General features: G+C 44.9%; 1 protein-coding gene across 1 annotated transcript; it reads right to left on the minus strand.

Annotated features, from left to right (window-relative positions):
- Positions 1-4,998: 4,998 nt before the first annotated feature.
- Positions 4,999-59,988, minus strand: SEH1L (SEH1 like nucleoporin). Its single transcript, XM_069731009.1, has 9 exons — positions 59,778-59,988; positions 56,360-56,410; positions 37,523-37,669; positions 32,579-32,790; positions 24,849-24,947; positions 17,967-18,107; positions 8,941-9,098; positions 6,528-6,672; positions 4,999-5,182 (listed from the first exon to the last, which is right to left on the minus strand). Exons 1-9 carry the CDS (start codon positions 59,886-59,888, stop codon positions 5,170-5,172), a joined length of 1,077 nt encoding a protein of 358 aa, XP_069587110.1. The 5' UTR covers positions 59,889-59,988; the 3' UTR covers positions 4,999-5,169.
- Positions 59,989-72,089: the final 12,101 nt, after the last annotated feature.

A 72,089-nucleotide genomic window follows, 5' to 3' on the forward strand; every position in this document is an offset into this window, starting at 1 on the left:
CACTGCTACAGACACTGCTTGTGTCATTCACTCTGCATTTATCTCCTTCCCCTGACGAAATGTCGTTTGAGGGCACGGACAGATGCACCGATACAGTCACTTACCCTGCTTTTATCATTGCCCCCTAACAACATTTCATTTCAGGAAAAGAGGCAGTAGTCAAAAGCAGGAATTGTGGCAACAGTGAGCAAAGATGTGGGTGGCGGCAACTGAAGCTGTGGTCAATTTTCCATCACCCCCCCCCCCCCCCCCCCAGAAACTGGACTTAATCAGGCTAAAGCGGTGACAAAGCTGTTGGAGTGATTGTTAGCTGCTGAGAAGTGTCTGCAGGGCCAACCTCTGGGACGTCCTATTGGAGACTCATCTCAAATGAAACGTCATAAGCAGTAAAGAAAAAAGGGACAGCTGTATAGGGAGAATGGTTGGTAATTTTATAATAGAGCAATAATTACAAAAGTGTTTAGGGCTTAAAAAGATATTTATATAAGATATTGTAGGTATTTGACAACCCCTTCAAGTCAGGACATTATCACAGCAGCAGAAAGTAGAAACATTCAGTGGTCAGAGCAGGAGCAACTAGGGCTCTTAAGAGTTTTTTTCTTTTTCTAAATATTCTGAGCTTTAAAAAATAAAAAATGTAATGCATTTTGTATTATTTTAGTTTGGCTTCTTGTCACAATTCCACCCCTCAGTGTGTCTGGGATGCAGTTACTGACGGCTCAGTTGGCCTATATGGTACAGTGGTGTGCTGAAGCGGTCAGTAATTTGACAGCTTGGCCGTCAAATCAGAGTGGGGGGTGCTTGCTGTCTTCAGGTGTTTACTGTCCCAGGTGATTACCCAGCTACTTAGCTGAGCTGTTAAGGCCCCTTCACATTAAGCGACGCAGCAGCGATACCGACAACGATCCGGATCGCTGCAGCGTCGCTGTTTGGTCGCTGGAGAGCTGTCACACAAACAGCTCTCCAGCAACCAACGATGCCGGTAACCAGGGTAAACATCGGGTTACTAAGCGCAGGGCCACGCTTAGTAACCCGATGTTTACCCTGGTTACCATCCTAAAAGTTAAAAAAACAAACGCTTCATACTTACCTTCCGCTGTCTGTCCCCGGCGCTGTGCTTCTCTGTACTGGCTGTGAGCACAGCGGCCAGAAAGCAGAGCGGTGACGTCACCGCTCTGCTTTCCGGCTGACCGACGCTCACAGCCAGTACAGGAGGAGAGCAGAGCACAGCGCTGGAGGACAGACGGCTGTAGGTAAGTATGTAGTGTTTGTTTTTTTTAACTTTTAGGATGGTAACCAGGGTAAACATCGGGTTACTAAGCGCGGCCCTGCGCTTAGTTACCCGATGTTTACCCTGGTTACCAGTGAAGACATCGCTGGATCGGTGTCACACACGCCGATCCAGCGATGTCAGCAGGAGTCCAGCGATGAAATAAAGTTCTGGACTTTATTCAGCGACCAACGATCTCCCAGCAGGGGCCTGATCGTTGGTCGCTGTCACACATAACGATTTCATTAACGATATCGTTGCTACGTCACAAAAAGCAACTATATCGTTAACAATATCGTTATGTGTGAAGGTACCTTTAGTCCCTGATCTCTGCTAGACATACATTTTGGCTTGTGTGTGGTTTGTCTCTCTGTGCTTTGTATTGTTTGTTAATCATTAGTTGCCTGACCTAGGATCTTGTTCTAACCATCCGTCTGTTTAAACCTTTTTTCCGATCTGTTAGCTTCCTGGTATTTTTACCTGGGTCCATTATTTGACTTTGCCTTGGTCTGTTCTTTCTGTTTATGACGGATCCTCCTGGCTTTTGACCTCTAACTCCTTGACTATCACGACTTATCTGTGAGACGTGGTTCATTGTCACACTTCTATATCATATCTTTAACAACTAGGATAGGCTCTGCTCACTTTAGGTGTAAAAGTAGATGTATAGTAGCTAAAAGTACCCTCTTACCATTTTTTTCCCTATGAGTTTCTTGGACTATAAGAAGGAAGCATTTGCCATTGTGAATGGAGCGCTGCTATGCAAGGGGGAAAATAAAAGGGCAAAAATGTAGTACATTGGGGACAATTCATTAAAGCGAACCTGTCAGCAGAATTTAATGAGTAAACTACAGGCATTGTCAGATGGGCAGTGTTAATCTGATTAAAATGATACCTGGGGTAAAGAAATCTGTCTTGTCTAATCAGCATAGGAAGTTTTCAGTTAATGATTGCCTACAGCCCCTGACTGGAGTACAGGCATGAGTTATCTTCCTGCTGTAAGGCCAGAGAAACCAAGAGAGACCTGCCCACAGGCCGCCCCGAAGCACATTCTCATGTTCTCAGATGGAAGTGACCACTGGGCTAAGTGTCATCAGCAGGTTGCAAAGATACAGATAGACTTTAAAAGTCACAGACAGGCAGAGCAGTGGATGTCCTTTGGCCACATCCCACACTCATGACCGCTTAGGCCTCTTTCACACTTACGTTTTTACAAATCTGCACAGGATCCGTCAAAATGACGGATCCTGTGCAGATTCTTAAAAACGGGTGCACTGGGCCCGTTTTTCCAACGGACCTGTCAAGGCTATGTGCACCTGTTGTGTATGCGTCTTCGCAGCGGTTTTCAGCTGTGAAAACGCATACACAAAACAACCCAGGTTACAAAAATAATCGCAATATTCTTACCTTCCGGCGTCCTGCGCAGTGTTACCGATGCTCCCGGCAGCTGGCGTTCCCAGTAATGCCTTGCGCGCAATGACTTCTGATGATGTCACAGTCTCACGAGACTACGACGTCATCAGGTCATTTCTCAATGTATTACTGGGAACGCTAGCTGCCGGGATCATCAGTAGCGCTGCGCGAGACGCTGGAAGGTGAGAAAATTGCGATTTTTTTTATATATTATTTTTAACATTACATCTTACTACTATTGATGCTGCATAGGCAGCATCAATAGTAAAAAGAGAGCGAGCGAGAGAGAATTTCCCCGACTGGAAATTCTTCCACGCATGCTCAGTTTAAAAAGATGGAACCAGTCGCTGAATTCCTGCTTTTGACAGTCAGCAACGGATCCTGCGTCCATAGGCTTCCATTATAGCCAACAACGGGCAGCGCAGGATCAGTCTCTGAGCGATTTTCCAACGTGAAGAAAAAACGTTCCTCTGTGCGTTGTCCCCGTCTGATGGATCCAGTGCACGACCGGAAACGACAAACATTTGCTGGATCCTGTTTTTTCAAAAATTGACGGATTTCGACAGGAGCTCAAAGACGGAAGTGTGAAAAAGGCCTTAATTGTGAACAATGCCCTTCCGAATCGGATGATGAATGCCACACAACTCCAGGCACTTTTAACGGATGCGAGAGGCAACCGAGTGTCACATCAGTGTGGTCGGCGTGCTAGGCACAGGTATCTTTTGCATGGGCAAGGAAGCGTCGTCGCTGGACCTGGGACTAATGGGCCTCAGTGCTGTTCATGGAAAAAAATAGAGTCATGCGGAGCAGAAATAACTACCACATTGGCGACGCCAAGGAGAGCACTATGCATCAGCCACTGCTGTCACCAGATTCGCCTTTGATGGTGGTGTTAATGTGGGCAGGTGTGTCTAATCAATACAGAACTGCCCTACACTTTGTGAATTGTACAGTGACAAGCTCCTACTACTTGAATATCATCATTAATCTAGTCATTAAGCCTCTGCATGAACAACACAGGCCTAATTTCATCTTCAAGGATGACAATGCACCAGTTCCTCGAGGTCGCATCATTAGGGAACAGCTGCTGGAGACTGGAGACTAGGGTACCTCAAATGGAGTGGCCTGCACTTTGTCCTGAAGTGAATCCCATAGAAAACCTATACGCATGGGGTATCTGTGTACACAAGAGAAATTGCACAACAAATTGTATGGTGCAATTTCTCTTGTTAGCCTTATGAAAATGCAATATTTGGAGCTAAAAACATTTTTGTGAGGAAAATGTGATTTTATTATTTTCACGGCTCAACGATATAAACTTCTGTGACGCACCTGGGTGTTCAAAGTGCTCACCATGCATCTAAATACATTCATTGGGGGAGGGTCTAGTTTCCAAAATGGTGTCACTTGTGGGGGGTTTTCACTGTTTAGGTACATCAGGGGCTCTGCAAACATGACATGGCATCCGATAATTATGCCAGCAAATTTTGCATTCAAAAAGTCAAATGGCGCTCTTCCTCTTCACAGCCCTGCCATATGCCCAAAGAGGGCTCCCCCACATGGGTTATTGGCTGGTTTAGGAGAAAGTGCACACAATTTTTTTTCCTGTTACCATTGTAATAATGAAAAAAATTGGGGTCTAAGAAACTTTTTGTGAAAAAGTTAAATGTTCATTTTCTCCTTCCACCTTCTAAAATTTCCTGTGATGCACCTGAAGTATTAATAAACTTCATGAATGTGGTTTTGAGCACTTTAAAGGGTGCAGTTTTTATAATGGTGTCACTCTTGGGTACTGTGATATAGGTCCCTCAAAGTCACTTCAAATATGAGGTAGTACTATAAAAAAAAAAAAAAAAATCCGCTGGTGAACTTTTAACCCTTCTAACTTTCTAACGAAGAAAAAAAAATGGTTTCAAAAATTGTGCTGATGTAGAGTAGACATGTGGGAAATGTTATTTATTAACTATTTTGTATGACATAGCCCTCTGATTTAAGGGCATAAAAGTTAAAAGTATTAAAAATTGTGCCAAATTTGCATCTATAAAAAAGGAAGTCATATCAAAGAAACTTTACCACTATCATGAAGTACAATATGTCACGGAAAACAATCTCAGATTTGTTGAAGCGTTCCAGAGTTATTACCTCAAAGGGACACTAGTCATTGTAAAATTTGGCCTGGTCATGAAAGAGCTAACAGCCCTGGGGGGTGAAGGGGTTAAAGACAAGAACACAAAAGGGTAACAGACCTTTTTTTTCCCTTAGTGATTTATTTGTACATATCTTCAACATGTTTTTATTAAAAAGTACAAACTTCCTTATAGTTAGTAACAAAGCATTTTAATACATTTGAAACGACAAAAAAAAAAATCAGACAAACACTTAGTATTAAGTGGGCTTCCCGTGTCGTGGAGAGGAAAATCTCGGTATCCATTCCTGCGGGCATGCAACAAGCAGCAAACAGCAAAGTTACTCCGGTTAGCTCGGCATCAAATGTGCACTCTGTTAAGGACACAACACAAACAGGGAGGGAGGGAGAAAAAAGGCATCACTCAGGTAAAACAGGTTATGGTGAGGCGCTAAATATTGTAAATGGTACAAAATAGAACTATCGCATCAATAAAGCAAACATTGGATCAAATGTGTGCTTTTCTATGTACTGGCATCTATTAGCCTGGTCCAGAATAAAGACAGATACATACTGCAGCTCACATTTTACACATCTCTCCACATTGACCATTGTCCGTATGAAAAATAATAAATCACTAGTGCGCACTATTACACAGGTTATTACAGACTCAAAGCTCTGGATGTTGAACACACGGACAGCACACTGATTCATACTGGTTTTCAGGTTTTGTTTGTTTTTTTCTATATATCAGCTTCAGTTTTGTATGGCATTTCCTTCAATTTTTCAAATTGGCTTCTCTTGAAAAATGCTGAGACCAATAATTTGGTAGTGACTGTGCTTTGCACTGCAGCTGCGTCCTATTCACTTACATAGGTCCGAGTTGCACAACTGCTACAAAGACATATGGTGCTGTGCGTGGTGAACACTAAGGCTAGGGTTGCACGGAAACTTTGGCCACGAGTCATCTCGAGACCGAAGTCTTCTTGGTACCGCTGCTACATCGTGGCGCTATACAAGGCATTAGAGTTGCATTGCAACTCCTACACTAGGTCAAATCCAACAGTATTTTTGTGACTTTGGTGTAGAGGTAGTTTAGGGGTCACAGTGTGATTCCTTTCCCTTCTACAGCGCCATGATGCAACAGCGGCACCGAGAGAATGTCGGTCGCACAACAACTGTCACAGTCAAAGTCGCCCTGTAGGCCTAGCCTAAAAGGACATGATCGTTGCAAAAAACTCTACATTGTGCTGTTCCTCTAGCATTTCCACTACAAATCTGAGAATAAATTGGTCGATAGGTATTCGTATTTGTCTACCACAGTCCACGTAGTGCAGTGTCAGACAGTGTACCCCCTTTCATGAAAGGGAATAGCAATGACTACGTTGGATATTTATTAATATGTATCCAGGAGTACCAGAGAAACAGACCGATAATGAGGCTTCAGATTTGTTATTTAACAGGGAATATAGCAATTTACTAAAACACAATCTTCAAGTAAGTGCACTTTTATGGCTTGTAGATATATCAGCGATGAATTCAATCAGAACTGTTGGAGGGATTCATGTAAGGACCACAGCACTATAGCAAGTGGTAAAATTCACACTTAATAGAAACAGGAGGAAACTAAACTTTATACAGTAAATCACTGCTTTATTTCTTTAAGATCAGACTCCACGCAATTCTTAACTTTTCATGTAATTGTCTAGCACTGCCTACCTGGATGAAGATGACCCATTAACGGAGTTTGGTAAACTTTGATTGCCGGACCCAACAGAGGACACGGAGAATCCTTGGTTGGAATTCACAGGGTTCCCATCTCCCTTTAGGACACCAGTGCATTTCCAATTGTCCATGTAGTTTGCTGAAGAGAACCCCATAGTAAAAACAAGTAAGACAATGATACCATTGGCTGGAGATATAAGAACACTAGCACACCCGTGATCAGGGAGACCATCAGAGAAAACTTAGGCTATGTTTAATTTACATACAGAAATGGGTGAGCAGTAATGGGGCGGTTGAGAACTCTAATGCCGGGAGACAATATGGTTTTTGTTCTAGTGGCAGTTATGGCCACGCTGGGTCCTTGGAGTGAGAACTGCTCCCCTCTCCAACAGCCCAACATTACTATAGGTCTGTACCACAAGGCTAAAGAAATTCAGGGGATAGAAAAACAAACATTCCTGCTAAAAATGGGTCAAGACGGTTCAAGTGTACAGAGCCAACAAAAAGATTTTTCAATATAAGAACACAAGCACCTCCCCATGAGAAAGCAAAACGCGCGTTGGGGCAGCGAAGTGAATTCTATCCTCATACATCATGGGAAAGTCGTGGTCCCATTATTGATCTGTGACCAGTTGTGACTTGGGCTACATATGTGGGAACGGGTGCAGTAGAACTGGTTGTAGTATCCTTAGTGACACTCTTCAAAATTTGCATAAGCTGCACTTTGTAGAATACTGACATATTTAAGGACAGTATATCTACCTTTCTCCTATACTCTGTGTCCCTACATGCACTGCATAGATTTTTTTTTTAAACTATAAAGGATCTTGAGCCAAATCCACACTTGTTAGTACCCAGACATATCACTGCATTATTTGGTATTTTTAGTCCCATCGAGGATACCTGTGATTGATAGAAATACCGCCTTGTACTTGTTTCTCCTTTGCTACAAGACCTCTTGTTTTTGCTATGTCATTTGAGGTTTTATATATTGTATTAAATAAACGTTTTTCTCTTGTATTCCCTGCTATAGTTTAGGATTACTCCATTGTTTTCCTCTTTGCACCCAATTCAAGGACACAGTAGCACAGTCCCTCTTATGGCAGAGCAGTGCTCTTCCCAAGATTCTCCGCTTTGTACGAACTTAAGGGTCAAGACATCGCTGCAGGTACATATCCAGGGTGTTCTTGTTTCCTTTGATCAATGCCAACAGCTCTATCAAGCCCCAAGACAATCTTTCTTTAGGTATCTTTAACTAAGGCATGCCCTATATACCCAGTTCCAAGATATTGGATATTCTCTCATATCATCATACCCCTGATTGAGACTCTAAAGGAGCCAGAACCTATGGAGTTGAATTTTTTTTTTTTTTTTTTTATACACCCAGTTACTAAGCAGGAGATGGTCCTCATGGCCATTGTTGGTATAGGCCAAATGGAAGCCAGTAATACACTCCCTATCAGAGGATTGGAACGAGGCCTTGACCTCCCTGCAATATGCTTCACCGGCAATTAACCCCTTCATGACCTTGGGATTTTCCATGTTCGTTTTTCGCTCCCCTTCTTCCCAGAGCCATAACTTATTTATTTTTCCGTCAATATGGCCACGTGAGGGCTTATTTTTTGCGGGATGAGTTGTACTTTTGAACGACATCTAGGTTACTTTTTATCTAAGTGGTGAAAAAAAATTCCAAACTTTGCTAAAAAAGAAAAAAAATGGCGCCATTTTCCGATACCAGTAGCGTCTCTATTTTTCGTGATCTGGGGTCAGGTGAGGGCTTATTTTTTGCACGCCGAGCTGTCGTTTTTAGTGATACCATTTTGGTGCAGATACGTTCTTTTGATCGCCCGTTATTGCATTTTAATGCAATGTCGCAGCGACCAAAAAAAGGAATTTTGGCGTTTCGAATTTTTTTATCCCTACGCCGTTTAGCGATCAGGTTAATCCTTCTAGTTTTTTTATTGATAGATCAGGCGATACTGAAAGCGGCGATACTAAATATGTGTATATTTGATTTTATTTTTATTGTTTTATTTTGAATGGGGCGAAAGGGGGCGATTTAAACTTATATTTTTTTTAATTTATTTCATATATTTTTACAATTTTTTTTTTTTTTTTTACTTTTGCCATGCTTCAATAGCGTCCATGGGAGGCCACCAGTTGGCGCTCATAGCAATTCAGCAGTGACAACCATGGAGGTCTGCTGGAGGCCTCTGGTTGTCATGTCAACCCATTGGCAACCCGCAGTCATGTGACACGGGCACCGATGGATGGAATTTTTGGCGCGCTTGCCTGAAGCACGTGTTAAATGCTGCTGTCAGAGTTTGACAGCGGCATTTAACTAGTTGAATGCTGTTGAAAACAGCTGACATGGGCCAAGAGTCAAGAGCCCAAAATAACCATTCACCTTTCCACAGACGAACACTACCATCATCGCCAGAAGATGCCAAAACCGTGCCAGTTATGTTCCAGCTTACGCGCCATACTTGTGAGTTGTGATTATCAAACTGTGCCACTGTGTGGATTTCAAACTTTGTGACTCCCCCCGACGAGGTCAACTCCTTCCTGGAAAACAGATAGGAATATGCAGAAATGAAGGCTCTGTCCGAATCTTCAGAATAACCAGATTTACCTTTTCAGATCGGTTTCAATTGACATTTTAGTATACGGGTATGTGCACACGTTGCGGATGATGCTGCGGATCCGCAGCAGTTTTCCATGCGTTGTACAGTACCATGTACAATTATGGAAAACAAAAATAGTATTTTTGGTTGCTTACCGTAAAATCTGTTTCTCGGAGCCATCACTGGGGGACACAGGAACCATGGGTGTATGCTGCTGCCACTAGGAGGCTGACACTATGCAAATAAAAAAAGTTAGCTCCTCCTCTGCAGTATACACCCCACCGACAGGAAGTAGGATATTCAGTTAGTGAGAAAGCAGTAGGAGAAGCAACATGTAAAAGATAGAAAACTCAAACTAACAATATAGCACAATAAAACAGAGCTGTTTAACTTGGGAGGGTGCTGTGTCCCCCAATGAAGGCTCCGAGAAACAGATTTTACGGTAAGCAACCAAAAATCCTGTTTTTTCTATCACCTCATTGGGGGACACAGGAACCATGGGACGTCCCAAAGCAGTCCCTGGGGTGGGAACAGCAGAAAAAAACTCCATTCAGGTTGGAGGACTCACCACTGCCACCTGCAAGATCCTTCCGCCTAGGCTGGCAACTGCCGAAGCGTAGGTATGGAGCTTATAACATTTGGCAAATGAGTGAATGGAACACCAGGTTGCCGCCTAGCAAAGTTGTAGGGCAGATGCCCCATGGTGTACCGCCCAGGAGGCGCCCACTGCCCGGGGCAGAGTGAATCTTAATCGCAGGAGGAGGAGTCACTCTGTTCTTGACCCGGTAAGCCTCCAGAATAGCAAGTCTGATCCAGAGAACAATCGTAACTTTGGAGGCCGGCAGGCCTCTTGGCGTACCGTCTGGAATGACAAATAGACGGTCCGTCTTCCTAAAGAAGGCGGTCCTAGACAAATAGATCATCACCGCCCTGACCAGGTCTAGCCTGTTCAGCGAACGCCCCAGAGAATAGGTCGGAACAGGAGAAAAGGTGGGAAGGACGATATTATTCAAGTAAAAGGAGGACACCACCCTGGGAAGAAAAGGCGACGAAGGCCGTAAAACTACCTTATCCTGGTGAAGAACCAAGAAATGGGGCGACAGGAGAGAGCCACCAACTCCGAGGCACGCCTAATGGAGGTGATGGTCACCAGAAACGCCACCTTGCGGGACAGAACAGAGAGGCCTCATGGAGAGGTTCAAGCAGGGAACCCCACTGAGCCTCCAGAAGATTGAGGTCCCAGGGATCCACGGGAGTCTGGTACGGGAGAGCCACATGTGCCACTCCTTGAAGAAAAGTTCTGATCTGAGGACGGGACGGATATAAATCTCTGTACCGTGATAGCCAGTAGCTAAGGACTTCCGAAAGGGACTTCAGAAAGAGAATGGAAAGGGTTGCTACCTGACCCTTTAGAGAACTAAGGGCAAGGCCAGCATCAAGTTCCGCCTTGAGAAAATGGCCGAAATGGAAGGTTTCAACAGCAAAACTGTTAAATTGAGCAACCAAGAACTCTGTGGCAGATCGGTTCTTGGTACAGAAGAACTGGCCTGTCTGGGGGCCTCCAGTGGGAGTCCGCGAGGAGATTGGCGATCTCAGTGAACCAGAACCTTATGGACCAATCTGGTGCAGTCAGAATGACCAGCACTCCTCTGCACTGATCTTCAATAGCCTGGGAAGAAAAGGAAAGGGAGGGAACAGATAGGGAAGTACAAATTGCGACCCAGGAATGGCCAAAGCATCGGTATCCACAACAAAAGGATCGCGAACCTGGTAAGAAACGGTGGAACCTTTTTAAGCAGTTGGGACACCAAGAGATCCGCGTCCGCAGTTCCCCATCAAAGGCAAAATTGAAGGAAGACCTCCTGATGCAGGGATAATTCTCCTGCCGCAAGGCCCTCGCGGCAGAGAATAATACTGCGGCCTAGTTGTCCACGCCGGGGAAATGCACTGCGGATAGTGCCAAAACAGTCGCCTCTGCCCAGAGGAGGATCTGGATACCTCCGCCATTGCCTAGAGACTCTGATTCCCTCCCTGGTGATTGACATATGCCACAGCCGAGGCATTGGACGTCTGGATTCTGACTGGCAGACCTCTGAGAATCCTTTCCCAGTGAGTCAGGGACAGAAGAATGGCCCCCATCTCAAGGGTGTTGATCGGCAGAGAGGACTCTAGCTCTGACCAACGCCCCCTTCGCTGACGGATGGCGAGAAACTGCGCCCCAGCCGAACATGCTGGTGACCGTTGTCACCGCCTGCCATGGGCGAGAAGGGAGGACCGGCCCTGGGGAATGAGAGAAGATGACAGCCACCAGTTGAGAGACAATTAAAATCGGACAGAAAGCCGATCGGACGGTCCAGAGACAGCAGAGACCTGTCCCACTGAGAAAGGATGGCCTGCTGAAGTGGTCTCAAGTGGAACAGCGCAAAAGGGAACGCTTCCGATGCTGTCACCATGCGTCACAGGACCTTCATTGCTGAACGGAAGAAAGGCAGCCGAGGGCCTTGCAGAGAGCGAACTTCGTCCTGGAGAATTGCCCGATTCTCCTCGAGAAGAAAAAGCCTCGACTGATGGGCGTCGAATGGCATGCCTAAGAGGACGAGGCAATGACTCGGAACAAGACAAGACTTTGTTCTGTTGACCAGCCACCAGAAACGGGACAGGGAATCGAGGACGATCGTCAGACTCTCCTGGGCCTGAGAGAGGGGCAGAGCCTTGATGAGGAGGTCTTCGAGTTATGGAATGAGCACTAGGCCCCTGATCCTCAAAATGGCCATAAATGTAGCCATGATCTTTATGAAGACACTGGGAGCGGTCGCAAGACCGAGCGGCATGGTGACAACCTGGAAATGACTCGTCTGCGCCGCAAAACACGGGAAACTTTGGTGTGCTGGGAAAATCAGAACATGGAGATAGGCGTCTTGGACATCTATGGAGCACAGGAATTCCTGTGGTTCCATGGAAGCCAGAACTGAACAGAGGAACTTCATCCCGAAGTGCCGCAGGCGGAACCTTCTGTTCATTAACTTCAGAGCCAGGATGGGTCGAACTGCGCCGCTCTTCAGCAGTACAAGCAGGTTTAAATAGAAACCTGTGAAGCGTTCCTGCTGTGGGACGGAAACGGTAACCTCCGAACAAATAAGGAAGGTAATGGACACAAAGAAACCTGGGATCAGAGTAGGATTTTTTAGAGGGCGGACTTTGAAGAAGCGATTCCGGGGCTGCGAAGCGAACCCTATCTTGTATCCAGAGAGAGTACAAAGGAGGGCAACAAAATTAATAAAGGGGATGGGAGAACTACAATACCCAGATATATTAGCGAAATTAGGATTATTTAGTCTAGAAAAAAGACGACTGAGGGGGCGATCTAATAACCATGTATAAGTATATAAGGGGACAATACAAATATCTCGCTGAGGATCTGTTTATACCAAGGAAGGTGACAGGCACAAGGGGGCATTCTTTGCGTCTGGAGGAGAGAAGGTTTTTCCACCAACATAGAAGAGGATTCTTTACTGTTAGGGCAGTGAGAATCTGGAATTGCTTGCCTGAGGAGGTGGTGATGGCGAACTCAGTTGAGGGGTTCAAGAGAGGCCTGGATGTCTTCCTGGAGCAGAACAATATTGTATCATACAATTATTAGGTTCTGTAGAAGGACGTAAATCTGGGGATTTATTGGAATATAGGCTGAACTGGATGGACAAATGTCCTTTTTCGGCCTTACTAACTATGTTACTATGATACCACCTCCCTGATCTAAGCGTCCTCCACCGAGGCCAGCCAAATATCCCTGAAAAAAAAAAAAAAAAAACAGGAGACGCCCGCCCAAACTGGAAGAAACGCTGGGCCCTTAGCACGAGTAATCCTGAGGAAGCATTTCAAAAACCTGACCGGCACATCCAAACAGACTCAGTGTGAACAGGTGCTGAACCTAGAGTCGCCAACTCGTATATAGTTAAGTAAATAAGGCAGCACACTGCAGCGCTAGAACATACAAACTTGAAAAACGGAATTTGAACTGCATTACTGCACTAGAAATATGAAAAATGAGAGCGTTTAGCGCATAAAAATGGCCAATTTTATGTGTACCTGGTAGCCCCTTTACGGCATCTCTCTTATACCAGGTTCTACACTTGCCTTACCTCGCTGAGAATAAACGTCTCCATCTGAATGGGTACATGTGAAACCTCTTCCTAGACTAAAATTCTCTCTCTCTATGGAGGGGTATTGGACCTGCTGTAATTAAAACACCTGTGGCTAGGAGGCAAGGCAAGTGTAGGACCTGGTATAAGAGAGATGCCGTAAAGGGGCTACCAGGTATACATAAAATTGGCCATTTTTATGCGCTAAACGCTCTCATTTTTCATATTTCTAGTGCAGTAATGCAGTTCAAATTTCGTTTTTCAAGTTTGTATGTTCTAGCGCTGCAGTGTGCTGCCTTATTTACTTAATCCTGAGGAAGATCTGCCAGGTCTAGGCCTGGTGGACCTACCATGGGAGTTGCGGGAACGCCGGGAAGGGGTAGGCTTGAAGGAAGCCTTTTCTCTAGCCAGACAAGACCGCGGTCTGTGTTAGCTAGAGGAATCTTCCGATGCCGCAAAACAGCGAAAGGACAAAAGGGAGCTGAACTGCCATTTCAGGGGAGGCCAGCGAGGCATGGAGGGAACTCGTGCCTCCCGTGGCGTCCTTAATAATTTGTTCCAGCATGTAGCCAAAGAGATAGGCCCCCTGGAAGTGGAGGCTGGTAAGGGAATCCTTTGAAGACAAGTCCACCTGCCGTGTGTAGAGCCGAATATTCCACTGGATGGCCACCATATTGCTGGACGCCTGAGCTGCACAAGCCGTACGTCTAGGTAGGCAGATACCAAATATTTCCCTGCATAGGAAATCTGGTCTGTCAGGTCGGCTAGCTCCTCCGGAGGAGCTCCAGCCAGGGTGCCCTTACAAGGCTGTTTGGTCCATCTAGCTATGGTCCTTGAGACCCAGGTAGAGGCAAAGGCCGAGGCACAAAGCAGAAGCAGCCGCTTCAAAGGCTGATTTATCCAGCGATTCTATAATTGTATCCTTGGAATCCATGAGGGATGCTGCATTGGAAAGTGGAAGGACCAAGTTGTTAGACAGTCTGGGGACTGACGAGTCCAGAATTACCCTCTTCCTGCCGAGAAATCAGTCCAGTTAGCGATGAGCTCAGGAGAGAAGGAATATAAGATGCCGAGACGCTTCCCTGTCTGAAAGCATCTGGTATGGCTCACCTTTCCCCTGGCAAGTACCACCACCAATTCAGTGTGTGGGGCCAGGACCTTGGAAGTTGGTTTTGACCGTCTAAACGAAACCGCCTATTCTGCAGGTTCCGTAGAGGTATCCATGATGCCTAAGGTCTGGTTGATCGCAACAATAAGGCTATGTAGCCTATCACTCATGCTAGAGGCCTGTAGTGAGACCAAGTCTGAAACTTCCTCTGCAAACATGACCGAGGATGCCCGTCTGACTCAGGATAGGAGGATCTGGAAGAGGGCTCTCACCGTTCCAGACCAGAGGGCGAGATGGAGCAGGAAGGGAACTTAGAATTTCGCTCCTGTCTGGATATCTTGTGGCCTGTGTTGAGAAGGCCGAACTGAGAATCCTGTGACCCACTGGCAACTGCGGTCAAGCACGGATACCAGGGTCGTGACATCCTGGTGAGGTCCGCCATAGACAGACAGAAGGAAAGCCCACCCAGGGATAGGGATCTCGGTCTCACCCGGGTTAGGGACTCCTGGATGGTGTGATACAGTGGAGTTGCTGCAGCTGAGAAGAGGAAGCAGGAGGATGAGAACACAACTTTTAGGATTAGGCCCCGTGAGCAGACCCACTAAATGATACCCGAATGTTAGGGGAACAGGTGAGATGCAGAGGGGAGTAATGGGTTGCTAAGTCGATCTACTCACAACAGAAGTATAGTCCTGTATAATAATAAATAATAATAATTTTATTTATATAGCGCCAACATATTCCGCAGCGCTTTACAAATTATAGAGGGGACTTGTACAGACAATAGACATTACAGCATAACAGAAATACAGTTCAAAACAGATACCAGGAGGAGTGAGGGCCCTGCTCGCAAGCTTATAAACTATGGGGAAAAGGGGAGACACGAGAGGTGGATGGTAACAATTGCTTTAGTTATTCGGACCAGCTATAGTGTAAGGCTCAGGTGTTCATGTAAAGCTGCATGAACCAGTTACCTGCCTAAGTATGTAGCAGTACAGACACAGAGGGCTAATACTGCATAAAGTGTATGAGAACATGATGCGAGGAACCTTTTTTTTTTTTTTTTTTTTTTATTATAAATAGGCCACACAGGGATCGTTAGGTTAATGCATTGAGGCGGTAGGCCAGTCTGAACAAATGAGTTTTTAGGGCACACTTAAAACTGTGGGGATTGGGGATTAATCGTATTAACCTAGGTAGTGCATTCCAAAGAATCTGTAGTCTGCTCCTGGCTGTAGCTGCGACCGGCATCATGGCACAGGTCCAGGGCACCAGCAGGGAGACGGCGACCGAAGGAGGATGCAGGGGACCCAGCTGGAGAAAGCGTGCGCTGGGGGAAAATACCCGCTCTCAAAAGTCGTGGGGGAAGGGGGGTTAGGGCCTGGCGGGTTAGCCACCGGGTCCGGAGGAGCAAGATGGTGGCAATCCCAGGGCGACTGGGAAGGATGAGAGTAGTGGGCGGAGCCAGCACCCTGCGCAGGAAGAGGTTGAGAGAGTGACAAGCGGGAAAAAAGCCCGCCGGATGAAAACGGACATGGATGGAGTCACGGCGCCGGAAGTAGGCCCGGGCAGAAGCCGGGACCTAAATTAGAGGCCAGCGACCGCAGGAGAGGGCAGCTGAGCTGAAGAACAAGCGGTGCAGCCGGCAGAAAGGGGGACAGCGCGATTGCCACCAAGATTGCCGCACCGGACGACGAAGGAACGTGCCCATCGGAGGAAGTAGGCAGCGGGGCTACCTGTAGAGACCGCAGTGCCGGAGCAAGGAGGCAGAGCGGCCGCCCGCCGCCGGAATAGAAGGCAGCGCGCCGGAGCAAGATAGGGCGGCCCACCGGAACGAGGAGGGGAAAAGAGGTGCCAGCAAGGACGCTGCAGTGTAGCGACGATCCCTGGCCGTGGGACCTGCCGAACAAAACAGGACAAGGTAGCCTGGTAACAGCAGTCCTTAGGAAATCAAAGGAGAGAGATCCCTCTGGGCCTTTTTATTATACTAACTGGGATGGGTGGTGGAAATACTCACCTCAAAAACTCCCACGCCGTCCGTTACTAACCTTAAGCAGGGAAAGGTGTCAGACATCCATGGAGCTGATGGTGGACGTCCTTGTCTCCTCCAACCAACAGGCTCTGGTGGGCGAGTGGGTGGGGGACGGTGCTAGGACCGGACTTCTAAGCACACTTGTGTGCTAGGATCATGGTCCTGCTATCGGATCTATGAGGATACGGGGTGGCAGTACAAGCCGTACTCAGTCAATAATGTGGGATTACAGGTGTGGCTGTTCACCCTGTATCCCTCCGGAAAACCTGAAAGAAAACGACGCACATTGAGGTAGATAAGGGTCTAATGAAAGAACCGTACTGTACTGCCACCTCCTACTAACACTAAGCTAAACTGAATATCCTACTTCCTGTCGGTAGGGTGTATACTGCAGAGGAGGAGTTAACTTTTTTATTTGCATAGTGTCAGCCTCCTAGTGGCAGCAGCATGTGTCCCCCAATGAGGCGATAGAGAAATCCGCAGTGCATATGCTGCGGAAAATTCCGCACGGAAACGCTGCAGTTTATTTTCTGCAGCATGTCAATTCTTTGTGCGGATTCCGTGTAAAAACGCAGGTGAAATCCGCACAAAAACTGCACTAAATCAGCGGGGATCCGCAGGTAAAATGCAGGGAGTTTTACCTGCAGATCCTGCTGAATCCGCTCAGAAAAATCCGCAATGGAATCCGCAACGTGTACACATAACCTTAGGATATATGGATGTCAGAGTGGCGCCTTCATCCATGTGACAGAGCTGACAACCATTTATTAACAGTAGCACCAGAGCATTCAGTCAATTATTTAGGCGGGCAGCATGTAATGTTAGATTTGTTGGCCATTGACATATACATTGCTAAAAAAAATAAAGGGAACACTTCAACACAATGTAACTCCAAGTAATTCACACTTCTGTGAAATCAATAGTCCAGTTATGAAGCAACACCGATTGTGAATAAATTTCTCCTGCTGTTGTGCAAATGGAACAGACAACAGGTAGAAATGATAGACGATTAGCAAGACAACCATTATAAAAGGAATGGTTCTGCAGGTGGTGACCACAGACCATTTCTCTGTTCTCATCCTTTTGGTTTGGTCACTTTTGCATTTTGCCATTGCTCTCACCCCTAGAGGTACAGTAGCATGAGGTGGTGTCTATAACCCACACAAGTTGCTCAGGAAGTGCAGCTCATCCAGGTTCGCACATCAATGCGAGCTGTGGCAAGAAGGGCATCTATAATCTGTCAGCAGTGTGTCTAGACTAGAGAATGGAGCAGATACCAGGAGACAGACCAGTACACCAGGAGACGTGGAGTGGGCCATAGGAGGGCAACAACCCGGCTGAGTTTAATAAAAGCCATACAGAGTATTTACATGTTGACTGGGTCATTGGATGTGCATGTTGATCAGACGTGAAAAAAAACCTCACCATCATGATAGTTGATGGATTTCCTGATATTATACAATGCCGTAATTGGTAATGAAGAACAATTATTGATTTTTTTTTATTTTTTTTATGAACAGCAAAACTCACCTTAAAGGTTTCATGGTAAAAATTCTCACATCTTTACTTGCAACAGCCAAGATGTGGTAGGATCTGCCCAAGTTTGGAGCAAAAGCAATGTCATGAACAGGATCTGTGACTGTCATAAAGGTTTCAGACTTGACGTATTTCCTGCAAACAATAAGATTCTTAGATTAAACAGGAATAAAGATTTCACAGATCATAATCCAGAACTAGGATTATTACATCACAACAGAAATGTGTTTTCTACCATGGGTAATACCGATCGTTTTAGTGGAATATGCATCTTTAAGGATCGATCTACTACTGCTACACTGATGCTCTCTCCTTACCTCTTTCACATGAGCCGTACATGTAGAGCGCATGTCGGGTCTCTCCCTTTGATGTGGACTCCGGTGTCGAGCCCACATCTTTCCCGGCAGATGTCAGCTGTTTTGAACAGTTGACGTGTGCCCTTAACAACCGCGGATGGAATCTCATTCCACCCGCGGCTGTTAACCTGTTAAATGCCGCTCTCAATCTCTGACAGTGGCATTTAAAGTGATCGTGCTGGACATGCGTTGTATGCTGAAAAAAAAAAGGGGAGGAAGTAAATCTCCAGCGTGAAACTTGGATAAAAGTTCAATTTATTTAGACAAATCCATTAAAATCCTTGTTTCATAGTGGTACAGCAAATGATGGGGTACATGATACAACCAACGCATTTCGGCCTGTTAAGGTCATAATCATGGTATTGTGAGGGTGATCTCTTAAAGTGAGATCAATATGATTGCTTGTACCTGACCAAATATAAGCCGAGTGCTAGCTTAGAGGCCAAGAATGCATCAGATTCACAAAGACGATACACACAGCCTCTCAGCGAAAGTTGTTCCCCAACTGAACTTTATTCTGAACAAAGGAAGATACTAAAAACACGGAATAGGGGAGGTCGCACAACTTCTGTACAGTTAGTGTCACTCTGATTGGTTCATTCCAACTCCATTTCCAACTTCACTTCCATATATGGTATTCAGTCCATTCCAGTATCTTCACTCCTGCATTCCAAAGATTCCTTCCAGGTCTGTTTCAAGGATTTCCAAGATATCTTCAAAGACGCAATCGCCACCTAGCTACACCATATCTGAACTGACTTATATAAGGTTTAATAATTGATTTCATTAGCCATTTTCTCCTTCACAGTATGATACCATGATTAAGACGTTAACAGGTCGAAAAGCGTTGGTCGTATCATGTACCCCATCATTTGCTGTACCACTATGAAACAAGGATTTTAATGGATTTGTCTAAATAAATTGAACTTTTATCCAAGTTTCACGCTGGAGATTTACTTCCTCCCCTTTTTTTTTCAGCATACAACGCATGTCACTGCGTGCCCAATGTTAAACATAGGTACACAGTACACATACGGACGTAGGCGGAGCTTAAGGGAGGATGTACGCAGCCATACGCAGACCAGCCACACGCAAGTGTGAACTTAGCCTAACCTACAGACTGTCAGGTCAGCGCCATTATACGGATTACAATGATACCTTGGTTGATAAAATCCATCTTGTGGTTGCTGTTTAATCTGTATTTTCAGTTACGAGTTAATTATAATTATTATTATTATTTATATAGCACCATTAATTCCATGGTGCTGTACATGAGAAGGGGTTACATCAAAATAAAAATATCACATACAGTAAGGGCAGGGCCGCGCTTAGTAACCCCATGTTTACCCTGGTTACCAGCGTAAAAGTAAAAAAAACAAACACTACATACTTACCTTCAGCTGTCTGTCCCCAGCGCTCTGCTTCTCTGCACTCCTCCGGCATCCTGTGTCAGCGCCGGTCAGCCGGAAAGCAGAGCGGTGACGTCACCGCTCTGCTTTCCGGCCGCTGTGCTCACAGTCAGTGCAGGAAGCAGAGCGCCGGGGACAGACAGCGGTAGGTATGTATGTAGTGTTTTTTTTTACTTTTACGATGGTAACCAGGGTAAACATCGGGTTACTAAGCGCGGCCCTGCGCTTTGTAACCCGATGTTTACCCTGGTTACCGGGGACCTCGGCATCGTTGGTCGCTGGAGAGTTGTCTGTGTGACAGCTCTCCAGCGACGCTGCAGCGATCGACATCGTTGTCGGTATCGCTGCAGCGTCGCTTAGTGTGAAGGTACCTTAAGTCGTTAGTAATTTTGGTCAGGGCAGTCTCAGTGGAATGGTGGGGACGGAAACCAGATTGTAGGTTGTCGATGAGAGAGTTAGATGCAAAGTGAGAGGAAAGTTCAGCATGGACATGCTGCTCAAGGAGTTTGGAAGCAAATGGGAGCAAAGATATGGGGCGATAGCTGGACATAGCGCTTGGGTCAAGGGATGGCTTTTTGAGGATAGGTGAGAATGTGGCATGTTTGAAGGCAGAAGGGAAGGTACCAGAAGTTAGTGAAAGGTTGAAGAGATGGGTTAGGGATGGGATTAGTGTGGTGGTGAGGTTGGGGAGGAGGTGGGATGGGATGGGGTCAAGTGCACAAGTGGTGAGGTGTGATTTGGAGAGAAGATGAGCAAGCTCACCCTTCAGAGATTTTGGAGAGTGAAGTTATGGGGTTTGGGCATTGGTCTGGCATACAAAGGGGTTGAGGTGGTTGGACAACAAAGACTTGCCTTGTTTGGTCTATCTTATTTTTGAAGTGCGTGGCAAAGTCCTCGGCAACAATTAGGGAACTCGGAGGGGGGAGTGGTGGGCGGAGGAGGGAGTTAAAAGTGTTGAACAACTGTTTGGGGTTGTGGGATAAGGAAGATACGAGGGTTGTGAAGTAGGTCTGTTTAGCAGAGGTGAGAGCTGATTTGAATGCCAGTGTAGCTTGTTTGAGTGCAGTGAAATCATTTTGTGAATGCGTTTTCTTCCAACGCCGTTCTGCAATTCTGGATACTTGCCGAAGCTTTTTAGTGATGTTATTGTGCCAGGGTTGTCTATTGGTTCGTCGGACTCTGCTATGCATGACAGGTGCGACCGTGTCAATAGCTGATGCAAGAGTGGCATTGTAGAAAGCAGTGACAGTGTGTGTCGTGGAGTGAGGATATAGAGGACAGTAGTAGGATAGAGTCAAAGAGTGTGTTGGTGTCTAGGTGTGCGAGATTCCTGCGTGGGTGCGCATGGTGCTGGACATGGGTGACAGGTGAGGAGGACAGTGATGAGAAAGTGAGTAGATGGTGGTCAGATAGAGGGAGAGGGGAGGTTGTGAAGTTAGATAAGGAGCATAAACGGGTGAAGACCAGGTCTAATGTGTGTCCGTCTGTGTGGGTGGCTGAGGAGGACCACTGAGTAAGTCCAAAGGATGAAGTAAGGGACAGGAGTTTGGAGGCTGCCGACTGGTGGGTGTCAATGGGGATGTTGAAGTCACCCATGATGATGGTGGGAATGTCAGCAGAGAGAAAGTGTAGGAGACAGGTGGAGAATTGGTCAATAAAGGCAGTGGTCGGGCCCGGAGGTCGGTATATGATGGCAATTTGGAGGTTGTAGGGGGAGTCGATGTGGACAGAGTGGACTTCAAAAGAGGGGAGGGTAAGGGAGGGTAGAGGTGGGATTGGGTTGAAGGTACAGTTGGAAGAAAGGAGAAGGCCCACTCCACCACCATGTTTGTTGCCAGGGCGAGAAGTGTGGGTGAAGTGGAGGCCTCCGTAACATAGTGCAGCAGGGGAGGCTGTGTCAGAGGGTGTCGGCCATGTTTCGGAGATGCCCAGAAAGAAAAGATTACGAGAGGTAAAGAGGTCGTGAATCACGTGGAGTTTATTGCAGATGGAGCAGGCATTCCATAGTGATCCAGAGAGAGGGTGCAGGGGGGTGGGCGTCATGGGCACAGATTTGAGGTGGGCAAGATTTCGGGTGTTTATATTGGGTTGGGAGCGATAGGAGGGGGTAGAAGGTATGAGCTGTGGGGGACCAGGATTGGGAAATATGTCTCCAGCAGTGAGGAGAAGCAGAGAGAGACAGAGCAGGTGGGAGAAGGAGAGTGGGTGGCTTGTTTTGTGTTTTATTAGGTGAGATCTAGGGGTTGAGGAGCAGGTCAGCAGAGGAGGTCAGGTAGGGAGGCAGGAGGGAAGGAGAGATTATTACTTGGTTAGGGGGTGCTGGGCTTTGAGGATAGCGAAGGAGAGTGAGGAGTTAATGATATGCCCGTGCTCGGTGGTGTGTTTTTGTTTTTGTGTGTGTTTTTTTTTGTGTGTGTATTTTTGTGTGTGTTTTTGTGTGTGTGTGTATTTTTGTGTGTGTGTGTATTTTTGTGTGTGTGTGTATTTTTGTGTGTGTGTGTATTTTTGTGTGTGTGTGTATTTGTGTGTGTGTGTATTTGTGTGTGTATTTGTGTGTGTGTGTGTGTGTATTTGTGTGTGTGTGTGTGTTTTTGTGTGTATTTGTGTGTGTGTGTGTGTGTGTGTGTGTGTTTTTGTGTGTGTTTTTGTGTGTATTTTTGTGTGTGTGTGTGTGTGTGTGTGTTTTTGTGTGTGTGTGTGTGTGTGTGTCTCTGATTAGGTATTCATAATCCAGACTGATGACAGGTCACTGATCCCTCACTGACTGGCCCCTAGTTTACATAATGAACATATGTACATACTGCAAAAATAAAAATTAAGCAAAAAAAAACAAAACACCCTTCTGCAGGCATGTGCCGGCTGTGGCACCTGCACTGCAGCCTAATCACAAGTTTTATGTGCTCTTCATGTTATTCAGCTAAAAAAAAAAAAAAAAAAGTCAATTTGAAAAATAGCGCCCATGCAGTGGCTGCTATTGGTGTATTCAGCTGTGATCCGATAGCTGCTAGTTGCAGCGGGTGTGTGAACTATAGTCCTGACAATAATATTCTCCTGATGATAAAATAGTCATTGTAAGTAAACAACTGCACATACCAATAAAGTGATACATCCCTGAGCTGGTTCAGCCTTTATCTCCTGCTGTCCTTAAATTACATAGCAAAATCCTGCTGACAGATTTCCTTCAAGTCCGACAGAGTTTCATAGTGAAACATAGTTGTAACACGGACCCTGTTTGAGCAGACTGGTTGTTTTGAAGGCAAATTTGCAGAGACGGGCCATGCACCATTCTGTGACATTACACTGGGTAATATCACAGCTCAAGCTCAGTCACTAAGGGGCAGCCTTACAGGTATGTGCACGGTCTGTGCAGCCTTACATTTGTGAGGAAAGCTTTCATTAGTGTGACAGGTAAAGTTGGTAAAACATCTTATTCTCAAACCACCAATACTAGCAGTGGCTGTATACATTGGAGAGCTTTTGGCTGCTACATCTCCCAACCCCGTACATGCACGGCTGAACATGCGTATGTGCTGTATGGGGGAGGGGAGTAAGCAACTCTGACGTCAAGGGAGAACAAATCGACAGGCCATGTTGGAATAGAACATGCCTTAGGGTACCGTCACACAGTGGCACTTTGATCGCTAGGACGACACGATCTGTGACGTTCCAGCGATATCCTTACGATCTCGCTGTGTCTGACACGCTACTGCGATCAGGGACCCCGCTGAGAATCGTACGTCGTAGCAGATCGTTTGAAACTTTCTTTCGTCGCTGGATCTCCCGCTGACATCGCTGAATCGGCGTGTGTGACGCCGATTCAGCGATGTCTTCACTGGTAACAAGGGTAAACATCGGGTTACTAAGCGCAGGGCCGCGCTTAGTAACCCGATGTTTACCCTGGTTACCAGCGTAAACGTAAAAAAACAAAGACTACATACTTACCTTCTGTGTCTGTCCTCCGGCGCTGTGCTTCTCTGCACTGGCTGTGAGCGCCGGCCAGCCGGAAAGCACAGCGGTGACATCACCGCTCTGCTTTACGGCTGACCGGCGCTGACAGTGCAGAGGAAAGCACAGCGCCGGAGGACAGACACGGAAGGTAAGTATGTAGTGTTTGTTTTTTTTACGTTTACGCTGGTAACCAGGGTAAACATCGGGTTACTAAGCGCGGCCCTGCGCTTAGTAACCCGATGTTTACCCTGGTTACCAGGGGACTTCGGGATCGTTGGTCGCTGGAGAGCGGTCTGTGTGACAGCTCTCCAGCGACCACACAGCCTGGACACTCCCGCAGACAACACATAGTGAGCTGGTCCCACCAAACCTGTCTGACAATCATTAAGGTTAAGTTCCCACAATGATTATTTGGGGAGTTTTTGACACTGTTTATTTTCACGTCATAAAAAAATGCAGCGTCTCAGTTCTTTATAGAAATCTTATGTCCATTGAGCTTTTTTCCCTGTTTAACCTGCAACATGCAACATGACAATTTCTCAGATTTTTCTTATAGAATGATATTCAATGTGGAAAATCCACAGGTAAAACAAACGCATATATGTTTTTAATGTGTTCGACATGTGGAAACGCACTAGAACGTCCACATATGACTGCGTCAAAGTCTTGTCAAAGCAAAATACCAAAACAGCTTTATTTAAAACGTGACATACCAAAGAGAAAAAAAAAAAAAAACAGCGTCAAAAATGCAATGAAAAACATGCAAGTAACCTAATTTATCCAATAGCTGCAGAAAATTTCCTCCTAAAAAAAACCTCACCAAATACCGTACTCATTGTGAGAACATAGCCTTTAAGTATTTTCCAGGCTTGAGGAGAAGTTCTGAAGCCCCGATGTGGCTGCAGATTGCGCACACTGTCAGGACTCCCCTCAATTGTCAGATTGAGCATGTGGCGACTACATTCTTATCTGCCTCTCTCATGGAACATGGATGGAAGCGGATGAGAATCTAGTTATCAAGAGATTGCCTGCTCAATCTGTTGACTGAGGAGAATACTGACAGTGTGCATAATGCACACATTCCGGATCTGCCATTCTGCTGTCACACAGGGGTCCAGAATGCCCCTTTAAGTCTGCTCTGATATGTTCCACATGAGACTCACCTTGTGTTCTCGTTGTACTCGTAGATCTGCACTTTTCCCATTATGTTAGGGCTACTGTCATCACTTCCCACAGCGATAGTTGGAGAATGAGCTCGGGAACTAAACACAGAGCAGAGGGTTTAGTACATTAATTAAGGACCAGCGATGTAACATAACGAAGGCTGCATTAAACTGGCTGACCACAGCCACACAATGGCTACATGCCAGCTAATCAGACAGGCTGACTGCACCTCCATGTGCACAGGTCACCATCTTCTAAGCAGCACATTGCCTGTTTACATATGACAAAATGCTGCCGAGAATGAGAATATTAAAGCAAGATGTTGATTCATCAGGAGATGGGGAGAATCGTTCCCCGATTATCAGCCATTGCACCTTAACAAATAACACATCGTTTATCACTGCCGAGCTGATCATTGCTTCATAATTCAATTCATAAAAGTGCACAATTTGGAAATATTAATTTTATAATAAATGAGTTAACAGAAAATAAAACACACTTGCCTAAAAAATTGAAGACATCAAATTGTCGCTAAGTAGCATAATAATATAGGAAGGTGGATGGAGTGAAGCCGGGGTAATGAGAGCGTGAGGCTTAGAAGTCACATATGACTCCATGATTTACTACTGCATCCCTGACACTGTTCAGAAAGGAAACCCCTGACAGATCGCTCCGGCCCAAACACCAGTGCTGATCACGGACTGGACCAAATGGCATATGACAGTATCTACATTTACAGTTGTGGCCAAAAGTATTGACACCCCTGCAATTCTGTCAGATAATACTGTTTCTTCCTGAAAATGATTGAAAACACAAATTCTTTGTTATTATTATCTCCATTTAATTTGTCTTAAATGAAAAAACACAAAAAGAATTGTCCTAAAGCCAAATTGGATATAATTCCACACCAAACATAAAAAAGGGGTGGACAAAAGTATTGGCACTGCTGGAAAAAACCATGTGATGCTTCTCTAATTTGTGTAATTAACAGCACCTGTAACTTACCTGTGGCACCTAACAGCTGTTGGCAATAACTAAATCACACTTGCAGCCAGTTGACATGGATTAAAGTTGACTCAACCTCTGTCCTGTGTCCTTGTGTGTACCACATTGAGCATGGAGAAAAGAAAGAAGACCAAAGAACTGTGAGGACTTGAGAAACCAAATTGTGAGGAAGCATGAGCAATCTCAAGGCTACAAGTCCATCTCCAAAGACCTGAATGTTCCTGTGTCTACCGTGCGCAGTGTCATCAAGAAGTTTAAAGCCCATGGCACTGTGGCTAACCTCCCTAGATGTGGACGGAAAAGAAAAATTGACAAGAGATTTCAACGCAAGATTATGCGGATGTTGGATAAAGAACCTCGACTAACATCCAAACAAGTTCAAGCTGCCCTGCAGTCCGAGGGTACAACAGTGTCAACCCGTACTATCAGTCGGCGTCTGAATGAAAAGGGACTGTATGGTAGGAGACCCAGGATGACCCCACTTCTTACCCCAAGACATAAAAAAAGCCAAGCTGGAGTTTGCCAAAACTTACCTGAAAAAGCCTAAAACGTTTTGGAAGAATGTTCTCTGGTCAGATGAGACAAAAGTAGAGCTTTTTGGGCAAAGGCATCAACATAGACTTTACAGGAGAAAAAAAATAGAATTATTCTTACCGTTAATTCGGTTTCTAGGAACCTTCCACGACGGCATATGGAGGTTGTCTCTTTGCCCTAATGGGGAACAGGAAACACAGAGAGGTTTAAAAGGACCTCCCACCTCCCACCTGCCAGTGACTTACAACTGAAACCATAGCACCGGTTTACCTTCTGAATCCCAGAACTAGTCCAGGAATATGTATCGGGTGGGAAATTAGTGCCGTCGTGGAAGGTTCCTAGAAACCGAATTAACGGTAAGAATAATTCTATTTTCTCTAGTCACCTTCCACGACGGCATATGGAGGAATACCAACTAATTTGGCACTAGGGAGGGACAACGGCCTGCAGAACTTTACGGCCGAAGACTAAGTCCTTATTGGACAATACATCTAATCTGTAATGTTTAGAGAAAGTATGAAGTGAAGACCACGTTGCTGCCCTGCAGATCTGCTCTGGGGATGCACCTGCTCTTTCTGCCCAGGAGACTGACGTAGATCTTGTTGAATGGGCCTTGATCCCTACTGGAGGTATTTTGTTTTGAGCAAGGTAGGCTTCCGTTATAGCCTTTTTGATCCATGTAGCAATGGTACTTTTAGCTACTTTTTTACCCTTATTTTGCCCAGAGGGATGGACAAAGAGGTTATGATCGATTCTGAAAGCACGGGTCTGATCTAAGTATTGCAGCACAATGCGTCGGACGTCCAGAGTGTTGAATCTTCTTTCTTCCGAATTTGCAGGATTATGGCAAAAGGTTGGTAGAACAATCTCTTGGGAACGATGAAAATCAGAGACTACGTTCGGAAGAAAAGAAGGATCTAGATTATTATTATTATTATTATTATTTATTATTATAGCGCCATTTATTCCATGGCGCTTTACATGTGAGAAGGGGTATACATAATAAAACAAGTACAATAATCTTGAAAAATACAAGTCACAACTGGTACAGGAGGAGAGAGGACCCTGCCCGCGAGGGCTCACAATCTACAAGGGATGGGTGAGGATACAGTAGGTGAGGGTAGAGCTGGCCGTGCAGCGGTTTGGTCAATCGGTGGTTACTGCAGGTTGTAGGCTTGAAGTACTATTGAGTCATCTCTCACTAGAAGATACGGCTCTCTTATAGATAAGGCTTGTAGTTCACCCACTCTTCTAGCCGAAGTTATGGCTACCAAAAACACAGTTTTATAGGCAAGATTTTGAAGAGAGCAGGAGGACAAAGGTTCAAAAGGCGGGCCTGTAAGACCTTGAAGCACCACATTTAGATCCCATGGGGGAACTATTATCTGTTTTCTAGGATTCATCCTAGTTGCTGATGTTAAGAATCTTTTGATCCAGCGATGACCTGCTAGATCTTGATCAAAAAAGGAGCTAAGTGCCGAGACCTGGACTTTGAGAGTACTGGGCCTAAGACCCATTTCTAAGCCTTTTTGTAAAAAATCTAAGATGTTAGGTATATTAGGCTTGAGAGGGTCTGGAAGGTTAGGTAAACAAAAAGACGAAAACTTTTTCCATATTTTGTTGTATATGGCGTTGGTTACTGGCTTTCTCGACTTTTGGAGAGTAGCTATGACGGGGTCCGATAGACCTTTTGCTTTCAACACGTGGGCTTCAGTAACCACGCTGCTAAGTTCCATTTCTGAGGGTCTGCGTGGAGAATAGGACCCTGAGAGAGGAGATTGTTCTTTTGAGGTAATATTACCGGTCCATCCACTTGTAGTTGGATGACCAAGTTGAACCAACTTCTCTTGGGCCAAAAAGGAGCTATCAAGATAGTCGGAGTCCCTTCTGATCGTATCTTCCTTAGAACCCTTGCCAGGATTGGGATTGGCGGAAATGCGTAGGCAAGCTGGAAGTGCCAATCTTGGACTAGGGCATCCAGACCTCTGGGATTGCCTCTTGGGTTCAAGGAAAAGAAGGTTTTGACTTTTGCGTTCTGGTGAGAGGCAAAGAGGTCGACCTCTGGAAGACCCCACTTTTGAACTAGCATATTGAACGTCTGAAGATCCAGGCTCCATTCGCCAGGATGAATGTCCTGGCGACTCAGGTAATCTGCTTGAATATTTGCAGTCCCTTTTAGGTGAATTGCCGTCAGGGACAGCAAGTGTTTTTCGGCCCAATAAAAAATTCGAGCGGAGATCTTTTTCAGACTGAGGATTTTTGTACTGCCCTGGTGCTTGATATGAGCCACCGTGGTCATATTGTCTGAATAGATCTGGACATGTTGACCAGAAATCTGACGGCTTGCTGCCAACAGGGCCTCTTCCACAGCTTTGAGTTCTCTGAAATTTGACGATTTGTTGCTGATTGACTGGTTCCAAAGACCTTGGTAAGGAACATGATTTATTATGGCTCCCCAGCCCCTCCTGCTGGCATCTGTCTTGATTGTGACTAGCGGAAGCTGAATCCAACTTACACCTTTCAGGAGGTTTGTGGAATTCATCCACCATGTTAAGGATGCTTTCACTCGACCGGGTGTGTGAATCCTTTTTATTAGAGTGCCAGGACGACCATCCCATCTGTCTAGAATGTGGGTTTGAAGAATTCTCGAGTGAGCTTGAGCCCAAGCCACTGATTGTATGCAGGCTGTCATGGAGCCTAAGAGAGACATTCCCTCCCGAAGAGTAGGAAATCTCGTCTCCTTGAATCTTCTGACTTTTGCTACTAATGGTAGCCTGTGATCGTCTGGGAGAAAGGACATCTGTTTTGCTGAGTCCAGAACCACACCCAAGAACTTTCTGGTTTTTGAGGGTTGAAGCTGTGATTTCTTCATATTTGGAATCCAACCCAGAGACTTCAATATCTCCAAAGTGGTTGACACATGGGACATCAGGGTCATCTCGGTGGGGGCTACTATCAGGAGATCGTCCAGGTAGGGCACTATGCAGACACCTTGACTCCGGATAAATGACACTGCTTCTGCCATGATTTTGGAGAATACCCTTGGTGCTGAGGAAATGCCGAAGGGAAGGACTCCAAACTGATAGTGCTCCACACGATGACTCCCCTGTATCGCAAACCTGAGGTATTTTCTGTGTCTCGGGTGGATAGGGATGTGAAAATATGCATCCTTTAGGTCGATGGTTGCCATAAAGGAGTGATGTCCTATCAGAGGAATTGCAGATCTTACAGACTCCATCTTGAACTTGCGATATTTCACATGTTGGTTTAGACCTTTTAGGTTTATAATAATTCTTACATCCCCTGAGGGTTTGGGTACTAAGAACAGCCGGGAATAATGTCCTTTTCCCTGTTCCAAAAGTGGAACTGGGGAGATCACATTTGATTTCATAAGATCCCTGAGACCTAACGTCAATAAACTGTGATCTCTTGAAGTCGGAAGGGTAGTAATTTTTAGACCCTGAGGGGGGGAAGAAATTAACTCTATTAATAGGCCCTCCTTGATGACATTGAGGACCCAGTGGGAACTGGTGATATTTTCCCACTGACCCACATATTTCGAGAGTCTCCCCCCTACCGGGTCGGAGTCATTGCTTGTCCTGTTGGGACTGTTGCTGCTGCTGCTGGGGGACAAAAATATTTTTCCCTCTACCTTTTGCGTAACTCCACCTGCCGGTTTTGCCTTTCCCTCTTTGAGGGGGCTGAGACTGTGGGGCACGAAAAAACCGTTTTCTCAGTTGTTTCCTGCACATCAACCTTTGGAATGTCCAATTTGATTACTTCACCCTCTAGAGGAAATCTATGCTTCATTTCTGCAGGGGTAGTGAGGCGTTTCTCAGGCTGTTCCCATTCCTGATTAATCATACTAACGATGTTAGCGTGCACCGGGAACCCCACTCTCTTCTCCGATCTGAGTCCACCAAACATCTGATCCTGTACGGACTGTGGTTCATATTCCTCTTCTAGGCCCATAGTATTACGGACAGCAGATACTAAATCCTCAATATAATCTGAGGAAAAGAGGTATTTCCTGACCTCAGCTTTAGGCGATACAGGATCTTCCCAGCCCACAGATGAAGTATGGGAGAGGTCTGAATCAGAGTCCGATTCGACCACCTGAATTTTTCTCTTTTTAGCTGGGGAATGTGGTGGCGGAGGTGGAGGAGTAGTAAAAGCTGCTAACGAAGATTGCACCTCCTGTTTTACTAAGGAGCGAATTTCATCCAGCAGAGATGGTTGCTCAGCTTTTACAATCTTGTCAGTACATGGCTGGCAGAGTCTTTTGTCCCAGTTAAGAGGGAATTTAGTAGAACAGACTGGGCACTTCTTTTTAATAGCGGCTTTAGGGGCAGACTTCTCTCCCTGAAATGACAAGGGAGAGGGGAGTGAGGACATTAAACCCCCTATAGGTACTACCTCCCGGATCCTATCCCTGCAAAACACTTACTGTAGCAGGGGTAGCGCTGGGCTCCGCAGATGCAGGGCACAAGGAACCATCCATACTGGGAAAAATAGTCTTACCTCAGTGGTGGTTCAGCAGGGTTTAAGAATGCTGTCCGCACCTGCCTCCAGCAATCAACAGTTCCCCCTCCTCCTCCGGGATCCATGTGAGGGGACGCCATCAGTCCGACACGCCGGCCGGCGATCCCGGAAGAAGCGGCTTCCAGGAGAACGAAGGACCGGAAGTGACGCGCGAGACCGCCGACGTCACATCCGGAACGCCGAGCCGGCAATGGAGGGGGAGAACGCCGAGCAGCTCATGGAGGAGCCCGGCGAGGGATCCCAGGCCTGCTTTGCCCTCGTGGGGGCGCGGGAAGGCCAGGAGGGGGTCCCTGAGGCACCTGCATAGCAGGACGATGGGAGCAGCAGGGGAGGAGGCGGAGCGCGACCATCAGCTGCCCGGCTACAACAGGCAGAGCCTGCACAAAGGTACCGCAGTCGCCGGCCACAACAGCACCTGGAGACCTCTCCCTGTCCCATGGGGAACAGGAAAGACACTGGCAGGTGGGAGGTCCTTTTAAACCTCTCTGTGTTTCCTGTTCCCCATTAGGGCAAAGACACAACCTCCATATGCCGTCGTGGAAGGTGACTAGAGAAAAGAGGCATTCAAAGAAAAGAACACGGTCCCTACAGTCAAACATGGCGGAGGTTCCCTGATGTTTTGGGGTTGCTTTGCAGCCTCTGGCACTGGACTGCCTGACCGTGTGCATGGCATTATGAAGTCTGAAGACTACCAACAAAATTTTGCAGCATAATGTAGGGCCCAGTGTGAGAAAGCTGGGTCTCCCTCAGAGGTCATGGGTCTTCCAGCAGGACAATGACACAAAACACTTCAAAAAGCACTAGAAAATGGTTTGAGAGAAAGCACTGGAGACTTCTAAGGTGGCCAGCAATGAGTCCAAACCTGAATCCCATAGAACACCTGTGGAGAGATCTAAAAATGGCAGTTTGGAGAAGGCACCCTTCAAATATCAGGGACCTGGAGCAGTTTGCCAAAGAAGAATGGTCTAAAATTCCAGCAGAGCATTGTAAGAAACTCATTGATGGTTACCGGAAGCGGTTGGTCGCAGTTATTTTGGCTAAAGGTTGTGCAACCAAGTATTAGGCTGAGGGTGCCAATACTTTTGTCTGGCCCATTTTTGGAGTTTTGTGTGAAATGATCAATGTTTTGCTTTTTGTTTCATTCTCTTTTGTGTTTTTTCATTTAAGACAAAATTAAATGAAGATAATAATACCAAAGAATTTGTGATTGCAATCATTTTCAGGAAGAAACTGAGTATTTTCTGACAGAATTGCAGGGGTGTCAATACTTTTGGCCACAACTGTAAGTGCTCAACTGCAAGTCCATGAACTGCACAGGCATTTTACCTGATAGAGAGTTATGGGATTATTTTATGGTCTCTTCTATCAGGCTGCCATCATTTTTAGGAGTACCGATTCAACAGATACAAAGATGGAGGATTCTGCGCTGACACTACCGATCGTCCTCCATATCGGTATAGGCCCCAGGATATGTATGGCATCCGTACACAGCATGGTACAGATTCTGGAGGTGTGCGTAGGGTCCATAAATAAATCTCTAACATGTGCTGCAGTATACACCGTCATACTGACGCTCCTGGACAGTAACTAGCCACTGCTGCTCTCAGGTAGCCAGTCGCCAGGGACTGGAGCAAAGATACCAACTAACCTTGAGGGATTCCAGGAAATACAACTGCAGCTCAGTTTACAAGATATCTCGTGCTGCAGAGACCACTGACTGAGATTCATCACATCAGGGGCTTCGTATATTCTCACCACACCATCTGCAGAGCAGGTTGCCAACATCAAGCCAATGTGCTTGGGAGCAAACTTGACATCGGTTACTGACGTCCTGCTGTCCACAAGTGTAGTTCTCTTCACCTAAACATACACAATCAAAATTTAAAAAAAATAATTAAAAAAAAAAAATTATATATACAGGTCCTTCTCAAAAAATTAGCATATAGTGTTAAATTTCATTATTTACCATAATGTAATGATTACAATTAAACTTTCATATATTATAGATTCATTATCCACCAACTGAAATTTGTCAGGTCTTTTATTGTTTTAATACTGATGATTTTGGCATACAACTCCTGATAACCCAAAAAACCTGTCTCAATAAATTAGCATATCAAGAAAAGGTTCTCTAAACGACCTATTACCCTAATCTTCTGAATCAACTAATTAACTCTAAACACATGCAAAAGATACCTGAGGCTTTTATAAACTCCCTGCCTGGTTCATTACTCAAAACCCCCATCATGGGTAAGACTAGCGACCTGACAGATGTCAAGAAGGCCATCATTGACACCCTCAAGCAAGAGGGTAAGACCCAGAAAGAAATTTCTCAACAAATAGGCTGTTCCCAGAGTGCTGTATCAAGGCACCTCAATGGTAAGTCTGTTGGAAGGAAACAATGTGGCAGAAAACGCTGTACAACGAGAAGAAGAGACCGGACCCTGAGGAAGATTGTGGAGAAGGACCGATTCCAGACCTTGGGGAACCTGAGGAAGCAGTGGACTGAGTCTGGTGTGGAAACATCCAGAGCCACCGTGTACAGGCGTGTGCAGGAAATGGGCTACAGGTGCCGCATTCCCCAGGTAAAGCCACTTTTGAACCATAAACAGCGGCAGAGGCGCCTGACCTGGGCTACAGAGAAGCAGCACTGGACTGTTGCTAAGTGGTCCCAAGTACTTTTTTCTGATGAAAGCAAATTTTGCATGTCATTCGGAAATCAAGGTGCCAGAGTCTGGAGGAAGACTGGGGAGAAGGAAATGCCAAAATGCCTGAAGTCCAGTGTCAAGTACCCACTGTCAGCTGCTGGTGTTGGTCCACTGTGTTTCATCAAGGGCAGGGTCAATGCAGCTAGCTATCAGGAGATTTTGGAGCACTTCATGCTTCCATCGGCTGAAATGCTTTATGGAGATGAAGATTTCATTTTTCAGCACGACCTGGCACCTGCTCACAGTGCCAAAACCACTGGTAAATGGTTTACTGACCATGGTATTACTGTGCTCAATTGGCCTGCCAACTCTCCTGACCTGAACCCCATAGAGAATCTGTGGATATTGTGAAGAGAAAGTTGAGAGACGCAAGACCCAACACTCTGGATGAGCTTAAGGCCGCTATTGAAGCATCCTGGGCCTCCATAACATCTCAGCAGTGTCACAGGCTGATTGCCTCCATGCCACGCCGCATTGAAGCAGTCATTTCTGCCAAAGGATTCCCGACCAAGTATTGAGTGCATAACTGAACATTATTATTTGATGTTTTTTGGTTTGTTATTAAAAAACACTTTTATTTGATTGGATGGGTGAAATATGCTAATTTATTGAGACAGGTTTTTTGGGTTATCAGGAGTTGTATACCAAAATCATCAGTATTAAAACAATAAAAGACCTGACAAATTTCAGATGATGGATAATGAATCTATAATATATGAAAGTTTAATTGTAATCATTACATTATGGTAAATAATGAAATTTAACACTATATGCTAATTTTTTGAGAAGGACCTGTATATATATATAAAATTTTTTTTTTTTTTTTTTTACAGAACCACTTTAGAAAAGATCAAGAGACTGTAGGCAATAAAGTTCTGGTTTTATTCACATACAAAGTCCCCCATCCTGTTGTGTACGGCTAGTCAACACCTTTGGGGAGTTTTGTTTTTGTTTTTTTACTTAAAGGAAACCTGTCAGCAGGATTGTGCACAGTAACTTACAGTGACAGGTCGGCGCCGTTCTACTAATTACAATGATACCTTGGTTGATGAAATCCATCTTGTGGTTGTTGTTTAATCTTTATTTTCAGTTAATGACATGCTCGTGCTCAGGGGCGGTCTGTGGGGGGTCTTCATGTGGTGCTCTGCTTAGGTATTCATAATGCAGACTCCTGACAGGTCACTGATCCCTTACTCAACTCATCTGCCCCATATTTTACATACGGTATGTATAATATTCATTATTTAAAAAAAAAAAAAAAAAAACCACACCTTCAGTAGGCAGTCGGCACCTCACCTGCGCTGCACCATGATCACATCCACAATGTGCATTTCATTCTTTTATTTGCTGGCATACATACATATAAAAAAAAAAAAAAAACAATAAAACTGTCTCAAAATGGTGTTGGCTGTGCCTGCGAAGTAACCGCTATAGGTGATCAGATAGATGCTACTGCGCCAGCGCCATCTTTGTAGAGGAAAAAAGGAAAAAAAAAAAAAAAATTGCCTCCTCCTAGATGGCACCCCCATAATAGCATCTATCGGATTGCTGATAACTGCTACGGCACAGGCGGCGCCATTTTGAGACAGATTTTTTATTTTTATGAATTATTTATACCAGCAAATAAAATAATTAAGTGCACATTACACAAGCGGTCATGCCACCGATGCCTGCCTGCTGAAGGTGATTTTTTTTTTCCTTCAATATATAAAATATTTATTATGTAAACTAGGGGGCAGGTCGGTGAGGGATCAGTGACCTGACAGAAGCCATACTGGTGAACACCCAATCAGAGCACCACATGGAGATCCCCACAGGTCGCCCCGGAGCACGACTGAAAATAAAGATTCATCAACCAAGGGATCATTGTAATCAGTATAACAGCGCCGACCTGACACTGTCTGTGGGCTACTGTGCACAATCCTGCTGGCAGGTTCCCTTTATAGGCATGCATTTGGGGCAAATATTTTTTTTCACAAGTAGGTTTCACTACAAATTTTGCAGTTTGCCTTCTATAGCCAGCTGCAGAATGAGTAAACAGATTCTGTTAGTAAGCTCCTGCCCTCCCTTCACAATAACACTTGCCCAAATAATGGCATGCAGGGTTTATCCCTCTATCCATATAGTCTGAATCAGTCCATAACCAAGAAGGTCCACATGAAGCACAGGACATGTAAGATTAGGCCCAGTGGACAATGCCAAGATTATTTATTTTGTGCAAATATAATTACATGAAAAATTGACATTGTAAAAATCCCGATTTAAACAATAGGTCATTTTCTGATGACATATTACCTTTATCAGTCTATATGCCATCAAGTCAATACAGAAGGAGATATTGGGGGAGCTCTATGCAAAGCAAAATGGTGTTCAACAATTGGGCCTAAAATTTGACTAAAATCAAAACTGGATCACAAGTCTGAAAAGGGTGAAGAAAAACAAACAAACAAAAAAAAAACGATTTGTCATAAAGTGAGCGCAATGAACCTCTTCAGTGATGCACTGTAGGAGCCATTGTCTCCTGTCAGTGTGTCACTGAAGGTCCTATAGAGCAGTGACATCACCCGATGTCACTGTTCTATAGGGGAGATCGTCATGGGACCCTTGCTATTAATTGGACTGCATCGAACAGGGAGTATACAGTTGGTTTATTATTTTTTATTTTTTGCAGGCGATCGAAGGCGTCGCAGGAATTAGGCGTGCTTGTAAATATGGTGAAATTAAGAAAATTAAAATACTTTTTTCTGGCTGTGTCTTTTTTTTTTGTTTTTTTAACTCTTTCACTACTATAGGATTAATAATGGATAGGCGCCTTATTGACACCTCTCCATTAATAACCGGGCTTAATGTCACCTTAAAATAGCAAGGTGACATTAACCCCTTATTACCCCATATCCCACCACTACACAGGAGTGGGAAGAAGGGGGGCTAAGTGCCAGAATTGGACCATCTTAGAGAAGAGCCATTTCAGGAGCGGCTGCGGTCTGGTACTTGTAGCCTGTGGGGGGGGGAGGCAATATCCATGACCCCTTCCTAGGCTATAAAATATCAGCCCGCAGCTGTCTACGTAGCCTTTCTGGCTATAAAATATAGAGGGGACCCCACATCATTTTTTAGGGGTGGGGTCCCCTATTTTAATAGCCAGTAAAGGCTATGCAGACAGCTGCGGGCTGATATTCATAGCCTGGGAAGAGGCCATGGGTATTACCCCCTTCCCAGGCTACAAATATTGGCCCCCGGCTTTCCCTCTCTGGCGCAGAAAAGGTGGACCCACGCCATTTTTTTTTTAACTGACATATTGTTCATTAAGAAATTTGGATATGGATATATATATGGATATATCTATGGATAGATATATCTGTATGTATCTATCTATCTGTCTGTCTATGTCTGTGTGTAATGGAGTGTGGGTTGGACAAATGCAAAACAGGAAGTCGGAAAGAATTTACATCACTGATTGAAGAGAGAGGAGGGAGGGGTTTGGGTGTGTTTTGGAGTGGGTGTGCTAGGTAATGGATTCCAGGCCAGTGCAATGCATCATGGAACTTGTAGTATTAGAGCACAATAAGTCAGGAGAAAGGAAGTTGTCGATTAGCCCCATGAAAGCTGGAGCTAGCACTGAGGATGTGCTGCTACAGCATGATAAAAGGTAATATTGCTAAAATAAACACAGTGGATGTTTTGAGTGGCACATAATAGCAAGATTTATGAAAAAAAAAAAAAAGTTATAGTAGTGGACACCTTCTTTAACCCTCTGCCGGTAATTACACCAACAGCTCTGGGTGGCGGGCGGTAACCCTGCCAGACACAGAATTACACCACACCACTGGGACACTGTTTGTCAAGATTCCTGTACATGCCATGCAAGCACGAGATCCACTTACCCAATGACTTTGTCCTCTAGGTTTGTCGTTAGATTCACCTACGATTTCTTCCCACACCGCAGCCGTTCTGTCAAATGAACATGATGCCAGCACCTGACCAAACTCTGGATGGGCCCACGTTACCCGCCATACCGAACCGCTGTGTGTCTGAGCACAGACATGAAAATTAGTATATGGCCACATGACACCTAAAAAGGGGTTGTCTGAGCAAAATAAAACTTTACCCAAGAGATTAGATGTGTAAAGCCAATCACTGATGACAGCTGCAAGGAGGCATAAAAGCACCCTGAGCTGAACCCAGGTGGGTGCCAGTAAATCTGGCCGAGTTTTGTAATTTCCACATAACCAGCGCCATAAGTATCATATTCCCCTTTAAACACAGATTTATTAATAGTGAAATGGAGTAAAAAAAAAAAAAAAAGATTCTGACATTGGGATGGGAACCATATTTACCATACAATTTACTGTGGCACTCCTTAGGCTGCCGTCACACTAGCATATTCTAGACTACCTGACGCGTTAGAATTGGGCCACCATCGTGTGTGTGTCTGTGTCTGTGTGTATATATATATATATATATATATATAAAAAATTATATATATATATCCTCTCTATATGGTGTTAACATATACTCTGAGCTATACATACATATACACCTTTTGTAATGTCAGTGAGAGGCAATGTGTTCAGTACAGAATTGAGAATAAGAATAATTAATATTTAACACTTTTCCTCTCTTTGTTCTACTCCTGGTTTTGGCTTACAAATACTGATGTAAAATACTGACCAAATACTGATAGTGTAACGGCAGCCTTAAGGGTATGTGCGCATGATCAGGAACTGCTGTGGTTTTGACGATGCATATTGCATCGGTGCATGTCAATTTCTCTTGCGGAGAGGAGACGCTAAGAAATTTAAGCAATAAAAATGTATTGGATGCGGTAGATCCACACGGTTCAATGAACACATGTGGATTTACCTGCGTGATTACAAAGCAGTGTTTTGGACACAGCAAACATACGCTGCATCCAAAGTGCTGCTTCTTCTCGATAGTTGGTCAGTCTTTGGCTACTTTCCCAAAATCAAGATTTCACCATTTCAGGCTACATCTACCAACAGTGTGATATGTCAGGGTTGGATCTTTTTACAAGGGGATGAAAAGCATTAGAATAAAGGGTTGCAGATATGGCCGACAGCTGGTTGTCTACTTCTCCTAGAGAGACAATATTCACCCCCTGGGCACAGACACTGAGCGGGAATTTCTCAAGAAATAATTGGGTCTGTGCACATAACATCTTTTAAACTCAGGCGAACTCGCAAAGTTTTCTAAGCAGAAGATGCTTCAATAAACAGGCCTTTTTTTTCTTTAGCTTTTGTGGTCGTTTTCTGAGCATTTTTCCGATGGGTTTGGCTGTCGGCGAGTTCTCCCATGATTTTTGTGACATCTCTTTACTGTTGTATTTCAGCCATTATTTTTTACTTCACTGAACAATGAAGACACTGCAGAACAATGGTCAGGGCTTGTTTTAATTTTTACCTCAAATCAATAGAGAGAGATATATATATATGTCTAAGGGTCACTTCCGTGTTTCTGTCTGTCTGTCACGGATATTTATTGGTCGCGGCCTCTGTCTGTCATGGAAATCCACGTAGCCGATCGGTCGCAGTAAAACAGCCACGACCAATCAACGACGGGCACAGTCTGGAAAAAAATGGCCGCTCCTTCCTCCCCGCAGTCAGTGCCCAGTGCCCGCATACTTCCCTCTGGTCACCGCTCACACAGGGTTAATGCCGGCGGTAATGAACCGCGTTATGCCGTGGGTAATGCACTCCATTACCGCCACTATTAACCCTGTGTGACCAAGTTTTTACTATTGATGCTGCCTATGCAGCGTCAGTAGTAAACAAAATTGTAATGTTAAAAATACTAAAAAAAAAAAACTGCTATGCTCACCCTCCGTTGTCCGCTGAGCCACGCACGGCCTCCACAATCTTCCGTTCCCATACATGCATTGCGAAATTACCCCGAATACTTAGTCATCTGGGTAATTTCGCAATGCATCCTGGGAACGGAAGATGGCGGCAGCCATGCACCTATCGCTGGAGCTTCGGTGGATCCCGCCGGAGGGTGAGTATATAACTATTTTTTATTTTAATTATTATTATTATTTTTTTTTTTTTTTAACAGGGATATGGTGCCCACACTGCTGTATACTACGTGGGCTGTGTTACATACTATGTGGGCTGTGTGATATACTCCGTGGGCTGTGCTATATATTATGTGGCCACTGTAATATACTGCATGGGCAGTGTTATATATTACGTGGCTGGGCAATATAGTACGTGGACATGCATATTCTAGAATACCCGATGCATCAGAATCGGGATATAGAGAATATATATAGAGAATATATATATATATAGAGAATATATATATATATAGAGAATATATATATATATATATATATATATATAGAGAATATATATATATATATATATATATAGAGAATATATATATATATATAGAGAATATATATATATATATATATATATATATATATATATAGAGAATATATATATATAGAGAATATATATATATATATATATAGAGAATATATATATATATATATATATATATATATATATATATATATATATATATATATACACACATACACAAAGCGGTGTTCAAAAGTCCTGCATAGGATAAATTGATCGATTCTTCAAGTTTTAAAAGTTTTCTGTTGAATATCTTCAAAATTAGCCAATCACAGATGAGGTTCTTGTGACCAATCATAACCTGGATAGTGAATCATACTGTAGAGTTTTATGATGGGAACCTTCAGATTTTTGTCAGCGGAGGATCGTGTGCAAGTTGTGGTGCTACATGAAGAGGGTTATACTGGCCCCCAGATCGCAAGTTAGGTCAGCTGTAATCAGAGTACAGTCGTAAGAATTTTGCAGGAACATAAGCAGCTTGGAATTACCCAGGACAGGCCCAGATCTGGTCGGCCCAGAAAGTCAACTAAAAGGGAGGATAGAGTACTGATAAGAACATCCCTCGCCAATCGAAAGCTCACCTCTCCTCAGCTTCTGCGAGAATGGCAAGAAAAGTGCAATATTGAGGTAGCAACATCAACTGTTAGGAAGAGATGTTTGGAAGCAGGATTGAGAGGGTGCAAGGCCCGAAAGAAGCCATTGATGACAGCCATACAAAGACAAAGGCGAAAACTGTGGGCATTGAAATATTTAAAATGGAGGAAGGAGGAGTGGGAAAAAGTGCTATTTAGTGATGAAAGCACTTTTTGCATTTTAGGAAATGATGGCAAGTCTTATGTGAGAAGGTTCCCACATGAAGAGTACAAGCCAGAGTGTTTGAGCTCCTCTGTGAAACATCCGATGAAAGTAATGGTCTGGGGCTGTATGGCAGCCAATGGTGATGGAAGGCTTCATATTGTGGAGGGTATGGTTAATGCAAAAAAATACATAGACATCCTTAATAAGAAAATGCTGCCTTCTGCTCAACACTCTGAATTAAATAAAAAAATAAAAAGTAAAATTTAAGTCTGCGTGAACTTGCATTGGAAGTTAATGAACTTAGAAACCTGTTCACCATTCTACACACTGTACTGGTGTAGGTATGGTTATGCTGTAAAAAAAAAAAAAAAAAAAAAAAAAAAATGTAGAGATTTTCCGGCGTATAAGATTTTTAACCCCTGAAAATCTTCTTAAAAGTCAGGGGCCGTCTTATACGCCAGGTGTCGTCTTGTACGCTGGGTGCAGACCAATGTGTATATGGTGGGTGGGGGGAGTGGTCCCTATGTCGAAGAGGGGGCGTCTCACAGGAAAGTGCGAGTGGAGTATCCCCCTATTACCTCATTGTAGCAGCGTGGGGTCTATGTGCTGGGGAGCGGCGGTGGCTGCTCCTCTTTGTACCGCGTGGGTGCTGTGCTGTGGGGCGGCGGCTCCTCTTCGTGCAGCAGCGGTGTATCTTCGTGCAGAGTCGGGACTCCTCCGGCATTTCCCAACTCCTCAAAGCCCAGAGGCACCGGCAGCTCCATTGCTGCGATGTGGTGGCCTCCGGGAAAATGGCCGCTGCGGGCAGCGCATGCTCAGATTCAGATCTCGGGAGACGAGATCTGAATCTGAGCATGCGCCGCCCCCAGCGGCCATTTTCCTGGAGGCCACCGCATCGCAGCAATGGAGCTGCCGGTGCCTCCGGGCCTTGAGCAAATGCCGGAGCCCTGACGTTGCACGAAGATACGCCGCCCCACAGCACAGAGCCCTGACGCTGCACGAAGAGGAGCCGCCGCCCCACAGCACAGCACCCACGCTGTCTAAGGGTCACGGATATTCATTGGTCGCGGCCTCTGTCTGTCATGGAAATCCAAGTCGCTGATTGGTCGTGGGTGTTTTGCCACAACCAATCAGCGACGACCATAGTCTGGCAGCGAAATGGCCGCTGCTTTACTGCCCTGCAGTCAGCGCTGAGTGCTCACACAGGGGTTAATGCCAGAGTTAACGGACCGCGGTGTAATGCACTCCGTTAACGCAGCTATTAAACCTGTGTGACCGACTTTTTACTATTGATGCTGCATATGCAGCATCAATAGTAAAACGATCTAATGTTACAAATAATAATAATAAAAAAAGGTTATTCTCACCCTCCGTCGTCGCCTGGTGTCCTCGGCAGTGTAAGCGGCAGGTTCCGGTGCCAAGGATGCTATGCGAGAATGACCTGCCATGACGTCACGATCATATGACCGCGACATCACAGCTCCTGCGCTCATACCAACCCTGGGACCGTAAGCTGCTGCGTGCACCGCACACAAGCGCCAGGACTACAAGGCCTCTTCGGAAGGTGAGTATATGTTTATTTTTTATTTTAAGTCTTTTTTAATTACGCATATAGTGCCCACATTGCTATATACTACGTGGGCTGTGTTACATACTACGTGGGCTATGTTATATACTACATCTCTGTGCTATATACTATGTAGCTGGGAAATATACAACGTGACTATCCAATATACTACGTGGCTGTGCAATATATTACGTGCTCTGTGCTATATACTACGTAGCTGTGCAATATACTATGTGGCTGTGTCGGTTCTGTTATATACTACGTGGCAGTGCAATATACTACGATATACGACGTGGCTGTTATATACTACGTGGCTGACCTATAGACTACATGCCTGTGCAATACACTACGTGGCTATGTTATATACTACGTCACCGTGCAATATAGTACGTAGCCTGGGCTATATACTACCTACATATTGTAGAATACCCGATACGTTAGAAGCGGGCCACCATCTAGAGAGTGTGAATATATATATATATATATATATATATATATATATATATATATATATATATATATATATATATATATTATACATTCACACTGAAGGCATCAAAACTATGAATTAACACATGTGGAATTAATTATATACTTAAAAAAAGTGTGAGATAACTGAAAATATGTCTTATATTCTAGGTTCTTCAAAGTAGCCACCTTTTGCTTTGATGACTGCTTTGCACACTCTTGGCATTCTCTTTATGAGCTTCAAGAGGTAGTCACCGGAAATGGTTTTCACTTCACCGGTGTGCCCTTTCAGGTTTAGTAAGTGGGATTTCTTGCCTTATAAATGGGGTTGGGACATCAGTTGTGTTGAGCAGAAGTCTCGTGGATACACAGCTAATAGTCCTACTGAATAGATTGTTAGAACTTTTATTATGGCAAGAAAAAAGCAGCAAAGTAAAGAAAAACGAGTGGCCATCATTACTTTAATAAATGAAGGTCAGTCAGTTCCAAAAATTGGGAGAACTTTGAAAGTGTCCCCCAAGTGCAGTTGCAAAAACTATCAAGCGCTACAAAGAAACTGGCTCACATGAGGACCGCCCAGGAAAGGAAGACCAAGAGTCACCTTTGCTTCTGAGGATAAGTTTATCTGAGTCACCAGCCTCAGAAATCGCAGGTTAACAGCAGCTCAGATTAGAGACCAGGTCAATGCCACACAGAGTTCTAGCAGCAGACACATCTGTACAACAACTGTTAAGAGGAGACTTTGTGCAGCAGGCCTTCATGGTAAAATAGCTGCTAGGAAACCACTGCTAAGGACAGGCAACAAGCAGAAGAGACTTGTTTGGGCTAAAGAACACAAGGAATGGACATTAGACCAGTGGAAATCTGTGCTTTGGTCTCATGAGTCCAAATTTGAGCTCTTTGGTTCCAACCACCATGTCTGTGTGCGACGCAGAAAAGGTGAACGGATGGACTCTACATGCCTGGTTCCCACCGTGAAGGATGGAGGAGGAGGAGGAGGAGGTGTGATGGTGTGGGGGTGCTTTGCTGGTGACACTGTTGGGGATTTATTCAAAATTGAAGGCATACTGAACCAGCATGCTACCACAGCATCTTGCAGCAGCATGCTATTCCATCCGGTTTGCATTTAGTTGGACCATTTATTTTTCAACAGGACAATGACCCCAAACACACCTCCAGGCTGTGTAAGAGCTATTAGACCAAGAAGGAGAGTGATGGGGTGCTACACCAGATGACCTTGCTTCCACAGTCACCACACCTAACCCCAATCGAGATGGTTTGGGGTGAGTTGGACGGCAGAGTGAAGGCAAAAGGGTCACCAAGTGCTAAACATCTCTGGGAACTCCTTCAAGATTGTTGGAAGACCATTTCCGGTGACTACCTCTTGAAGCTCATCAAGAAAATGCCAAGAGTGTGCAAAGCAGTCAAAGCAAAAGGTGGCTACTTTGAAGAATCTAGAATATAAGACATATTTTCAGTTTCACACTTTTTTGTTAGGTATATAATTCCACATGTGTTAATTCATAGTTTTGATGCCTTCAGTGAATTTACAATTTTCATAATCATGAAAATACAGAAAAATCTTTAAATGAGAAGGTGTGTCCAAACTTTTGATCTGTACTGTACATATATATATATATATATATATATATATATATATATATATATATATATATATATATATATATATACATATATATATATACATACATACATACATACATACATACATACATACATACATACATACATACACACACACAATTGTTCCAATGCTCATTTTGAGGAGTTGGACGAGTGTCACGCAAGTATGCGATTTTTTTCTCACCTAACATCCGTATGCAGTCTGTTTCTATAATCTTTTATTAACTGTATTTCTCTATGTAACTTATAGCTAGTGTACAAGTCTAACAAAGCAATCACATATATACAGATACAAACAGACCAGGTGCAGTGGAAATCCAAGTCCTGTGGTTAGTAATGGAGAGGAGTCTATCAGACACCTCCCTTACTTATGCAATAATAATAATAATAAAAAAAAAAAATACGGTAGTTTATTTGAATAAACGCTCCCTCCACGCTTCCCCTGGTTCCCCATAAAAAAAAAAAAAAAAAAACACATAAAAAGAGATAAATAAAGACAAGACGCTGTACCTCATTCACCAACGCATTAAAAATCAAAAAGTTCCCATACAGGTCCACAGAAGTCTAAGGCGTTCCTAAGACGAATCCCGATGGGTGTCGGATTCGGGGTTCGCTGTGGGAACTTCATGTTTTCTAATAAAGACAAGACAGTCCCTTGTTCAGTTTCTCTTTTGCCATGTTCTTCAGGTTTCCATTTGTGAACTACGTCAGATTCCCTGCAATAAGCCGGACTTGGCTTTTCCCCCTCCCCCCCCCCTATAAATTGGTGAATAAGGGAAAATTTGGAGAAGTGTCTTCATATATAAAGCAGTGCACCCCGATTGCCGCTGCACCAGGGCAATCAGGAAGAATAATATGATGCGCCACTTCTGGGGTGGCTGAGGACTTGTATTTTTAGACTCGAAAGGGCCCAATAACCAGGGACCTTCCCAGTCTGATCATATAAACCCACAGCTGTCTGCTTTACCTTTGCTGGTTATCAAATATAGGGGAAACCCACATTGGGCGTTTAACCTATTAAATTAATAAAAACCTATAGTGCCACATGAAATGCACTGAAGGGTGCTAGTTTATTATATGTAGGAGACTAACATTATATATCTAACAGAACATCTATTATCTATTCTCAGGGTTTTGGCTGTGAATTTATTGTAATTGGCTGATGAAATTTCGTGGTTCCTTTGAGAGGTGTGTGAGAAAAAAACCCCAAAAAAAACGGTACACATGGTCCACGTGGCATCTGTTTTTCTTCTCGCACCTATTGATGAGTCTCAGACAATTAACACGGTCATATACAGCATGCTGCAATTTCTCAGCCAGATTCCAGCTGAGGTGCGAGAGTGCAATTTTTATCACAGTGAAATCAGTCTATTTATATACAGACTAGATGGTGGCCCGATTCTAACGCATCGGGTACTCTAGAATATGCATGTCCACGTAGTATATTGCTCAGCTACGTAGTATATTGCCCAGCCAGGTTTGTCACAGGTGAAAAAATAAAAAATAAACATATACTCACCTTTCCGAAGGCCCCTTGTAGTCCACGGCAGCTTGCGGTCCCAGGGTTGGTATCAGAGCGCAGGACATGTGATGACGTCGCAGTCACATGACCGTGACGTCATGGCAGGTCCTTCTGCCATACCATCTTTGCCACCGGAAACTGCAGAGGAAGATGGCGGCCGGCGGGAGCGGCTCAGCGGACTACGGAGGGCGAGTATAGCAGTTTTATATTTTTTTTATTATTTTTAACATTACATTTTTTTACTATTGATGCCGCATAGGCAGCATCAATAGTAAAAAGTTGGGGACACAGGGTTAATAGCGGCGGTAATGGAGTGCGTTACCCACGGCATAACGCGGTCCGTTACCGCCGGCATCAACCCTGTGTTAGCCGTGACCGGAGGGGAGTATGCGGGCGACAGGTACTGACTGCGGGGAGTAAGGAGCAGCCATTTTCTTCCGGACTGTGCCCGTCGCCGATTGGTCACGGCAGCCATGACAGGCAGCTGGCGAGACCAATCAGCGAATGAATAACCGTGACAGAAGGACAGACAGACGGAAGTGACCCTTAGACAATTATATAGTAGATGTGAGCGAAACCTTTACCTCAGAATTGAGTATTTTGATAATGACTGATCGATTCTGGCAGAGACAGAAGCAGATCTCTCTGATAAGATATATTGCAAAGTTGCTTATTTTTAGGTGTACTATTCATTCATGAAATTAAATTAAAGTTAAAATCATGGCTACTCTTAAGTAAACATTTTCTGATAGGTCATTTCACCGTGGAATCCGCCTGAAAAGACGTCACATGCACAAACCCTTACAAGTTAAAACAGTTTGTCTGATATTCTCATGGTTCATATGAGAAAAAAAAAAACCCCACGCATTATCAGTATTAAATTATTAAAATTATGTGGTGCATACAAGAATGACACTATTGCTATACATGTACAGCACGTGAGGTTTTTGGTTTACACTTTTTCATCAAAATGTAAGCGCCAACCAACCACACCAAATAACCAAAATTGGCATCTACTCTAACTATACAGACTCACCACTCCATGTGCCCACACAGGCTATTTGGAAAAGCTAGGTAGCAAGCTTAGCTTTGAATAAAACTGTTTGGGGAGAGACGGGTGGGATAAGGAATCACAATCCAGGAGGGGTCGATACTCCCAAAACCAACCACAAAAAAAAAAAAAAAAAAATGTATAGGGAACATGAAGGTGAGTCTCTGGAGTTAGGGTCCATCCATGAGGTCAGTTTGGTGTTGTTCAATGGCTTTTACACTTTTTGTTTATAAAAAAAAAAAAAAAAAAAAAAAAGAGAGATTACAAAATGGTAGAGGAAACCTATCATATCTCAAAACGCTATATTAACCTACTGATATTAAGGTTAATCTGCAGGTTAATGGCGCTGCAAAGATATGAGGACACCGCACTGAAAGCCTGGCTACAGGGAGGAAAATAACTACTTTCCTCCCAGCAGCCTCGGGCTTTCAGTCATAGAGGCGCAACTTCAGTCACTGCTCAGTACATGGAGAACGGTGGCATGCCCCGGCACTGACTGACAGCCACCTCAACAGCTCATCAGTACAGAGCCGGCTGTCAGTTAATTCCAGGGGAAAGGTTATAGCCAATGCTCACTGTATACTGAGCAATCACTAAAGCCGCGCCTCTATAACTCAAAGCCCAAGGATGCCGGGAAGAATAAAGTTAATTTCCTCCCAGCAGCATTAACCCCGTATCTACAGGTTAATAGTGTTTTGGGACATGACAGGGTCCCCCTTTAAGTACCTCGCAGTTTTTTTTTTGTTTTTTTTTTTACCTGTACAGCAATAGTGGAGGCCATGTATTCATCAGTCACAGTGTGCCGCACAGTGTATGTATATATAAATTTTCATGATTACTGACCAGCTTACATCACAGATACCATTTACAGCTGTGGCAAAAATTAGGAAACCACTGCAAAATGTTCAGTTTGTCTGATTTTTCTCTTTATAGGTATACTAGTAGAATAAAGCGGCTTTGTTTGCGTAAAGTATGTTAAATTGTTGGTTATGGTAGCTAAAGTAAAATTTTCAGTGTCACCCTGAAATTGACATTTTCAGAGTGCTACAGTAAAAAAATTTTCCCACTTTATATTTTGATTATTTTGACATTTTACTAATTTCTCGTAGCATTCATGCGAACAACTTGTTTTTTTAAATTTCAACATTTTTATTGCAAATTCAACACAAACTTTTTTTTTGTCTCAAGTATAGCTTCACAACGCATATCAGCTTGCATTTGTTCGTCTCCCAAAAAATACATTTGTAAAAACTTTAGATCTTCATTTGCTACAGGAAGCATTGAACCGATTTTGTGATATATTTGGCCCTGGACTTTAAGGCTGTGTGCACACGTTCAGGATTTTTTTATATTTCTTCCGCTATAAAAACGCAATAAAACCGCGAAAAAAAACACATACGTTAAGCATCCTATTTATTAGAATGCAATCCTCATTTTTTGTGCACATGCTGCGTTTTCTTCCGCGGCGGAATCGCATTCCGGGAAAAAAACGCAGCATGTTCATTCTTTGTGCTGAATCGCGGGGATTCCGCACACATAGGAATGCATTGATCCGCTTACTCTTCGCATGTGGCTATGCCCACCATGCAGACCTCCAGGTCCTGGGAACCATATCCTGTGAAAAAAAAAATAAATAAATAATAAAAAAAAAAAAATTAATATTTAAAAATCGTGATATTCTTCCCTTCCGGCGGCCCCCGCAGCCTTCCCAGGGATGCTTTGTGGCAATGACATGTGATGACGTAGCGATGTCGCGAGATGCTACGTCATCTGGGGTCATTGCCACAATGCATTATTGGGAGCGGGAGCATCGCGAGTAGTGGGAAAGCTGTCGGGGCCGCCGGAAGGTGAGAATATCACGATTTTTAAATTTTTTTAAAATTATTTTTAACATTAGATCTTTTACTATTGATGCTGCATAGGCAGCATCAATAGTAAAAAGTTGGTCACAATTGTCAAACACTATGTTTGACAAGTGTGACCAACCTGTCAATCAGTTTTTCAAGCATTGCTACAGATCGCTTGGAAAACGCTAGCATTCTGCAAGCTAATTACGCTTGCAAAACGCTAGTGTTTAGCGGGAAAAGACATGCCAATTCTGCATGCGTTTTACCAGCGGCACAGTTGCAGAATTGCCGTGGCAATTCCGGACGTGTGCACATAGCCTAAAAGTTGGCCTAAATCCTGCTTCCTGCAGTACAGCTGTCGTACCAAAGGATGTCATCTGGAAAGATGAATTGTATCTCCTAATATTTACAGAAAATGCTTAGACTCGGGAGTTGTTCATGACATGTATGAAAGAAGTGGTTCAGGAGGTAGATCTAAGGTGGCAAACTAACTTTGCCATTTGAGCAGCACATACCAGGCAAGTTAAGCTTCTTTGCTTGACAACGTTTGCATATTATGTCCATTTTGCCAATTATTACTTTCTGATGTGACCTATAGCCTTGAATTGGGTTGTAGTGAAATGTTTCCAAACTCAAATCAGCCTGTCTACATCTTTGCACAAGTTGCATGTCGTATGCGGTCATTTTCACAACGTTCATCCTTTTGTTCAGATGTTTCCATATTCCTTGCTTCAGCCTCCATTATCAGATTTTTGTGAAGATGACATTCCCGTTGCTCTGATGTCTCAGCTGCCTTACATTTAGCCTGTCTCATCCGTTTCTTTTCAAGCCGCGAGTCACATTGTTCACTTGTCTCAGCTCTTTGACACAATTTTGCATTCTTAGCTTTGGGATTAACTTGCCCAATAGACTGTCGTTTATTTGGGCGGCATTTTAAAAAGTAGTCATTAGTATTATGACCCTTTAGTATTCACCTGACACTGATAACAGATGTAATAGGATGAATAATAATGAAGTAATGAAAACCGCCTCACAGACAGACTTGTCTAGTTGCCCATAGCAGCCAATCAGAGCTCAGCTTTCATTTTACCTCAGCAGCTTCAATGATGAAAGCTCCCTATAGTAAGCAATAATGGCAATCTTACTATGAGGCATTTTACGCCTGACCAATATTGCTGCTCAGTAATGTTCATCCCTGTGCGTAGGGTGCATCCACCTGAGTGTGTTTGCATGCGTGTGTGTGGTGCGCATGTGGTATTTATGAGGTGGTGTTGTGGTATTTGTGGGGTGGTGTTTGTGTTGTGTGTTGAGGCATTTCATAGAATATTAGAGTTGGAAGGGACCTCCTGGGTCATCTGGTCCAACCCCCCTGCTCAAAGCAGGATTCACTAAATCATCACAGACAGATGTCTGTCCAGCCTCTGTATGAAGACATTCATTGAAGGAGAACTCACCACATCTCGTGGCAGCCTGTTCCACTCATTAATCACCCCAACAGTCAAAAAGTTTTTTCTAATAACTAATCTGTGTCTCCTCCCATTCAGTTTCATCCCATTGCTTCTAGTCTTTCCTAGTGCAAATGAGAATAAAGATGATCCGTCTACAATGTGACAGCCCTTGAGATATTTGAAGACAGCTATTAAGTCTCCTCAGTCTTTTTTTGCAAGCTAAACATTCCCAAATCCTGTGACCGTTCCTCATAGAACATGGTTTGCAGATTTGTGTGGTGTTGTGCTTGTGGGTTGGTGTATGTGTGCTGTCTGTGTGATGTTTGTATAGTGTTTGTGAAATGTTTGTGTGTTGTGTGTGGTGGTGAGGCCCCTTTAGCAGCGACTCTTTGGCGCCGTCGCTACAATACGTCCCTGTCAGCCACAACCATTTTCCCCTCAGCACTTTTACTTTCACCTTCACATTTCTCCATTATATGTATAGGGCCTAACTTCGGGGGCCCCAATCTGATGACGGGGGAAGCTAGCAAGATTTAATGTGCGCAGTATTCTGCTCCTGTGGGTGGAGAGGAGGCGTGCCAAATTTCACCCAAATCGGGCGAGAACTCTGGAATTGTATAGAGCGGGATACTACAGATTGAACTCTTCTTTTATGCTATAAACTTCTGACATGTCTCTCGAATTGCCAAGCAATACATTTGTTTTTTTTTCTTTCCGAAAAGTAGAAATTGTCAAAATGAAAAAAATAAATAAATAAATAAAAATCCAGGGCTTTCAGACCTCAAATAATGCAAAGAATATCGTAGTTACTTACCGATAACGGTATTTCTCTGATCCCATGACGGCACCACAGAGAGAGGGGATCCGCCCACCAAGGACAGGAAACCCACAGGTCAAAAAAGGCGGGACCTCTCTTCCACCTCAGTTTGGTTTACAGAGCCTTAACAGGACTACAGCTGTAACTTAAATGGTTATTAACAACAAATTTTTTTTTTGAGACACCGCGTGACTAAGTATCAATGGTTGATTACTAGTGTGCACACCCACACGTAAAAGGGAGGGAATATACGGGTGCCGTCATGGGATCAGAGAAATACCATTATCGGTAAGTAACTACGATATTCTCTTACTCCCATGACGGCACCACTGAATTCCATAGAATGTGTTTTTAGGGTGGGATTACTGCCTCTAAGACCCTTCTACCAAAGGTTAGGTCTGAAGAGCAAGACATGTCCAGTTGGTAGTGTTTGAAAAATGTAGAGAGAGAAGACCAAGTGGCTGCTCTACATATCTGGTCAATCGATGCGCCTGCTCGCTCTGCCCAAGAGGTTGCTACCGACCTAGTTGAATGAGCTTTGATCCCGTCTGGAACGGCTCCATTGGATGAGGCGTATGCTAGAGTGATTGCATCCTTTACCCATCTCGCCAGTGTTGCTTTTAAAGCTTTGTGTCTTTTATTTGGGGCCTGAAAACAAACAGAGACCTGCCTTTCCTACACTCCCTTGTGGCTGTTATATATTGGGTTAGACAGCGCTTGAGATCTAATGTGTGTAAAGACTTTTCCTTTTCATTCTTGGGATTTTGGCAAAAAGATGGCAAGGATATCTCCTGAGATCTGTGAAACCGTGATGCTACTTTAGGCAAGTAAGATGGGTCAGTCCTAAGGACTACTCTGTCCTCTAATATCTGAGTTAGAGGCGGGTAAGCTGAAAGAGCCTGCAAGTCACTAATTCTGCGGGTGGAGGTTAATGCTACCAGAAGAGAGGTTTTCAGGGATACTATCTTTAAGGAAGCTTGAGATAGGAGTTCAAAAGGTGCTTTAGTTAGTGCAGAAAGTACTAGATTTAGGTCCCAGGGAGGCGAAGTGTGGTGTAGGACTGGTTTAGACCTAATTGAGGCTTTAATAAACCTTTTTATCCAGTGATTCCCTGCTAGGTCACAGTTGTATAGGTAGGGCGCCTAATGCTGCGATTTGAACCTTAAGGGTACTTGTTGCTAACCCTTTTTCTAATCCTTTCTGAAGGAATTCTAGTACTTCCTGAATTGGGATTTTTCCCGACACGCTGACATTTGGATTAGAGAGGGACTTATTCCAGACCTTGCCGTACGCTCTGGTGGGTACTGGCTTTTGGTAGAAGTTCCCTCTCTGTCATGTGTAGGTTTTTTACTTGTGGGTGATTTATTGGCCCCCCTAGATTTGGGATATCCGGGAGAACCCATGGTTCTATTACTGACATTAAGCGTAGCCATGGGAACCACGCTTTTTGGCCAAAACGGGGCTATCATAATTACTCTTGTGACGCTTAGCACAGAATTTGGCCAAATAGTGTGAGTCCATCAACCATCGTCAAGGTGGTCTCATTAAACTGATGGTTACCTGACCTCCCTGTCCAAATGTGAACACTTACCGAAGGCTAATGTCTGTATGCTTGGGTGAATATGGACACCTCTCTCAGCAAAGCCTACATATGGGTTGGCCGGAACCAAGTGTGATTAGATGTAATTAAAAATTATTTTGTATATTATATATGGAGGTAGCTGCTCCTGGTATGCACCTATTCACACTAGTTTGGATGTGCCAGTCGTTTTTCTGTCAATTCTATGTTAGCTTACTGACTGAGCACTCCTCCCTTCACCATCTGGTTTTTAATTACATCTAAATCACACTTGGTTCCGGCCAACCCATGGTTGCGTTGGCAATTTAAATATATTAAGGACGGGTCTAAAATTAAGTGTCCACTCGCTTCCTGATTTTTTTTTTCCAGGCTTGAAGAAAGTATGTCAGTCTCCCTCCTACGTGGGGCGCACCTTCATTCGGATTGTTTCTTATTGTCTGGTTTGTTAAACTTGAAGCCTCTGCCTTTAAACCTTTTATCCTCCCATCCTTCTTTTTGTTTTTTTTGGGGGCATTTATGCATGAATTTCCTACCCCGAAAGGGTCGTTTGTAGGATTGGTTAAGAAACCCTGGGAAGGCTTTCTTCTTGTCTACGGCCTTTTCGAGGATGTCATCTAGGGTAGGCCCAAACAAAAATTCTCCCTCACATGGTATAGAGCATAACTTTGGTTTAGTTTGTAGGTCTCCTGGCCAGCACTTGAGCCATAGTGCTCTTCTAGTTGCATTCAAAAATTAAGCTGTCAGTCTCACAGAGTCTATGGAAGCGTCTGCCAAATATGCAGCACCCCTCATTACTGACACAGAATCCAATATTGATTCCCTTGAGGTTTTATTCCCTAATTGGGACTCTAGGTCGTCCAACCACACCATCAATGCTCTTGCCGTGCATGTAGCAGCTATTCCTTGTTTTAAACCCCCGCTAGCCGCTTCCCAGGAGCCTTTTAAGCTTCGACCTTGTCCATAGGGTCCCCATATCTTCAAAGGGTAATGCAAATTTTTTAGAGGCCTTCGCGATAGCGACATCTATTTTTGGCGCTTAAACCTTCCCCCCCCCCACCCTCACCCCCCCAAGAGGCACATGAAGGGTCGTCAAACGGATATTTCCTTTTTGGAGCTAGGAGAACTTTTTTTTATCTGGCCTCTTCCACCCCTTTTTAATTAGGGTCTGTATTTTCTCGTTTAACGGAAACACCCGGCGTTTCCTCTGCTCTAAACCGCTGAACATAAGGTCTTCCGCCGTTTTTTTTTTAGACCGAGTGTCTGCCAGAACCATAGTTGTTCTAACCGCTTTTATCAACGCATCTGTTTCCTCTATAGGAAAACAGTTACGACCACTTTCTGATGATGCCGAGGATGATGAAGATGACAGGGGACTATCCGAGTCATACTCGATACTGTGTTCTTCACTAGAACAGGAATCCGGGGATTTACGTCTTGATTTGTATTTCCTCTTAAGACTTTTTACGTTTTTCAATGCATCTTCCACCTAAGTTTTAATTAGTTCTTTAAAGGTCAGATGCGAATCTTGGAGATTCTTCACTTCAAGTTTTCTCTATGCAAATCGCACAGAGTTTTTTTTACCCATGTAGTAGGTAAATCTGCAGAGCAGATTGCACACACTTTGTGTTTAGTTTTTTCCGTACATTTCTTTCCCTAAGGAATACAACAAGACTCTATCTAGAATATGTACATTCACGAAGGTCACTTACCCTCCTAATGTGAGGGAGGTACCGGTTCAGGTCTTAGAGATGCGTCTTTGACTTGAACCGTTGCCTTTCTCCTGGATCCACTGGAGCCTCTGCGGCATTGGGATCCTGAGCTGTGGCGCTGAGTAGGCTGCTGTTATTCTCACCGTTGCGGGTTATGCTGCAGGCGTTTCTTCGGTAGGGATTGCAGAACCTCTTCTGCGGGTTGCTCTGTTCCACTGATGGTGATCGCCGAGCAACAGTTTTTGGCCACTCTGCAGTTTATATTTCCCACCTGCAGTGCCATTAACTTCCGGTTTCAGCGGTGCCCTGTGCTGACCCGGAAGTGACCCGTCGCGCCTGCGCACTAACTTACGGCCAGTCTCGCGCGCGCGCGTCCATTCTGGCAGCCGGCTCCCGGGAGCATCGGAAGCGCCGCCGCAGCCGTCGCTGCATCCCATGTCGGCGCTTCCTGTCTGTGGCCGCCACCACCATCCCCCAGGGCCTCAGACCGGCGGTAATTTACCAGGTAGCCGCTGCTACCCATTACCGGTTATTTGGAGAAGGGAAGAGGCAGACCGGATTCCTCTTCACCGCCTCTTCCCTGCACATACACAGGGCCCGCCGACCCCGGATTGTGCTTTCAGGGACGGAAATCCATCTCGACCGCGGAAGGGCCGCCCGCTGCTTGGATTCGGCCAGATGGTCCCCGGTCCGTGACAGAGGTATGTTCACCTGTAGGTTCCCCATCAGGGACAGGAAACCAAACTGAGGTGGAAGAGAAGTCCCACCTTTTTTGATCTGTGGGTTTCCTGAGGGCGGATCCCTCTCTCAGTGGTGCCGTCATGGGGGTAAGAGAAAACAAGTTCCTAATCATTTAGAAACAACAACACTAATGTTTAAACTCAGGAAGAGTTCAGAAATCAATATTTTGTGGAATAACCATGATTTTTAATCACAGCTTTCATGCTTCTTGGCATGCTTTTCACCAGTCTTTCACACTACTTCTGGTGCAAAGATGTAAACAGTTCTTCTTTGTTTGATTGCTTGTGACTATCCATCATCCTCTTAATTACATTCCATAGGTTTTCAATGGGGTTCAGGTCTGGAGATTGTGCTGCCCATGACAGGGTTTTGATGTGGTGGTCTCTTAAATGGAACCTGTCACCCCCAAAATCGAAGGTGAGCTAAGCCCACCGGCATCAGGGGCTTATCTACAGCATTCTGGAATGCTGTAGATAAGCCCCAGATGTATCCTGAAAGATGAGAAAAAGAGGTTAGATTATACTCACTTGGGCGGGCGGTCCGATCCGATGGGCGTCGCGGTCTGGGGCCTCCCATCTTCTTAGGATGACGTCCTCTTATTGTCTTCATGCTGTGGCTCCGGCGTACTTTATCTACCCTGTTGAGCACAGAGCAAAGTACTGCAGTGCGCAGGCGTTGAGCCTCTTTGACCTTTCCCGGCGCCTGCGCACTGCAGTACTTTGCTCTGCCCTCAACAGGGCAGACAAAGTACGCCGGAGCGTGAAGAAAAGAAGAGGATGTCATCGTAAGAAGATGGGAGGCGCCGGACCGGACCACGATGCCCATCAGACCGGACCACAGTGGGCCCGCCCCTGGGTAAGTATAATCTAGCCTCTTTTTCTCATCTTTCAGGATACATCAGGGCTTATCTACAGCATTCCAGAATGCTGTAGATAAGCCCCTGATGCCGGTGGGCTTAGCTCATCTTCGATTTTGGGGGTGACAGGTTCCCTTTAAGTTTTTGCCAGAGCTGTAAAATATGAGTCACTCCTTTTATCGAGAGGTGGCCATGCAATACCAGCCCTGCCAATAATTAGAAATGTCCAAACTTTGCCCTGTACACAGCTATAAAGGCATGACAAACATGTAACAGTAGAACACATCCTACCTTCCAACTCGCAGTGCAATGCCAGTCACCGTTTTCACTTTTGTCCCACACCTGCCATAGAAATGATGAATGTGTTATTCCGAAGCCGCTGATCTCTGAAGGTTCCTCGAACATTTTCACATAAAATGTACTTGTATGGGGCCTCACAGCACACCGGCGTGTACAGGGCTCGCAGCCCACCAGTGGGTATGGGGCCACACAGCCCATCATGGCAGTATGCTTCAGCTGCAGTTGGTAAGGGGCATTACAATCAGAGACATTTATCACTCACCCAGATTCCCTATAAACCTGTAAGGCCGAGTTCACCGTGTAGTCCCTATAAGAACCGCAATGTTCAGGCTGACCGAGGACCCAAATTTACAATCTCAGACATACAAGAGGGAATCCATCACCCCTGGGAAGTAGATGACCTATTAATATGGGCATACATGTAATAGAAATGATACACTAGTTCTACCTGTATGCCTCATATTACCAATCTTGTTGTGGAGAAATGATATATTCTGCCTTTATGATAATTATTTCTTCCAGGTTCTGGGGGGGTACAGTGCCTGGAAGAAATCCCCGCCCTCTCTTTCTTATTACAATACTACCCTCCTCCCATGCATGTCAGTAATGGCCCCAGAATTCTGCGCCCTGCACTCCCTCAGAAATACATATGTCATCCTCCCTTCTATGGGCGCTGCATCCAGGGATCTTCTGCGCAGGAGCCGGTAAGGCACTGTGACCTCCGGTGTGCGCACTGATAAGCTGCTCTCAACACTTCCTCCCTGCGCAGTCATTGCTAGGAACCATGTGTACATAGCGATGACTGTGCAGGGAGGAAGTGGGGACAGCGACCTATTGGAATGCACCCTGGCGCGGAAGTTGCCGATGCCTGCACAGAACCTCCCTGAATGCAGTGCCCATAGAAGGGAGGAGGAGGTGGTATGCATTTCTGAGGGAGTGCAGGGCGCAGTGTTACGGGGCCATAACTGACATGCATGGGAGGGAGATAGTAGTGTAATGAGGACAGGAGGCAGGGATTTAATATGCCCATACTAACAGGTCATAACAGATTCGCTTTAAAAGGGTTGTCCGGTCTAAATTGGTAAGTCTGCAGTCACTTTGTGTGCAACTCTGACTGATAACAGACTGATGAATCCCCCCGCACACACACTGAACTGGGAGGATTCGGTAGTTTCTGACCCAGAACGGCAGGTACATATGCATTACATGTACCGTACTCCCATATAGTGGGCACGGCCTCACTTCATACACTTGTATAGAGTAAGTAACGAATCAGAACTAAACGGCTTTTCTAATTGGAGGTATTTGCTAATATTAGTTTTTATTCTACCTTCTACATATAGGATCCTGGATATGGGAATATCCCTGTAAGTCCACGTGGGTCTTATTAGTTTTCACTGGTGGCACGTAAAGAAAAAGAAACACAGATTCAGACCCCAACACAAGCGATCTGCGTAAAGCACTGTGTAAGTGTGATCTGGCCCTTATGCGGAGTGTCCGTGGGGCGAGCACCGCAGCTTACACTGCCAGCGAGTGCAGGACATTAGAAGACATGGCATGTACAAGCTACATGACAGTATACACAGTGTGCAGCTGACCGCTGCGGGGGCCACAGATCCCACATGTCACTCTATGCTGTGGATGGAGGGGCTTCCCTGCACTTTTGGTCACCATGATATCTGCAGCGGTAAATACCAGTGGGGTATCACTGCAAGACCACCGCTGGAGGGGAACATAGCCTAACACCGCTGGGGTTCTCACCCCATCTCTGTGCTTCAGAACATGTATGTGACTGCTGCAGCCAGTCACTGAGGGGAAAACATGGCAGTAGTATAGAGAAGGGTCAGGTGGATTGATAAACTGTGAAAATTTTAATCAGGGCTGGAGTACCCGCCAAAGTTACCTGCACATAAGATTTTAGAAAGTATAAACAATAATAACGCGCCTAAATGGCCAAATGCCAGGGCGGCCGCTGGCACAACTGTTATGTAATTCTCACTGTGGTCACAGCCACAAATGGCAGCTGTCAATGATGTAGCGGTGGGTGCACAAGAACGTGAGGGGAAGCTCAATGGGATTCCACATGCACTGATCTCCATGCAGAGCCCCCCCCATATCTGACATGTGCAGAGCCCCCCCCATATCTGACATGTGCAGAGCCCCCCCCATATCTGACATGTGCAGAGCCCCCCCATATCTGACATGTGCAGAGCCCCCCCATATCTGACATGTGCAGAGCCCCCCCCATATCTGACATGTGCAGAGCCCCCCCCCCATATCTGACATGTGCAGAGCCCCCCCCCCCATATCTGACATGTGCAGAGCCCCCCCCCATATCTGACATGTGCAGAGCCCCCCCCCCATATCTGACATGTGCAGAGCCCCCCCCATATCTGACATGTGCAGAGCCCCCCCCCATATCTGACATGTGCAGAGCCCCCCCCCATATCTGACATGTGCAGAGCCCCCCCATATCTGACATGTGCAGAGCCCCCCCCCATATCTGACATGTGCAGAGCCCCCCCCCCCCATCTGACATGTGCAGAGCCCCCCCCATATCTGACATGTGCAGAGCCCCCCCATATCTGACATGTGCAGAGCCCCCCCATATCTGACATGTGCAGAGGACCCCCCCATATCTGACATGTGCAGAGGACCCCCCACATATCTGACATGTGCAGAGGACCCCCCACATATCTGACATGTGCAGAGGACCCCCCACATATCTGACATGTGCAGAGGACCCCCCACATATCTGACATGTGCAGAGGACCCCCCACATATCTGACATGTGCAGAGGACCCCCCACATATCTGACATGTGCAGAGGACCCCCCACATATCTGACATGTGCAGAGGACCCCCCACATATCTGACATGTGCAGAGGACCCCCCACATATCTGACATGTGCAGAGGACCCCCCACATATCTGACATGTGCAGAGGACCCCCCACATATCTGACATGTGCAGAGGACCCCCCACATATCTGACATGTGCAGAGGACCCCCCACATATCTGACATGTGCAGAGGACCCCCCACATATCTGACATGTGCAGAGGACCCCCCACATATCTGACATGTGCAGAGGACCCCCCACATATCTGACATGTGCAGAGGACCCCCCACATATCTGACATGTGCAGAGGACCCCCCACATATCTGACATGTGCAGAGGACCCCCCACATATCTGACATGTGCAGAGGACCCCCCACATATCTGACATGTGCAGAGGACCCCACATATCTGACATGTGCAGAGGACCCCCCCATATCTGACATGTGCAGAGGACCCCCCCATATCTGACATGTGCAGAGGACCCCCATATCTGACATGTGCAGCCCATGAGCCCCCGCACTACCTACGTGTACACGGCCAGGACGTGCCTGCTGCCGACCCCATCACTCACTTTCACGCTCTGATCACTGGAACACGTAGCCATTCTCCGGCCATGAAAATCGAAGGAGACGTCATGGATGAGATCTCTGTGATCTGCCGAGATACTCCGCGCCACGAACATGCCGACCACTACGGATGAGTTACGAATGCTACTGACGTCACGAGAAGCCCAAGCTCACGCTCTACAGGAATCAGATTAGTAACTGCGCATGCGTTAAACTTAGCCGCCCTTTACGGTTTAGCAAGCTGCAAGATTAATCACGTGATGTTAAGGGTCAGGTCACGTTTCCGTGAACGAAACTGAAAGAGCGCGCATGCGCACTGCTCCTATCTAAGCATAGCGCTTCTTACCCAAATAATAGTATTGCCATCGAAGTGCTGGTGTTGCCGCAGGTACAGTGAGACTTATTATGGTGGAGCCGGGCTCAGCCTACACCGGAGCTTAGGTTATATAGCAGTGGTAGGTTTTGCAGTTTCCTCTCATACCGCTAGATGGCAGTGTGTGACCGTTCTGCAGTGTTCTGGTAGCGCTTTCCTGGTGACAACGTGCTGTTCTCAGCACTGGCTATGTGCACATGTAGGGAATGGGGTGCAGAATTTTCTGCACAAAATCCGCATCTCCTGGCAGAATCTGCAGCTGCGGATTTGCCACGGTTTTTATGCGTATTTTGTGCGGAATTGCTGCGGATTTTCTGTGGTTTTTCCCACTGCTGTTTTCTATCATGGAGGGATGCAGAAACGCTGCAGATCCGCACAAAAGAAGTGACATACACTTCTTTTAAATCCGCAGCATTTCCGCACTGATTTTTCCACACAGCTTTTTTTTTTACCCATTTATTTACATTGTACTGTAAATCACAGTGCGGTCTGCAGCGTTTCTTCGCGGAAAAATCCGCTGCGGAACCGCACTAAATCCGCATCGTGTGCACATGGCTGCCGTCACACTCGCAGTATTTGGTCAGTATTTTACATCAGTATTTGTAAGCCAAAACCAGGAGTGGGTGATAAATGCAGAAGTGGTGCATATGTTTCTATTATACTTTTCCTCTAATTGTTCCACTCCTGGTTTTGGCTTACAAATACGGCCGGCCTCACACTAGCGAGTTTTACGGACGTAAGAGTGCAGAAACTACGTCCGTAAAACTCGCATAACATACGGCACAATTATTCTCTATGCCCCTGCTCCTATCTGCCGTATTTTACTGATCAGTATTATACGGCTTTCTACAGCCGCAGAAAATCGCAGCATTCTGCGTTTGTCACCGTATTGCGCAAATAAAACGTCAATGAAAGTCTATGGAAGCCCCAAAAATACGGATTACACACGGACCAGCAGTGTGACTTGCGAGGAATACGCAGCGCTGTTAGAGAGAAAAGCCGGTAATTCAGTGCAGTGTACAGTAAAATCACACTGACAGCTTACAGTAGAATAGGTGGAATAAATGTGTACACATAGAATAGGTAGAGATATATATATATATATATATATATGTCAGTGAGACACATATATGTATATATATTAATATTTCATCCAGCGCGATATAGCAGAAAGCCGGTAATTCAATTACCGGCTTTTGCTTTCTCCTTCCTAAACCCGACATGATATGAGACCTGGTTTACATACAGTAAACCATCTCATATCCCCATTTTTTTTTTGCATATTCCACACTACTAATGTTAGTAGTGTGTATATGCAAAATTTGGCCGTTCTAGCTATTAAATTAAAGGGTTAAATGGCGGAAAAAATTGGCGTGGGCTCCCGCACAATTTTCTCCGCCAGAGTAGTAAAGCCAGTGACTGAGGGCAGATATTAATAGCCTGGAGAGGGTCCACGGTTATTGGCCCCCCCTGGTTAAAAACATCTGCCCCCAGCCACCCCAGAAAAGGCACATCTGGAAGATGCGCCTATTCTGGCACTTGGCCACTCTCTTCCCATTCCCGTGTAGCGGTGGAATATGGGGTAATGAAGGGTTAATGCCACCTTGCTATTGTAAAGTGACATTAAGCCAAATTAATAATGGAGAGGCGTCAATTATGACACCTATCCATTATTAATCCAATACTAGTAAAGGGTTAAAAAAACACACACATTTTTAAAAATTATTTTAATGAAATAAAAACAAAGGTTGTTGTAATAATTTATTCTACGCTCAATCCAATCACTGAAGACCCTCGATCTGTACCAAAAAAAACAAAAATAAACAACAATATCCATACCTTCCGAAGATCTGTAAAGTCCAACGATGTAAATCCATCTGAAGGGGTTAAAATATTTTGCAGCAAGGAGTTCTGCTAATGCAGTGCAGCTCCTTGCTGCAAAACCCCGGAGAATGAAGGGACAAGTAGGTCAATGACCTATATTTACCTTCATTTGCGGTGAGGCGCCCTCTGCTGGCTGTTCCTAGATCGTGGGTACTTTCCTAGAGAGCTCCCAGGCTCGAGTTCATAAGAGGCGCCCTCTGCTGGTTGTCCTCATATGAACTCGAGCCTGGGAGCTTTCTAGGAAAGTTCCCACGATCTAGGGACAACCAGCAGAGGGCGCCTCACCGCAAATGAAGGTAAATATAGGTCATTGACCTACTTTACCTTCATTCTCTGGGGTTTTGCAGCAAGGAGCTGCGCTGCATTAGCAGAACTCCTTGCTGCAAAATATTTTAACCCCTTCAGATGGATTTACATCGTTGGACTTTACAGATCTTCGGAAGGTATGGATATTGTTGTTTTTTTTTGTTTTTTTGTGGTACAGATCAAGGGTCTTCAGTGATTGGATTGAGCGTAGAATAAATTATTACAACAACCTTTGTTTTTATTTCATTAAAATAATTTTTAATAATGTGTGTGTTTTTTTTAACCCTTTACTAGTATTGGATTAATAATGGATAGGTGTCATAATTGACGCCTCTCCATTATTAATTTGGCTTAATGTCACCTTACAATAGCAAGGTGACATTAACCCTTCATTACCCCATATCCCACCGCTACACGGGAATGGGAAGAGAGTGGCCAAGTGCCAGAATAGGCGCATCTTCCAGATGTGCCTTTTCTTGGGTGGCTGGGGGCAAGTGTTTTTAGCCAGGGGGGGGCCAATAACCATGGACCCTCTCCAGGCTATTAATATCTGCCCTCAGTCACTGGCTTTACTACTCTGGCGGAGAAAATTGTGCAGGAGCCCACGCCAATTTTTTTCCGCCATTTAACCCTTTAATAGCTAGAACGGCCAAATTTTGCATATACACACTACTAACATTAGTAGTGTGGAATATGCAAAAAAAATGGGGATATGAGATGGTTTACTGTATGTAAACCATGTCACATATCATGTCGGGTTTAGGAAGGAGAAAGCAAAAGCCGGTAATTGAATTACCGGCTTTCTGCTATATCGCGCTGGATGAAGTAATAATATATATACATATATGTGTCTACTGACATATATATAGACAGTACATATGTTTTTTTTTTTTTTTGACACATGGATCCCTTGTATAGCCGTATGTCGGTTTTGCAAGCCTGCGAGAAAAACACGCAGTACGGATGCCATACGGATTACATACAGAGGATGCCATGCGCAAAAAACGCTGACACACCCTGCCTACGGAGGAGCTACGGACCACTATTTTGGGGACTTTTCAGCGTATTACGGCCGTAAAAAACGGACCGTATTTTCATACGCTGAGTGTGAAGCCGGCCTACTGATGTAAAATACTGACCAAATACTGTGAGTGTGACGGCAGCCTGAGGGTGTAGGACGTGTGGAATTATATGGGCGGCTCTCTCCGTGGCCCTGTGTAATAACATCCGATTACTTGTGAACACTCTGGGCCTCAATTCATTATCTCTCACTTTTTTTAAGTTATTCTTTGTCTTTTATTCATTTCCTAGTTACCAAAAATTCTTCCCAGTGACACACACGGTTCATGAGTTTTCCATGAAATAATAAAAAATGCCTTTTACTTTAACCTGTTTTGTGAGTTTTAGCACAAAAGGAACGTTTTGCTAACATATCACAAAATTCATGCAAAAAAACAACAAAAAAAACACAAAACAGGCACAGATACAATCCCAGACCGCAGTACATGTGCACAAATATGGAGCACTGTGTCAAAAGTCCAAATTAATGAATCAGCTAAGAATATCTAGAAATGCCAAACCGCACACAATGGTGACTAAAAACACAGAACGCATAATACAGACAAAAAATTAAAAAAGAATAAGGCGCAAATGAAAAGCTTACAGTATATAATGAAATCTACAATCTCATATTCATAGGAGTACAAAGCTAGTGATGATGAGGGTCGTGCGAAGGCCCCGGCTACCATGGCAATCCATCTGCTCCTCGCTATTATATCAGGGGCAGGCCAATGGTGCCTAAAGAGACATGGCACTGTCAGAGATTGACAATAGCATTTAAGGGGTTAATCAGCAGCGATCAGGGCTAGCTCTACTCACCACTGTAAGGCAGATGCTGGCTGTATAATACAGTCAGCACATACCATGTGTGGTGCAGGCTCAGATCCTGAGAACGCTCCATACACATGCACCCGTAATGAACCATACATGTATGGCGGATGATAGGCACTCCATAGCATTTTGGTACCATAGTCATACAGATGTAAATGTACACAATAAAAAGTTTCCCTTCTAACTTGCCAGAGTATAAGGACCGGCAGAAAAGGAAGACTTATTAGCAAACCAAAACACCAGCACAGCCATCATTTACATTATCAATCAACTGAGCCTCCTGAAGAAGCTAATGGATGGGGAAACGCGTCGAGGCAGTTTCTACAACTAATGATAAGTCTATATATATGTATTATGCTAGAAATATTTATGCATTAGAATAGGCTGTCACCTCTTCTCTGTCTTTAGCTCACTTACCACGGCATAAAGGGCAAGAGTATGTGAGATCCGCTGAGGAGCAGGGGTGCCAAATCGCTTGCACTAGGGTGCCAACCTCCGTGTTAGGCATGATGTGGAAACCTGTATGGAAAGTTTTAGGAGAAACTCAAAAGGTTTCACACGTTTGCTTGTTTTGATGAAATCAGGGAGTCGAATGATCGGAGACACAAGTAGGGTCTTCTGGAGTACTGGCTCTCAGAAGCCCAGTCACAAGTTTTTATTACAAGTTCAGAGATAAGGAAAGTGGGAATGGCTTCTTACATTACGCAAGTGCTAACAAGTTTTGTGAGTCAACTATGCAAGATGTTGAAGACTGCATACATCCACCCATGTCTGTACACTGGGTGTTTGGCTTCCATTCCATGGATAGCGGTGTTCTGGAACTATAATACAACAGATCGAAAGGGAAACCAAGAGACTGCATTGACTTATAATGAGGTCCACCAGGTTCCCACAAGGTTTTCACTTTGTTTGCTGCACTATTATTTCTGTCAGGGCTCATGCACATAACAATATTTTTGGTCTGAGTGTTATCAGTTAAAAAACAAAACAAATAGATCGTACGCTGACAAATGTTATTCATTGGGGCAGTGCGGATGAACAACTTTTTTCACTGACCGAACCTGTGTGAGAAAAGAAATCGCAGCATGCACTTGTTTCTTCCATGAATCGATCGGATGAGACCTGCCCATTTAAAGTGACACTGTCACCTGAATTTGGAGGGAACAATCTTCAGCCATGGAGGCGGGGTTTTGGGGTTTTTGATTCACCCTTTCCTTACCCGCTGGCTGCATGCTGGCTGCAATATTGGATTGAAGTTCATTCTCTGTCCTCCATAGTACACGCCTGCACAAGGCAAAATTGCTGTCATGATTCCAATGGCAGGGAATCACAAAAGGACAAGCACCAACGAGCTCTAGGGTGATGGAACCTGAGCTGACCGCGACCCTAAACCTGAACACACAAATAACAATAGCCGGGGAACGTGCCTACGTTGATCCTAGACGTCTCGCACCAGCCGAAGATCTAACTTCCCCTATTAGAAGAAACACAGACCTCTCTTGCCTCCAGAGAAATACCCCACAGAAATAGCAGCCCCCCACATATAATGACGGTGAAATGAGAGGAAGGCACATACACAGTATGAAAACAGATTCAGCAAAATGAGGCCCGCTAAAACTAGATAGCAGAGGATACAAAAGTAAACTGCGCGGTCAGCAAAAAACCCTTCAAAAAACCATCCTGTAATTACTTGAACTCATGTTCCAACTCATGGAACATGAGGAGCAAATTACAGCCCACTAAAGCAACCAGCAGCAAAGAGACAATTATATGCAAGCTGGACAAGACAAAAATAAAGCAAAACGTGGAACAAGAAAATCAAAACTTAGCTTGTCCTGAAGATTACTGAAGCCAGAAGCTGAGGTAACAAAACACTCTGATAACCTTGATAGCCGGCGGGGAAATGACAAGAAAGCCCGGTTAAATAGGAAACTCCCAAATCCTAATAGAACAGGTGGACACCAGAGACAGCAGAACACAAATCACCCAGTACCATCAGTAACTACCAGAGGGAGCCCAAAAACAGAACTCACAACAGTACCCCCCCCCCCTTGAGGAGGGGTCACCGAACCCTCACGAGAACCACCAGGGCGACCAGGATGAGCCCTATGAAAAGCGCGGACCAAATCATCAGCATGAACATCAGAGGCAACCACCCAAGAATTATCCTCCTGACCATAACCCTTCCACTTGACCAAATATTGGAGTTTCCGTCTGGAAACACGAGAATCCAAGATCTTCTCCACAACATACTCCAATTCTCCCTCCACCAGCACCGGAGCAGGAGGCTCAAGCGAAGGAACAACAGGTACCTCATACCTCCGCAACAACGACCGATGGAACACATTATGAATAGCAAACGATGCCGGGAGATCCAAACGAAACGACACAGGGTTAAGAATTTCCAAGATCCTATAAGGACCGATGAACCGAGGCTTGAACTTAGGAGAAGAGACCTTCATAGGAAGAAAACGAGAAGACAACCACACCAAGTCCCCAACACGAAGTCGAGGACCCACGCGGCGACGGCGATTAGCAAACTGCTGAGCCTTCTCCTGGGACAACTTCAAATTGTCCACCACATGACTCCAAATCCGATGCAACCCATCCACCACCATGTTCACTCCAGGATAATCAGAAGGCTCCACCTGACCAGAGGAAAAACGAGGATGAAACCCCGAATTACAAAAGAAAGGAGAAACCAAGGTAGCAGAACTAGCCCGATTATTAAGGGCAAACTCGGCCAGCGGCAAAAAGGTAACCCAGTCATCCTGATCAGCAGAAACAAAACACCTCAAATAAGTTTCCAAGGTCTGATTAGTTCGCTCCGTCTGGCCATTCGTCTGAGGATGGAATGCAGACGAAAAGGACAAATCAATGCCCATCTTAGCACAGAACGTCCGCCAAAATCTAGACACAAACTGGGATCCCCTGTCAGAAACGATGTTCTCCGGAATCCCATGCAAACGAACCACGTTCTGGAAAAACAGAGGGACCAACTCAGAGGAGGAAGGCAACTTAGGCAAGGGTACAAGATGAACCATTTTAGAAAAGCGGTCACACACAACCCAGATGACAGACATTTTTTGAGAGACAGGGAGATCCGAAATAAAGTCCAAGGCCTCTTCGGGATAGGCAAAGGTGACAACAATCCACTGGCTCGAGAACAACAAGGCTTAGCCCGAGCACAAACCTCACAAGACTGCACAAAAGAACGCACATCCCTCGACAAGGAAGGCCACCAAAAAGACCTGGCCACCAAGTTTCTAGTACCAAATATTCCAGGATGACCTGCCAACGCAGAAGAATGGACCTCGGAGATGACTCTACTGGTCCAACTATCCGGAACAAACAGTCTCTCAGGCGGACAACGATCAGGTTTACCCGCCTGAAACTCTTGCAAAGCACGTCGCAAGTCTGGGAAGACGGCCGACAAAATCACCCCATCCCTAAGGATACCAGTGGGCTCAGAATTTCCAGGGGAGTCAGGCACAAAACTCCTAGAAAGAGCATCCGCCTTCACATTCTTTGAACCTGGCAGGTATGAAACCACAAAATTGAAACGAGAGAAAAACAGTGACCAACGAGCCTGTCTAGGATTCAGACGCCTGGCAGACTCAAGGTAAATCAGATTTTTGTGATCAGTCAAGACCACCACACGATGTCTAGCACCCTCCAGCCAATGACGCCACTCCTCAAATGCCCACTTCATGGCCAAAAGTTCCCGATTACCCACATCATAATTCCGCTCAGCGGGCGAAAATTTTCTAGAAAAGAACGCACATGGCTTCATCACCGAGCAATCGGAGCTTCTCTGTGACAAAACCGCCCCCGCTCCAATCTCGGAAGCATCAACCTCAACTTGGAAAGGAAGCGAAACATCAGGCTGACGCAACACAGGAGCAGAAGAAAACCGGCGTTTAAGTTCCCGAAAGGCCTCCACAGCCGCAGGAGACCAATCAGCAACATCAGCACCCTTCTTAGTCAAATCCGTCAAAGGCTTAACAACACTAGAAAAATTAGTTATAAAACGACGATAGAAATTAGCAAAGCCTAAGAACTTCTGCAGACTCTTAAGAGATGCAGGCTGCGTCCAGTCACAAATAGCCCGAACCTTGACGGGATCCATCTCAATAGTAGAAGGGGAAAAAATATACCCCAAGAAAGAAATCTTCTGGACTCCAAAGAGACACTTTGAGCCCTTTACAAACAAGGAATTAGCCCGCAGGACCTGAAACACCTTCCTGACCTGCTGAACATGAGACTCCCAGTCATCAGAAAAAAACAAAATATCATCCAAATACACAATCATAAATTTATCCAGATATTCACGGAAAATATCGTGCATAAAGGACTGGAAGACCGAAGGAGCATTAGAAAGTCTGAAAGGCATTACCAAATACTCAAAATGGCCCTCAGGCGTATTAAATGCGGTTTTCCACTCATCACCTTGCTTTATTCGTATAAGATTATACGCACCCCGAAGATCAATCTTAGTGAACCATTTAGCCCCCTTAATGCGAGCAAACAAATCAGTCAACAAAGGCAAAGGATACTGATATTTTACGGTAATCTTATTCAAAAGACGATAATCTATACAAGGCCTCAAGGACCCATCTTTTTTGGCCACGAAAAAAAAACCTGCTCCCAAAGGGGACGAAGATGGACGGATATGTCCCTTTTCCAAGGACTCCTTAACATAATCCCGCATAGCAGTATGCTCTGGCACTGACAGATTGAACAAACGACCTTTAGGAAATTTACTACCAGGAATTAAATCTATAGCACAATCGCAATCCCTGTGAGGAGGAAGCGAACTGAGCTTAGGCTCCTCAAAAACATCCCGATAATCAGACAAAAATACAGGAACCTCAGAAGGAGTAGATGAAGCGATAGAAATCGGAGGTGCATCATCATGAACCCCCTGACATCCCCAGCTTAACACAGACATTGTTTTCCAGTCAAGGACTGGATTATGAGTTTGTAACCATGGCAGACCAAGTACTAGAACATCATGTAAATTATACAATACCAGGAAGCGAATCACCTCCTGATGAACGGGAGTCATACGCATGGTCACTTGTGTCCAGTACTGAGGTTTATTCATAGCTAAAGGTGTAGAGTCAATTCCCTTCAAAGGAATAGGGACTTCCAGAGGCTCAAGACTAAACCCACATCGCTTGGCAAATGACCAATCCATAAGACTCAGGGCAGCGCCTGAATCTACATAGGCATCGACGGAAATGGATGATAATGAGCAAATCAGAGTCACAGACAGAATGAACTTAGACTGTAACGTACTAATGGCAACAGACTTATCAACCTTTTTTGTGCGTTTAGAGCATGCTGATATAACATGAGCTGAATCACCACAATAAAAGCACAACCCATTTTTCCGCCTATAGTTTTGCCGTTCACTTCTAGACTGAACTCTATCACATTGCATTGTCTCAAGTGCCTGTTCAGAAGACACCGCCAAATGGTGCACAGGTTTGCGCTCCCGTAAACGCCGATCAATCTGAATAGCCATAGTCATAGACTCATTCAGACCCGTAGGCGCAGGGAACCCCACCATAACATCTTTAATGGCCTCAGAAAGGCCATCTCTGAACTTTGCAGCCAGGGCGCACTCATTCCACTGAGTAAGCACTGACCATTTCCGAAATTTTTGACAATATATTTCTGCTTCATCTTGCCCCTGAGAGAGAGTTAATAAAGCTTTTTCAGCCTGAATCTCCTGGTTAGGTTCCTCATAGAGCAAACCCAATGCCAGAAAAAACGCATCCACATTAAGCAACGCAGGATCCCCTGGTGCCAATGCAAATGCCCAATTTTGAGGGTCACCCCGCAGGAAAGATATAATAATCTTAACCTGCTGAGCAGGGTCTCCAGAAGAGCGAGATTTCAAAGAAAGGAACAGCTTGCAATTGTTCCTAAAATTCAGAAAACTATATCTATCTCCAGCAAAGAACTCTGGAATAGGAATTCTAGGTTCAGACATAGGAGCATGTACAACAAAATCTTGTATATTTTGAACCTTAGCAGCCAAATTATTCAAGCTGGAAGCTAAACTCTGGACGTCCATGAAAAACAGCTAAGGTCAGAGCCATTCAAGGATTAAGAGGAGGAAAAAAAAAAAAAAATCAGCCTGGCTGCAATTAAGGCTAGGCAGCAACCTCAGAGGAGAGAAAAAAAAAAAAAAACTTCCTCAGACTACTTTTCCTCCTACTTCAGCCCAAACATTTTGGCCGGCTATACTGTCATGATTCCAATGGCAGGGAATCACAAAAGGACAAGCACCAACGAGCTCTAGGGTGATGGAACCTGAGCTGACCGCGACCCTAAACCTGAACACACAAATAACAATAGCCGGGGAACGTGCCTACGTTGATCCTAGACGTCTCGCACCAGCCGAAGATCTAACTTCCCCTATTAGAAGAAACACAGACCTCTCTTGCCTCCAGAGAAATACCCCACAGAAATAGCAGCCCCCCACATATAATGACGGTGAAATGAGAGGAAGGCACATACACAGTATGAAAACAGATTCAGCAAAATGAGGCCCGCTAAAACTAGATAGCAGAGGATACAAAAGTAAACTGCGCGGTCAGCAAAAAACCCTTCAAAAAACCATCCTGTAATTACTTGAACTCATGTTCCAACTCATGGAACATGATGAGCAATTACAGCCCACTAAAGCAACCAGCAGCAAAGAGACAATTATATGCAAGCTGGACAAGACAAAAATAAAGCAAAACGTGGAACAAGAAAATCAAAACTTAGCTTGTCCTGAAGATTACTGAAGCCAGAAGCTGAGGTAACAAAACACTCTGATAACCTTGATAGCCGGCGGGGAAATGACAAGAAAGCCCGGTTAAATAGGAAACTCCCAAATCCTAATAGAACAGGTGGACACCAGAGACAGCAGAACACAAATCACCCAGTACCATCAGTAACCACCAGAGGGAGCCCAAAAACAGAACTCACAACAGATTGCACCTTGTGCAGGCATGTACTATGGAGGACAGAGAATGAACTTCAATCCAATATTGCAGCCAGCATGCAGCCAGCGGGTAAGGAAAGGGTGAATCAAAAACCCCGCCTCCATGGCTAAAGATTGTTCCCTCCAAATTCAGGTGACAGTGTCCCTTTAAGCCTATGGGAGCTCAAAACAAATTGGATGACAGTATAGCATTCGATTTTTAGGGATAAATTGCAATTCTGTGACTTAGGAAACTGTAAATGGTGTCGTATATTATTAATAGTTGCTGTATAAAAAAACCAGATTGCATACGGACTGCACATGGATGACAAGTGAGAGAAGAATCGTCCCACTTTTCTGGATGAAACTGTTATATGGTCGTGAGAATCTACCCTCAAAGAGATGACAGTCTGGAAAAAAACCATCACTAAGAGCAGTTATACTGCATTACAACTATTGCATCACGTAACTTGAGTCTCATGAAACTTTTGGGCCAAATATCATGCATCACAATTATCTTTGAGGCTGCCGTCACGCTAGCAGTATTCGGTCAGTATTTTACATCAGTATTTGTAGCCAAAACCAGAAGTGGAACAATTAGAGGAAAAGTATAATAGAAACATATGCACCGCTTCTGCATTTATCACCCACTCCTGGTTTTGGCTTACAAATACTGATGTAAAATACTGACCAAATACTGCTAGTGTGACGGCAGCCTGACTCTTTAGGGTTTTTCATGTATTTCAGCTCATCCCTATTTACTAATGCTCATTTTGGCAGCAGAAGGGAATTCTAGTGCCGACACAGTGTAGCCTAGCATCACACCAGTCCTTCTCTACTCTGCGCTGAGCCGGGATCTGATGGCTTGGCATGAAACTCTGA

Source organism: Ranitomeya imitator, chromosome 6, assembly GCF_032444005.1.
Source record: "Ranitomeya imitator isolate aRanImi1 chromosome 6, aRanImi1.pri, whole genome shotgun sequence".
Classification (NCBI taxonomy): Eukaryota; Metazoa; Chordata; class Amphibia; order Anura; family Dendrobatidae; genus Ranitomeya; species Ranitomeya imitator.

What these genes read in the sequence shown, in the direction of transcription:
- SEH1L (XM_069731009.1), bottom strand. Translation starts at nt 59,888, where the DNA reads ATGTTCGTGGCGCGGAGTATCTCGGCAGATCACAGAGATCTCATCCAT. An exon ending in CCAGTGATCAGAGCGTGAAA is followed by an intron (nt 56,411 to 59,777) that starts GTGAGTGATGGG and finishes TTTCTATGGCAG; the next exon opens with GTGTGGGACAAAAGTGAAAA. An exon ending in TTTACCATGAAACCTTTAAG is followed by an intron (nt 9,099 to 17,966) that starts GTGAGTTTTGCT and finishes TCTGTTTTCCAG; the next exon opens with GAAGGAGTTGACCTCGTCGG.